General features: G+C 49.7%; 5 protein-coding genes across 9 annotated transcripts; 2 read left to right on the forward strand and 3 right to left on the reverse strand.

Annotated features, from left to right (window-relative positions):
- Window positions 1-1,082: 1,082 nt before the first annotated feature.
- On the reverse strand, window positions 1,083-24,093 carry ST7L (suppression of tumorigenicity 7 like). The gene is made up of 16 exons (XM_055819630.1): window positions 23,777-24,093; window positions 22,793-22,875; window positions 20,932-21,091; window positions 20,327-20,381; window positions 19,668-19,783; window positions 17,974-18,052; window positions 16,983-17,137; window positions 16,333-16,430; window positions 15,602-15,716; window positions 13,771-13,843; window positions 13,002-13,104; window positions 9,679-9,829; window positions 9,450-9,542; window positions 6,603-6,661; window positions 1,852-1,921; window positions 1,083-1,618 (listed from the first exon to the last, which is right to left on the reverse strand). The coding sequence occupies exons 1-15, from the start codon at window positions 23,973-23,975 to the stop codon at window positions 1,868-1,870; spliced, it is 1,593 nt and encodes a 530-aa protein (XP_055675605.1). The 5' UTR covers window positions 23,976-24,093; the 3' UTR covers window positions 1,083-1,618; window positions 1,852-1,867.
- Window positions 24,094-24,219: 126 nt separating this feature from the next.
- CAPZA1 (capping actin protein of muscle Z-line subunit alpha 1) lies at window positions 24,220-35,855 on the forward strand. Its single transcript, XM_005230310.4, has 10 exons — window positions 24,220-24,362; window positions 28,768-28,831; window positions 29,093-29,144; window positions 29,976-30,039; window positions 31,236-31,442; window positions 31,844-31,923; window positions 32,371-32,449; window positions 32,949-33,020; window positions 33,655-33,717; window positions 34,298-35,855. The coding sequence occupies exons 1-10, from the start codon at window positions 24,324-24,326 to the stop codon at window positions 34,436-34,438; spliced, it is 861 nt and encodes a 286-aa protein (XP_005230367.1). The 5' UTR covers window positions 24,220-24,323; the 3' UTR covers window positions 34,439-35,855.
- A 1,999-nt stretch (window positions 35,856-37,854) lies between these two features.
- MOV10 (Mov10 RISC complex RNA helicase) lies at window positions 37,855-45,262 on the forward strand. Of its 2 annotated transcripts, none has more exons than XM_005230356.4 (22): window positions 37,855-38,087; window positions 39,261-39,357; window positions 39,479-39,609; window positions 39,693-39,931; window positions 40,011-40,251; window positions 40,493-40,615; window positions 40,721-40,874; window positions 40,955-41,109; window positions 41,252-41,428; window positions 41,511-41,658; window positions 41,749-41,910; window positions 42,005-42,108; window positions 42,340-42,437; window positions 42,522-42,641; window positions 42,727-42,829; window positions 43,055-43,178; window positions 43,260-43,451; window positions 43,591-43,665; window positions 43,779-43,904; window positions 44,093-44,181; window positions 44,384-44,505; window positions 44,757-45,262. In XM_005230356.4, the coding sequence occupies exons 1-21, from the start codon at window positions 37,954-37,956 to the stop codon at window positions 44,496-44,498; spliced, it is 2,907 nt and encodes a 968-aa protein (XP_005230413.2). In that variant the 5' UTR covers window positions 37,855-37,953; the 3' UTR covers window positions 44,499-44,505; window positions 44,757-45,262. The 2 variants fall into 2 exon arrangements, with proteins under 2 accessions (XP_005230413.2, XP_055675772.1); XM_055819797.1 differs by having other exon boundaries at window positions 44,979-45,262.
- A 379-nt stretch (window positions 45,263-45,641) lies between these two features.
- On the reverse strand, window positions 45,642-55,649 carry RHOC (ras homolog family member C). Of its 4 annotated transcripts, XM_027797052.2 has the most exons (7): window positions 55,494-55,623; window positions 54,049-54,121; window positions 51,897-52,061; window positions 47,531-47,688; window positions 47,137-47,257; window positions 46,685-46,815; window positions 45,642-46,493 (listed from the first exon to the last, which is right to left on the reverse strand). In XM_027797052.2, exons 4-7 carry the CDS (start codon window positions 47,684-47,686, stop codon window positions 46,320-46,322), a joined length of 582 nt encoding a protein of 193 aa, XP_027652853.1. In that variant the 5' UTR covers window positions 47,687-47,688; window positions 51,897-52,061; window positions 54,049-54,121; window positions 55,494-55,623; the 3' UTR covers window positions 45,642-46,319. The 4 variants fall into 4 exon arrangements, with proteins under 4 accessions (XP_027652853.1, XP_027652854.1, XP_027652852.1 ...); XM_027797053.2 differs by lacking the exon at window positions 54,049-54,121 and having other exon boundaries at window positions 55,494-55,633; XM_027797051.2 differs by lacking the exon at window positions 51,897-52,061.
- A 1,613-nt stretch (window positions 55,650-57,262) lies between these two features.
- PPM1J (protein phosphatase, Mg2+/Mn2+ dependent 1J) lies at window positions 57,263-66,832 on the reverse strand. The gene is made up of 10 exons (XM_055819948.1): window positions 66,463-66,832; window positions 65,056-65,182; window positions 64,201-64,524; window positions 63,524-63,636; window positions 61,905-61,989; window positions 60,193-60,311; window positions 59,889-59,952; window positions 59,603-59,710; window positions 59,300-59,451; window positions 57,263-58,993 (listed from the first exon to the last, which is right to left on the reverse strand). The coding sequence occupies exons 1-10, from the start codon at window positions 66,705-66,707 to the stop codon at window positions 58,846-58,848; spliced, it is 1,485 nt and encodes a 494-aa protein (XP_055675923.1). The 5' UTR covers window positions 66,708-66,832; the 3' UTR covers window positions 57,263-58,845.
- Between the last annotated feature and the right edge of the window lie 1,233 nt (window positions 66,833-68,065).

The following is a 68,065-nucleotide window of genomic DNA, read 5'->3' on the forward strand; positions in this document are numbered from 1 at the left end:
AAATTTGGTAGTACCTTTCTGTAGGGCTCCCCTCTTGACTCCTCAATGAATTCAAGTATTTAACTTGGATCAAAGCCCAGTCAATAGAAATACACAGTGGAAAGTAACAATGGGATTTCTACCTAAACACGTGTGTTTCCTCTCAGCCAAAGTTACAAAAAAATGCACAGGCAACTGCCCACTCCATAGTACTTTGCTTACAAGGTAAAGAATGATTTGGGGGGAAAAAAGAAAACAAAAGAAATGCATCAAGACAGACTATAGGTCAACTCAAATTGACCTGTAATTGATTGATTTAGGTATTATTATCCAAGACAACAGAGTAGGCTACAGTAAGCTTCTTCCATCCAGGATTCAGAAATTAGAATACTTTACACCACCTTTGAAAGAAGCCATCGTCGTGGCTTACATAGTCCTTCACAAAACTCAGCAAGATTAAATGTAAGTATATGTGTTTCTGTAAAATGCAAGATGATGGACAACTTTTGATGTGCTCAGAATTAGCATTTATCCATATGCCTGTGCTATTTTTATTACTTCCACTTTTAAGAAGCCTTGGCTAACTTGACCCTGCTTTCTCAATGCAGAGCAGCAGACCCAAATGTGAAAAAGTAGACGTTTTCTCTAATGGAGAAAAGTGGAAACAGAGGTCACGCCGATTACCTCAAACCACTTGGCTGCCACAGCCATCTTTTCACCTCTGCAGTAAACAAACCCTCTTGGACGGTCATACATGAAGCAGTTCCTTTGAAGAGTGCTTCACATCTCAGCTCTCTTCAAGTCTTGATACCAACAAGGACAGTATTTTGGGCTAAGACTTGAAAGTTTAGGTCTCCCAAAAAGACTCCTATGCATATATCACACTTTCGGCAGTTTCAGAAACCTCCTGTTCTTCAAGGCAAAGCAGTTTGAAAGACAGAAGATGTACAATTAAATCTAAAGAAGTAACAATATGAAATAAGAGACGTTTATACTACCATTTCCTTGCATAATGCAAGCTTATAGGATACGGAAGAAAAATCTTTGTTTGCACACTATCATAGATATTGACAGACGCTTAAGAAGTCAACAAATTCAATGTGTTAAGAAGCAACCTTTTAATAAAGAAAGCAGAACCATACTTTGCTGTTAACAAATACTTTGAAAGAGGCTTATAAAATTAAATCTAAGCCAATTATCTGGTGCATCTGCAGCTGAGAAGGAAGTGTCAATACTCCAAACATCTGCTCAGTTTGCGTCCCCTCCTTTCTTCCAGAGGAAGTATTAGCTTCCAGTTGTACAAACGATTAAGAGAGCAATAAGGTATTGCTCAACAAAAACTATTTTCTTAGATGCTTACAGACTAAGGCCAAAGAAGAAATTCATATGTTAAGCACCATTACCAACACGGAAGCCTGTCAAAGATACCAGTTTGAACAGCACGGCTTTCTTCCTTGCCCGCCACACCTAGGGGTCAGCTAGCCACCAGGGCTGAGGCTTGTGAGAACAACGAAATCAAACCATCGTGGCAAGCACGCTCCAGTCACACTGGAGTTGGCTGATGTCAGAGACTGGAGAGCAGGAGGACCTTGATGTTTTCCCTAATGAAGCTGAAGGGTGAAAGAAGAGTTCTCAACCACTGGAATAAACAGAACACAACAAGAACAAATTAGCTCAGTTTCCAAACCAACATCCTTTCACAGGCTCAAGGTACGAGTGAAAAACCACCCTGTACCTTTCCCTCAACAGAGCTATGATCCCCTCAATGCTGATGCCATGAAAGCGGCTTGTAGTAAACATTACATTTTAGCCAAGACTCACAAAGGAAGAAAGAACCCTCTGGAAGCCACAGCTCCAGCCTTGTCCACTCACCCTTGGCACAGTCCATTCAGCTGGAGGCCAGAACGCTGGGAGCACTCACAGGCCACAGCACTCGCAGCACCTAGGCAGAAACAGGAGGGGTTAGGACAGCGTTTCTCAGGGCTACAACTCTTCCAACTGCTCTGCAAACTGCACCTTCAGTGCTGAACAGACTGGGGAGGAGGGTAGTGTATTTTCTTGGATATTCAAGCATGGATTATTTATAGGTCATCAACTCAAAATGTGTGAAAACTGAACAGACCATCCACCAAGACCAGCCTGTGCTTCCAGACAGGATCCATATTCTAGATGCCATCTGAACAGTTCCAGAAATAAAGATTAGGCTAAAGCAAATGCTGCAAACTCCCCTGCACCTCCTCAACCCATCCCCCAAGCATTCTGCTGAGACTCGTGTTATCCTCATACAAACCCTCTTTTCATGAGGCAGCAGTGACAGGACTCATTTACTTTGAGGGTTTTACTTTGGTTCTCCTGGCTTCTATCATAACCTCAAATATTACATTAAAAAGGCTTTTAAAACATAACATTCACAGCAGCGCAGGAGCTTTTCATTGCAGCTAGCTTCTTCCCTGCCTGTTTGCGTGTGGCACCTTCACGTTAAGTGCATGAGTTAAGATGTAGATTAGCAAGGCAAGAAACCTTTGCCCTTGGCATCGACACTCAGCTGTGACAGGAAACTTCAGGCTTTTTTTCTATGAAGTGTAGAACCACTCATTACACATTGGCAGGGAAGTGCACATCTCCAAACTATACACATTTTGTCTTAGATAAGCAAAAGACTCAAGTGTTTATAAATATGAAAAGTTCAGCAGCTGGCTAAAAAGTTAATTCTCCAGTCTCACTTAATGAGCTTTGGGGAAAGTGGTAGGGGGATTTGTTCAGAAAGTAAGGCAGAGTGTCACAGAAAGCAGGACTTGCCAGACAGGGCTCTATTTAGTCCTATTTTCTGTCTCTAGATGGCTGCTGTCAGCAAAATGGCAAGGAATCCTCTAATGGGGAGCTGTGGAACAACCAGAACGAGAAATGTTCTCTCCTGATCTTGCAATGTAAAAATTAGCCAATTTTTAATTTAAGTCCCATGACTTCTTCCTTTGTTGTGAATGTATCAAGCGATCCATATCAAAACAGTTTGAACATGGACTGTCTTAGGATTTTATCCAATTCCCTGCACAAGGAAGTTGTTTCCAGTAGGATTCAGCAGGAACACTGCTGCAATGTTTTCCCAGTACTTTAATATTAACTAATACTGGTCCATTCCAGTGGCATAAGGATCAGACTTAAGAAATGTGACTGATTTGCTTGGAAGGTAAGCATGTTAGGAGTTTTCAGGAACCTCCAAGATGACTATTGACAGTTGTCTGATGTCCCTGTCTCTAGCTTACTTGAAGTCAGACTTGGTGTCTTTGTAAGATACTACAGAAGGAATTGTACAATGTCACATTTGCAAGATGATATATACCTACCCAGTTCTCCATCTACGTAATTACTAAAAAATAAAAATTCATACTGAATGGAAAAATAATCAGACCCATTTGTCTGCACTTTCAACAGAAGGTTTTCTTTGTGTAACAGAGTATTTCTCAGGTTGCTCAGTGAACTGTGTATCGTCGCCCCATTTGCATACCTCCTTCCTTCTGTCACTTAGAAAATTCTGAACAGCAACTACATAAAGAGCTGTCTGACTATCAAGAACAAAGTAATTCACCGAGAGATCAGAAATCTAGCTGAAACAATCAGCAAGGCTGAGCTCTTACCCACTGACAGCCCTTGCACTCGTACTGCAGGTCACAGAGAGCTCTCTACCACTGCCTATTCCACTGTCCTCACTGGCACCGACTCACGTGGTACACCCTCCCTTCATCAAAGATCATTAAAGTCTGAGTTGCAAAAGATCTAGCAAGAGCAACTGTGGCTAACTGGATCCGTAAATGCTAAGTGCTCTGCCAGCACCAGTCCCTTGCACTTTCTACCTGTGCAAGGCAATGAAAAATCCCTCTGGCACCTGCTCCCAGGGCCAGGGAGCAGAGCAGGACTGCCTCCTGCTCCAGAGGGAGCCAGCTCACAGCCGGTGCCAGTGCTCAAGTCTCTGTTGATGGTGTATTATGCTGTATACATTGGAACTAGTAAATGCTTCATTGTGATTTTTGGCCACTTGGAATATTTTTAGCAATTTGCCAAGGTTTACCCTGTGATTTATTATGGAGGAAACAAACTCAAGCACTAACAAATGAAAATATGTAAACTCAGACTTTTCCAGTCAATAGAAAGGTATTCAACTTCTTAAAACCCTTTAGAGGCACGCAGTTTGCTGTAGGTTAAATTGCTGGAAATAACAGTTTGCTTAAGAAGCAACTGAAATGTAATTTAAGGAGTCACACTAAGTCAGATTGACAACAAAAAATTCCATATACACAATACTTTCCAACTGTTATTCCTAAAACTGTGTCCTAGATTTGCTGGGAATACATTTTGTATTGCTTTTGTGTATACTGCCTAGAACTTCATTATCTCAAACTACTATATTTAATAAGTTAAACACACAGTATCATGAAAAAATACTTGAAATAAATACACAGGAAAAAATCCATTAATTCATTTAGAAAGCTTAAAGCACTAGAACTACCTGCAGATAATTGTTTTATTATAGTGTTCTTGGGTGGAAAGGAAGGTGTCATTACATAGAAGGTAAATTTCCATTTTTGGTATGAAAATTCAACTAGATGCTACTGCCACATACCCCCAGAACACAGGAGATAATGCTGTGATGGCTGCTAACGCTATACAGCATTATCTGTAGTTAAAATACTGAAGCTCTCTACAAGTAAAAATATTTGTCTGATATTGAATATCATTGTTTCTTACAAGTGTTCTGGATGTTTCTGAAAACACCAGGAATGGGATCAAGAGTACAATAATCTAATAAAATGAGGAAGAATATTAGTCATTAGAGTATGATTGGGAGTTAACATTTCTATCTAAATAGCAGAATACTGGAAGATGGTATTTCTTTCTCAGCTAGCAATCTCAAATTAATAGAGAATTCACGTCTTGTCTGTTTATTTCGATACAGTTTCCACTCTTGCCAGTATTGAACTAGCACAGTGAGTGGCAAGAATCCCTTTGTCTGTGCCTGACACCACTGAGACTTGGTTGGTGGAATGATGCAGCAATACGCATGATTCTTGATCTCTTTTCAGCTGAATAGACACTATCCATCCTTGCCTATAGAAAACAAGCGACATAAACACGCTGCCAAACGACCAAACCCCGGGAGTTTTTTCCCCCACCTTTGGACATATCACTCGACATTCAAAATGGCATTACGCAAAGCTAACTCGTACAAGGTCTTATTTTGGTTCAAGAAACCCAGCAGAGAGAACTTCACCAAGCAATTCTTTGTTAGCATAACATTTGACCTTGTATCTCTTTGGAAATCATACAACTTTGCTAATGCAGTCCTTACAGAATTAATCAAGCAGATAGTTAGATCCTAGTTACTATGAACCCAGCCAATTATGAGTAGCACTGAAATTTGTCACTGGCATGTCCAACTACATTTTCCAACATAAAGATCAACAGAACTGTGTGGAAATGAGGCCCCACTCTCAGACCTGCATGACTTGGGCACTGCAGACTAGAATCACTAGCAAAGCCAACGCTTTTAGGAATGAAGTATTCTTGAGAAAAAAGGCTTACCTCCCAGGTCGCCATTACCTGCTGCATTAAAACAGCAAGATGACATAACACCTTTCACCCTCTATTTTGACTAGCAAAGCTAGAATAAATGATTCACTGAGTGTTTGGAACTCTATTTGCCACTCTGCTCTACTGCATGAGATCCACTGTTCAATAAAGGCCAAATATACTGCATGGCTTAGTTTGAGAAGTGGGGAGAGGAAGCTGCCTATGCAGTTTCTCCCTCCATCAAATTAAGACAGCACCGTTCTCAGAGTCCAGAAAGATGACAAGATTACAGCCAGCAGCAATGTTAACAGGTAAGCGAGGAAAAGAAATCCTTAAAAAAGCAGGGCAGAGAGAGGGAGAAAGACACACAGAAGGCACCTGCAGAAACAAATGGCTCAATAGCAGACATATTTACATATACTTAAAGCAGCACAGATTAGAAATTTATCTAGCTAAAAGTCTGATTGCCATTATCAAGTCCAATTTCTGTCCTTGAACAGGTACTCAAATGATAGATCTGTGGTCACCGAACACATTCTCCATCTAGTAACCAGAACCAGATGAGATATAAAACCATTGATCTAGTTCCCAAAAGGTGAGTGATAGCTAACCTAACTTCTGAACCTGGCTTACATCATGCTAGTACTCTTCAATGTTCACCAAGAGACCTGGTTTTCCAGCAGTCCAGCCTGCCTTCTACTCACGTCTCAAAATCTCCAGGCACTTGCACTGCAGTCTTCCACTTCTATGAGTATAAAATTCACACTCAACGCAGTGCTCTGTGGCAAAACTTCTCTGGTGCTGAAATGCTGCTCTCTCACTGTACGAGTGCAAGTTAAAGCCATGGTATGTTATAGTAACAGTTCACCTTCTTGTCAAAACAGACATTTTGCCCAAACTTCAACAAGTGTTTGTAACTAACTAGATTCTAACAAAAGCAGATAAAATAATTCATGCCTCACAAGCGTGAGACTGACTGGAGCCTACCTCACCATGGACCTCAAAACTCCCAAAGGTCCCACATATTACCTAAGCATATTGACAGAGACAATACTTACAGTTTTAGCAAAAATGACCATCAGCTCAGGGAACTGGTGCGTAAGGAGGGCAAGCATCGCTGAAAAGGAACATAGGCCTGCTGTGAAATGGATGAAAAAGGGAAGTTCCTTCTGCGGGTAAACTGAGACTTCATGAAATGCTGGAAGGAAAAAAAAATGAAGGATATTGACACTTGATAACTGAGGACAGTTTTCTGAATTATTTATACAGTCTTGTAACTCAGTTTTAGACTTTCAGCAATAAGCGTGGACTCAAGACTATTGTGCAGTACATCTTAGGTCCCAGTACTTAAACTTCTAAAAAAATTTCCCCCTACTTTAAATGCTTGTCTTCAGTATTAACAGTCACTACATCTTTCTCTTCCCAATTGCCTTTTCACTTGCATAGGCTTGATTTTTGAAGCATTTCATCAGGCTTCATTTTTGGTACCTACTCTTTTAACAGGACAGAGGGAAGAAATGTAAAATTCACAAGGTGTCAAAACTACCTAGAGCAATTTAAACAATTCAGGTATTTTCAACCCTCTGAAGCATTAATCCTGTTACCTGAAGAGAACAGCACACCTCCCCATCCTATAAGCAGCTCAGCAAGCACAAAACAACCGTCATGTTACATACACAAGCAAGGTAGCTCCTTAACACTTTTCAAAGATTTCTGGCTACAGTAAATTTTTTCAGAGCAGCTGACAGAGTAGACCTCAAAGAAAACAGTACCAGGACTAGGTTATAAATTCTGTACGTAGCAGCTCCTTGCAATTTCCAATCTATGGTAACAAAATCAAAAGAAGGTGATTAGACAGCCTAAGGGCTGGCATGTGGAGCTTTCAGCACTCAAGACACTACTACCGGTTACTAGCTGAGGACCTGTTTGGTGAATTTGCAATTACTGGCTCTGAATACCTGCAGCTCTGACTTCTATTCAATGATTTTAAAAGGTTTTTAAATAAAGAAAAAAGTTTCTATAGATATGAGTAACTCAAAGGCTGCGCACTTCTTGACAAGCTGTTTTAAAAAAATAACAAAAGCTTCAGAATTTAAGTAAGCCTTTTCGTAAAACAAGAGAATACAATCGTACTCATTCTTAAACTGAAGGCTGAGAAGGAAAGAGACACTTTACCCTCTCAGCTCCTGCTCCTGAACGCTGTCCCAGGAAAGCTACCATTATAAGAGAAAAATCAGCAAGTGGCTTGTGCTCTTGCAACTCATTAATGGCAAAGGGCTTGAGTTTTGGTTTGCTTTTAAGTGTGATTCTGGAGCACAACTAAGTAGAACATTTGGAGTTCCATGTCTAACGCCCATCAGAGATGCTCAATGTCACCCCAGAGATTATCAATTCACCTTTGTAACAGGCAGCCAGCCCTGCTAGTCTGACAACAGTCACACACTCCTCTTTACTGAGCAGCCAAAAGAAACCACTTCTCTACTATGGAACGCTCTGATGCTCTCCATATGTAGAAACTCACCTGATTCTTAAAATATGGAGCAATATAATTTAGGACAGGTCCCAACATGAATTAGGAAAGCCTAAAAATATAGGAAGGATTCTTTTTGCAATAGTTTTTCCTACACTGGGAAATTAAAAACAAATCCAAAATAGGTAAGGACAACTAAAGGCAATTCTATACATTCACAGCCATCTAAGAATTGTTACTAGTCAGACCAACACAGGACTTTTGAATCATTGATTTGGTCAACATTATTTTAAATAGATAAATTTAAAAAAATTAAGTGTCAAGATTTCTTGAGGAAGTACTGCAATAAAAGTGTTAAGATGATTTTATTTATGGGTAGGTTTATATTTAAAACATAACAGGAATGCGTGAGTGATCGTGTTGAAATATCTGCATGTGTTGGTGTTTAATTATGCTGGGAAGTCTACAATTTAGGGTTAGTTGCTAACCAAGGAATTCCTTGTGCAATATCCTGCATAAGTGAGAAATGAGTAATTTAAAGCAGTCTGGGGGCAAATTTAAATTACACATTTTAAATATAACTTCAGGCTTTAAAATAGAAACACGTATGTGTAGCTTTCCTTTCCACAGCTGTGGTCTCAGTGGGTCTGCTGGTGCTTTTGCAGTAGCCCTTTCCAGTCCTGTGGGACGTGTGTTTCTTCATGACGAAGTTCACCCCCAAAAGAATTCTATCAACGTCTGTAATTAACAGCCCAATTCTAATCTAAATTAATGCTGTTTTCCTAAATATGATGACCATGGGGCTCTAGTAATTTAGCTTGTTTGCCTTACCTAAAGAAAAACCCCATGTAGGCTCATAATTGCATAAAGTAATCTTGAAGTAATGAGCAGCTGGAGATGACTTTTCAGTGTCAAATGCTAGTATAAATCCATAAAAGTACCTACACAGGTAGGAAGTTGCAGGAAGCATACTGTCCAACAATACGTATTCTATGAAGCTATAGATTAACCAAGGATTCTCTGTAAGATCACAGGTTCTGCTAGATACCTGAATGCAGGACTGGAACCAAGCATTTATCACTTGCTAAAAGGAAATGGCTCCTCTACAACAGTCGCCAAATCCATGACTTTTCAAAGTAATTTAAATAACTGGTCCATTTTGTTGTTCTCAGAGTTGGCCAAACTTAAGTCTGAATGTACCACACACAGACTTCATCTTTGAAGGACCTAAGCTATTACAGAATCAAGCTAACATTTACCACACACACACGTCAAGTGCTTCAGGATCATTTGGGAGGGACATCAACAAATAGCTGAATCTCCTTCACAGGAAGCTCAAACTAAAAAAATCACAGTAAGGTAAATACAGAATACCACAAACTGAACATGTCCCTAGCTTATGTTTTATTATCATTACTGCTTAGAAACCACTTACTTGGCAACAGTTCTCTGTCTGCTGTTTCTGTGCAACTCGGATAGGGATAGAAAAGATGACCTTTCTCTAACGGGTATGGGATCATCCTAAATGCTGGAAAAAAGAGTGAATGGCATTAGATCTGTATCTAAACCAGCTTCTCACAAAGAGAACCAATCATGTTTGAGGTGAATAAAGGCAGAGATTAGTCTACTGTACAGGAAAAAATAAAACCAGGAGAGATACTTACTGCCTTCCCATGTACAGTGCAGCAGATTTAGCGCCCCTTCTATCCTCTTCCAGTGCTGGAGGTGAAAAAAAGCATATGCTACTGCCTCACTGTCCCCTCGTTTCAGAATATGCTCTGGAGGTAGCACTAAGCTTTTCATTTCTAGTAAATACTGAAAGTAAAAACAAGAAGCACACTTGGTTACACAGAATATTCCAAAATCGTTAATCATGAAACATAAATGATCATTTGAGGCATAACTGACCATATCACACAGGGGCCAACATCTACGTGCTGCAACAGCCCAACCCTGACAGCACAGACAGCCAGCACTCACACACGAAAAGCAGCAAAACACACATCTGTGTACAAGACTCTCAAACTGGGTTTTTTTACACACAAAATACCAGGAAAAAACCCACCACCAAACAACTTCCGTAAGGCAAAACAAAAACACATTCTTGTGGAATATACATAAAGTATAATGCTGCAGGTACAATACCAATGAGCTGCAAGTTTAGGCTAAAAAAACCCAAACAAAACCCCAAACCAACCGTATTTTCTGCTCATCATTCAATTTTTCAGTGTAAGTGAAAGTTTCAGTGTAGGAGGCTAAGTACTTATCAGCTCTCAAGTATGAGTAGTAAACCATAAAGTGTCAGTATGCTTAACCAAAGGAAGAATAATAAACCAAATTCAGGAAAATCTTGTTTTAATGTGGTTTTGCTGGACTACCACAAAGTAGCTCTAATTTCAGATTTTTTCAGTTTCAGCCTTCTTCCTACATCAGCAGAACATCTGATGCACAGAAGGGTCAAAGAACACAAGGAGTAATCATTTTCCATTTCCCTTGAAACACAGGACATGCAATTTTGTTTTCTCATGGTACATTAAAAAAAGACAGGTATTCAGCTGAACTTAGCTTTTAAAAACAGATGAGTAATTTTTACAAGAATGAAATAACAGTTTCAGCTCTAGTATTTACCTGCGAGTTGTCCTCTGCTAGCATATAGTGTCTTATTCAATAACAGCCAAAGTTAATCCACATCTTTGATCAATGTAGCTGGCAATTCCTTTGACTGTCTCCCAAAGTGTAAGAATGCAGCTAACTCGCCGATTTATTTCAGCAGATGCCACAAACTATGAGATTATTTACTAATCCAGTTTGAGGACTTAACTTTTCCCATTCAGATTCTTGAAGGAATGTAGGAGGGGTTGTGCCCCGGCCAAATAAAGCACATTTACTGCCTGGCTAGGTTCTTCTCTTAGTGCCTTGGGCCTACGCTCCGGAGGGTAATATTCTTGCTAATCCCCTCTAATCCTCTTCAATTATTTTTTTTTTTATTTTTTTTTTTTAACACAGTAAAGGATCACTCACACAGTGCTGCTGTGGGAAAATGGTCTCAAATATCTGACCCTTGACCTGACTCCTCATGCTCTCCGCAGCGCCCGCTTTTCCATTGTGCTAACTGCACAGAGCACAAGGGACTATAAACGCGATAGCAGCAATGAAGCCCCACTGCAAGTATTGCCACAACATGCCAGTGCTGAACCCCAGGCTTTGGCTGTCTTTGCGCCCGTGTTACCACACAAACAGAAAAATTCCAAAGTCTGGCAGGTCTTTGTGCCCTTGTTTAAAACAGGCAAGGTATCAGCACTGAAAATATGTGGGGTTTTGCATGTTTAAGAAAATCTTTACACGCAACAAATCTGTAAGATATTCAGAAGATGACTGGACAAGATTGTTTCTTATGTTACCAAAGTCTAGTTACACATCTCTGGTTTGAAATGGCTTGAGTACCAGTTTTCTAGCACTCTTTAAAGGTCTTCCTAACTTTTGAAACAAAACCCATCCTTGTAGAAGCATAACTCAGAAAAAGAGAAACAAACATTATTTTCCTTACGCAAAATTATGTTATGTGCAAAGACAACCACTTTCATCAGATGCAAGAAAAGGATTTCTGCTTTACATACTCATTTATTTTTAGTCCATGGGACAAAACAGACTGCAAATTCAAAAACCAGATTTTCTTCCCCACTAATCCACTGTAACCCATTGGGCAAGTTATTTCACTTGTCTGTGCCCCTGTTAACTTGTTTGAACCCTTGTTCACCTGTTTGCGTTGACTGTGAGCATTTTAGAGCTCTAGGTAGCCAGCACTAACAAAATTCTGTCCTGCCATCAAATGAATTGCTGTTTCAAAGCAATACTGTAATAAAAAAAGCCCATGAAGATGACTGGATAGGTATACAATTAGAAAACAAGATCAAATTACTGAAACCTGGAATCAGTTTCCATGATTGCCTGTAGAAGTACAGAACATATTTTGTTAACAGCCTGTTTGAAATGGTATCTAACTTCTTTAAAAAGGTGTGTGAGGCTCCTGAAACAACTGGAGGATATACGAAATAAAAGAACTTTTAGATAATGATAATGCATTATAATCTTCTTCCCCTAAAGGCAGAGGCTAAAGAAAAATCTGTCTGAGACTGTCTGAAATGAACTTGCTACGCTCTTGATCAGTCATGCAAACAAGCAGCAATTTCTCCCAGCAATTAGCTTTCTCAGTGCACATTCTATTAGACTGGACAGGCAGACAGAATAGAGCGGCTGGATAATTCGAGGCTTCACAGCAATAGTCACCGGGACTCCATGATCATTTGCAGAGGATTAGGTCCAGGACTAAGCCAAGCTTCTGCATTCAAACTGAATATATCACCAACACAGTACAGTAAAAAGCAACGTTAAGATTTTATTTTCACTCAGTGCTCAGCAGAATCTGCATCTTTACCATTTCAAGTAATGCCAGACATTAAATTGCAGCCTGTAGCGATACTTAATCTTGTTTACATGTGGATGAAGAAAATAAGTGATTGTAGATCTTTCAGTAACCCGAGTTCTAAAACCATGCTCAGAAGCACAGCAGAAAGTATTTTGAAATACTATGAGTGGTTATTGTTTGGAGAACCTAATTTGGCTTCAGGGATTTTAAATATTTAAATTTCTATTTGTTAATGCTTACCCTTACCCAATAAAGGACCTTCAGAAATAGATTACTCCATTTTTCATGAGTTAAAAAATTCTGAGTTTAATCTTTTTGAAAAAAAAAAAAAACCAAAACCAAAACCCCACATTTGATCATCACCTACTGCAAACAACTAATTCTGGCCACTGAACACTTATGATCTAAATACTAGTGTGTTTAACAACTCAATGGCTGGAGTTACAACAAACTTCAAGAAAACATGGGACTAGAGAGGCTCCAATAAAAAGTTCATACTATAACATGATTTTTTTCATAAGACGATAAAAACAGGTTTGATAGGAAATAAAATACTCTTACCTTTGGAACATGAGGGTTAAATTCCACAGCCCTGTGAATTGCTTCCACAGCATTAATTTCTGCTGTACTAAGCCCTCTTTTAGAGGCAGTTTCTGGGGAGAACCTGAAGGGAAAAACCCATGCTGAACAAAAGTAACAAATAATAAATGCTAACCAGGTGTCTATTGATTTTAAGTTTGCAGTTCACTAAAAATTGGCTGATTTATCAAGAACAATAAACAAATCTTTCTAGGAGACAAACATTCCTGTTGATTTTGTTATCTTGACTGTCATCCATGCCCTATGACAAAGTTACATTTAACTTTTTGAAACTTTGTATCAGTCATGTAAAGTAATTGAGTGCCCAGTCTTTCATATGATTGTTACAGCATCACCTACTCTGTGGTAAAGCCAGAATCAGCTGTGCAAGTAGACCAGAAAAAAAGTGAAATGCCAACGTGAACTACCATAAATATCCCACACTCAATCCATAAAACAAAGAACTGCTGAACATTGTGAGCTGGACACTGAAAACAAAATTTACAGAAAAGCACATGTGTATACGTCCACTCCTGAAAAACATCTCCACCTCCATTAACTTCATGGATGCTTAGAAGAAACTGTAAATTACATTTAAATACACACACACATATATGTATATATAAATACATTTCTAGGAGCAAGTTAAGTGTAACTGCTACCTATTGGATTTAGACCTCTTTATTTCATGTTTTACAGCATAACCCAAGATTAGCAACAAACCACTGTTTTCACAAATGTACTTGCTTACCTTTCGGAAACAGCTCTGGCTTTTAACAGTGCTGCTGTGTAACATATTGCTGCCGATTTTGGAAGACTGATATCTATGATAAAATAAAGTAATTAAGCTGTAATATTTTAAGGCAAGACAACCATTTTAAACCTACATCCTTTAAGCTTAAAGATTTTTACTTGGGTATACTAGACAATGAATGTAACATCTGGAACATTTCAGCTATGATGAGAAACTCAGAATTTCTTTGCATAGTCTTTCTGGTCACCAGTCATTAGGTGGTAAAAAGTAATTTTTTCTTCTAAAGGTACCAAGACACTGAAAGTGAATTCAAGGAGAAATGCATGTATAAATACACACTTAAGAACGGTGTACTTTTCCTGTATTAACCCATGAAGGTTTAAAATAAGCTTCTAATCTTTACTTAGTTTTGCAACTGCACATTAACACTGTGTTTTATACAATACTGAATGACAGACCGACTAGAAGCTGACAAAAAAAAGATTACAGACAGGTAGACAAATTTTAATGAAAACGCAATTTCCATTCTTTTCCATTTCCATGGGAAAAATTCTCTTAGTTGTAGGTTTTGTAGAATATCCAAGGCCAGGTCTGAGCTGACAATTACAGATTAGAAGGTTAGCACTCCACAGCACAAGTTTACTTTAAAAGCAGACAAAGTCTGGGGTCTAATTCCCAAGTACCATGTTGTGTATAGTCAGATGGGTCTTGCTTTTTTTGTAAATCCCATCCTGGGCTTGTCCATCACTTAACAGAAATCTGGCTGTCGTGTCAAGCAAAACACAGAGGTGCTACAGAGAGTTTGAAGCTCATACTCATTTTTCCAGATGCTCAGGAAAAAAAAAGAATCAACAACCCTTTCTTAAGAAAGTGGTGCAATTCCTGATGTTAACATAAAGAAACACTAGGAAAAGAGCCAATGGTTTTGTTAAATTAATACGAACACAGAAGAACACGAACGGGCAAGTAACAGCAGCAGGCTGCTAGGGTGGCCACACATAACAGGCATAGGATTTGGGCAAGAATATTGTACTTTTGATTTCCTGAAGCGATGAAGAACAGAACATACTGACTCCTCAAGGGCAGCAAATGATTGCCACAAAATACTGCTTCCAGGCCCCTCAATTCTGAAGGTGATTGAAGGGACAGCTTTGACAGCAGCACTTTGTACATTAATGATGTAGGCATTATCTAGGTGGCAAAACTCTGAGGACAATAAAGTATGTATTTTATTAACCTTTATCTAGACTTGCACCTGAAACACATTAGTTAAGATGGAAAGTGAAAGCAAACTACCACCATTTAATGGACCAAAGCTTGCATACCACTAACCTCTGGCAAGCAGTATGCTTGCATGTTGCTAATCTTTGGCAAGCAACCTCAGTATCACAGAATCACGAGGCCAGGCCTAGAAGATGACAGAAGTGAAAACTATCTTTTCCAGCTTGTTTACATCAATTACTTAGGGGGCTATGTGCTAACTGAAAAAGGTTGATGAATTTAGGCATAATGAGGGATGTAGAAGAGATTAAAAAGTTAAAGTAATCCTTGAATTGAAGCAAAGTGAGCTTCAAGATTTCTTTACAGATTAGAAGTAACTTAAAAACATAAAAAGTAATTTGTATGCAATTTAGCTTGCCTAAATTTGACCTCATCATTCAAGAGAAAAAACTTAACTCTGGAAGCGCCTGTTTGTTGCCAATGAATGGAATACAGTCAACTAGCTGAGATTGTGGGTAGGCATCTGCTTTTGGACAGGCACACTTTGCCCACCTCACCTATACTTTCATGTGAAAACACAGTTATTTCCCCAATAACCCTCACTTACCATCATACTTTGCTAAAACTGCCTGAACATCTGCATAAGCTTGTAACTCCAGCAGTGCCTCCAGGAGGTTTTCATGAATATTCAACATGCTGAGAAGTGGAAACTCTTTCATCAACTGCAAATCAGTAAAGAGAAATAAATTAAGCACATACAGAATTGCACTTGAATCCCTGAAATATTTAACAAAACCCAGTACAATAAATTATGCCTTTTTAATGTTCTATTCTTTCACAGTGTCAAACTGGCATATAAGCAGCCTGAAAGGGATTGCATCATTTCTACCTTATTTTTTTGCTATATTCACCTACTGGAAAATAAGTATACTGAGGTTCATACAACATGCTCTCAGCTGAAATCTGCACAACTCCTACAGTGAGTTGGTTTGGTCTGTAATATTTTCCTATGAAAAAAGGAATTTACAACACACTTTGGGGAAGAAAAATTATGAAGAAGTCTAAAGTTGGCTATTTTGACAAGTTAAGTTGCCAAGTCAAGTGTGTCACAAACCAGACAACAGAATCATGAACATATGACATAATATACAAAAATTTAAAACCTGCATGTAGGAACCAAAAAAACCTGTTCTCAAAAAAATCCCGGATCATGATGTGCAACTCTCATTGGAAAATAATTCAATTACATTAATTATGATGCCTAGAAAGGAACTTTATGAACTTGGAAACGTGACTGAAAACAACAGTTGCTGACCATTTTTTTTTACTTTTACTTACATCTCTCATCATTTTTACTGCTTCTCGTATTCGTCCAAGTTTTCTTGCACACATTGCTAGTCTCCTTTTCACATACACCAATACATTGGTGTCTCTTCCTGATTACAAAGACAAAAAAATATAATCTATCAGCTTCATTCTTACCTCTCCTTCCCTCTCCAAAAAAAAAAAAAAAGAAAATCACACCAAAAACACCACAACCTTTTCCTTTCCACATGTAAACACATAAAATAATTACTACTGCTTTCCCAACCAAGGCCCATCAAGATCCAATGCCAGCAACTTTTAACAAGGTTAAATGACAAAAAAAATTCTGTTTTTTTCCAAAATGCTGGGCGGTATAAAAGAAGGTGCTACTCACACACACCAACTGCTTCATTGGTCTGCTCTACCTATCCGACTTCCCAAGACAATAACGTACTGAGCCTCAGAGAGACAACCCCCCGATGGAACACACAGCGTAACTGCCACCTCCTAAGATTCATTCAGGTACTACAAAAGATCACGTAGCACACCACGCATAAACATGGCTAAAATGGTAGTAACTGCCTCACTGAATTGGGAATCAAACTAGAATCACTAATTATAACTTTAGTTTCACATTTCTGCTCACACAGAAACAAGAGTTTATGTGATTCAAAAGCCCTTACTCAGCTGTGCTTCGTGCTGGGGACTTTGGGAATGGCAGTTCTGAGATTTTCTGTAGATCATTTCTCCTGCTTTCAGAGCCTGTTTGAAATACTTCTCAGCATCCACAATAGTTGTTGCTTCTTCCTCAGCCAGGAGGACGTACGCAGTGGCACAACTGTAATAAAGGAAAAAACCCACTAATTATTCTGAGGGAAAAAGTTTTGTATTTTTTTTAAAAGTGTTAAAAGCATTAGAAATGGGCAGTTTTTACTTATGTTTAATACCTTAGCATTGACAATATTAAACTATCAAAATACTGACTTGAGTTTAAACTGTGGATGTCAGGAAAACAGAAACCTTTTCCATTTTACAGAACACACACACACATTTGGAGAAAGAACAAAAGAAAGAATTATAACAGCAAGTCAAATTATGTTTCTTGAAATATTAAAGATGCTCTAGCAATTGTCTGGAGAGAGGGGGTTTTTTGTGTGTTTGGTTTGCTTTGCTTTTCTAAAACCAGGAGGTAGACATTATACACAAAACCAATGAGACCACATAACAAAACGGATCACAGAAGTGCGTGAAATTCTTTAGTTTGCGTTATAAATGTATTTTCAAATCCCTTACAGGAGTGGCACATGTGAACTCCAAATACAGCATTACCACAATACTATCACTGAAACACACATGATTTCATATTCAATTTACTGTTCCACATCTAAATAAGATTTCTCATTTGTTATTGCTAGTGGTAAGAGGATATTTAAAAAAAAAAAATCTTGCCCAAGAAAAAGGGAGAACAAAAAAGCTGGTTTTTATAGAACAGTTCAACATTTCAGTGCAGATGACAGCCCCATGTGCAATTCTCACAGAAGCCCCCCTTAAGCTATTCAAGAACTTTGCCAAAAGTAAATTATCAGAATAAGAAACCGACAGTGTGCCCCATAACACTCATCTTAATCTTTCACACTAGAAATACAGGAATTGAACATGTACTCTAAAACTTACTCATTGTTCAACTCTAAAGCTTGATATGCTGCTTTAATCCGGGCTTGAGGGTTTCTCTCTCGCCATGCTTTCTGCATAACTGTTGTAAAAACATTGAAAGGCTGGTGAGGGACAGAGACATGGGTGAAACACCTGGGAGCCAACAGAGGCAACGCTGGCTGCTTGGGCACCAGCTCCACATTAATGTTCACTTCCATTTTGCAAATTCCTGTTTGCTATATGATTTTTACAGAGAAGAGTAAACAAGTGTTTTAGTTGCAGTGTGAGTTTCTACCACAAGCAGCAGAATCTTGCAACTTCTCATTACACCCCAAATTTAATTTAAGAAAGCAACACCCCCAGGAAGATTATTCACTAACCATTTAAGAAGTCCTACACTGAGAAGCAAAGACAGCTTACATAACCAGGCAGATGTACAATTTCTAAATTGCTACAGAAATTTGGAAACATTTCCCAAGACCTGTTGAAATCTTGGCAGGAGCAATTGTTAAACACAGGTTCTTGCACAGACCTGCACAGAATTTAATTTAAGCTTTCAAACAGAACTTCAAAGGAAGCATTGACAGACTAAGCTGAAACTATACCCATGCAAGACATACATTGAGTATTTAGACAACTACCAGATCATAAAAGGTTAAAATATATTTTTTTTTTTAATTTCAAAAGCACATTTGAGTGGCATAACATGGCAAAGCCAATTCAAGATGTACTATAATAATGCATCACCTTATCAGGAAGTGTTCAAGGAAACAATTAAAAAGACTAAAATCTATCTACTCAAAAAGGTTGTTCAAATTACAACTTTAATTCGAAATTACTGTTAGATAAGGAGCAAACACAGTTTCAGTGCAATGACTCAACCCCTCCCCGCTATGCTTCCATTAGTGAAAAATGACAATCCCAAACTGAAAACCAACTTCTAGCAAAAGAACAACATACTCTGGGATACCATTTTCTATGCAGAACTAACAGCTTTCACACTAAATAGAGCTCTGAAAGAACTCCAAAACCTTACGTTCATGGAGTTACGTATCTGGCCTATCTCAAGTATGATAAGAAAACTGAAGAATCTATACATGTTTCTTTTGGAACAAAACCTTCTGCTGTCCAGCAAGAATAACGTGGAAAAATGTTTGAGTTTTCTTTTGGAAACAAAATATTAGTCTTGGCTTAGCAAGCGAGACAATACACTCCATTTTGTGAAACCAAAACACATCGTTCATACCAAGCATGTCACAGCCAGCTGACAACTAACACTTCCGGAACTTGACAAATTGACAATAGTTTGCACCCAGTCTGACAATAACCAGGTAGAGAACATTTTCTGCACTAAACATGTGGAACTCAACAAAAAGATTCTGGAGACTACGCTATTCATTAAGGTTTACATGAGACCACATCTTTGACTGTTGAGAATACAATCCAGTTTTTCAATATCGTGTTGTTAATTATTTGAAAAACATGAAACCTTAAAATACATCAGGATCCTGACAGCCTTAAAGTTAGAGGAAAGAAAGCACAAGGTAAAAGAGCATCTTTTCACTAAATACATCTATTAAACCTCCTTAGCAATGGAGAAAGACTATAATTTCACAAAATATTTGACACAATAGCTTGCGCTACCTTGAAATATATTTAGAAAAACACTTTATACTCTCCAACAGTGAAACACCTTATGCATACGACATCAATACCTGTATCTGAAGGCCGAAGGGCATCTGTGTCACACGTGAAAAAGTTCTGATGATCTTGAGCAGACAAATTCATGTCATAGTATGTAAGAGGCTCCTTCCCAGTCACCCACATGTATCTTTAAGAGGAGAAATTTCAGTAAGAGGCACTCCTAGTAAATAGTAATGCTGATATCAAGAGGGATATCTGATGTGCCCCACAACTGAAGCTACTGCAGAAGATTTTTATTAATAAAATTCTGGTAGCTCCAGTCTTTTAAAGTACTGCTGCTCCATAATCTGTTCAAGTTGTAAAGTTCTACGGGACCTGGCTTCCTAGGAAGCAGCTTTTCTGATGAAATAACATAAGGAGATTTATAATACAGCCATATCACTTTAATAAAGAGAATTTAGATTCAGAAACACTGTATCAGCCTCTGAATATTTTTTTCTCTTACTCTCCAAAAAAATGATGATGTTAGAGTAGTATTTGCATTCTTAACACTGAAACTGCCAAAGCTTGGATAGGTGCCTTTTAAACACACGACTGGCATCAATCACCCCTATAATCTTGCAGGTCTCGGCTGTCTCCTGACATTACTAGTGTAAGCTCTGTGAAGAAGTCATGTGTATGCCCCCAATTAATTTTAAAAATATGCAATGGGAAGTAAGATAATTAATACCTGCTATACTCTGCCCCCCTGAAAAGATTGAGAGGATTTCGCCACACTTTGCACTCTAGAAAAAAAGAAGTAGTACTTTTTGAGTTAAGAGCACAGAAAATACTACCTTGACTTTAAAATGCAGTAATGCAAATGTACTTTTACTTTCAAAAGCTGCTGTAATTTCATTGTTATACAACCTGAGCACAATCAGACAATCAGTATATTCATAAACTTCTGCTATCCCCTAATATTTTTGCTCCCCAGCATTGCTGGGGTACACAAAAGCACATAGTGGAAAGATTAAACACTGCCATTTACACTCATGTAATGTTTCTCTCACACATATTCAGAACAGTAAATATCTAATGTTACTGAAACAGTTTTAGCTAAATATGTAATACATTTTCTAAATAGTATTTTTAATAATGAATGTTCAGATCAAAGATGCATTATTGTTTAGTTCATTTTTACCATTCTTAATAAAATGCGTTGTAAGATGCTGGCCTTTCTCCACTTCTTACAAGCACGAAGGCCGTTTAAAAGCCAGCTCATGCAAACCAGCCACGACCTTGAAGCTTAAGGAAAAGCTGTGCTACAGTGTGCTGGGACAGACTGACAATCACCTGGCATGCTCTGCCTGCTTGTCTCACTCTCTCCAGCGGAGAATGCTGCTGGTGTTGGCGGGCTGTTTTCTGTGCCACCTATCAGGGGCCTCAAATGACTCACAGAAACCTGCTCGATGAAAGATGTGCCGTATTTTCTGAAATGCCACCATTCAAACACCTGTCACAGGAGAAAAAAGCATCAGAAATTTCCATAGGTGACACCCTTCCAACAAACATCAGAGATGAAGAGCCAGTTGTTCATAGCTAGTATATCCCCTTGCAAATAACTATAAACAGAACTTATCTACAAACTAATTATCTGGTTTGGCCTGTCTTGTCATGCAGGATCACCTGCATAACATGAAACAGACTGAAAAACAAAAGTAAAATTTTAGTCAAACGTATGTTCCTCCCTCCCAGAGTCATTAGGATAACTTCCAGGGGTCCTCAAGCTATGGCCCCCCAGGGTCCTCAATCCGGCCCCCGGTATTTACAGACACCCCCCGCCCTCCCTCCGCCGGGGGTTGTGGGGGGAGAAACCAAGCAGCCGCAGATGACTGCCTGCCACTTCATCCGTGCGCCAGCCCCCTGTTTAAAAAGTTTGAGGACCCCTGTTCTAGACCCTTTCAGAAAAGGCCTGTATAGGAAAACTGTGCATAGAGGCAAGAACCTCAGGACAGGTGTATTCTTCATTTTACAAAAATATTCTAAAAGAATAAAGCACAAAACAGACAGTTAAACTGACATGTTCTGCCATTCAGAAAAGTACAAAGAGAAAAGGCTGAATTAACAGCAATCAAGTTCACTTATCAGAAATTTGGGTCAAAAATATTACCATCTCTCTCTTCGAGGCCATCAAAGATACCCACTTATCACAAGTCCTCAAGCACTATACCGTATTGTCAGTTCTTGACCAACTTCTCTGAGTATTTTCATTACCAAGCAGAAAACCATGATGTTTAGACAAACTGTATTCTTTACTAGGAAGCATTACTATAAATAGTGGCTGACCAACAACCACTTTTTTCTCTTAAGAGCAAACCTACGTAAAAGACTATCACAAGCACAATCCATCTCCTTATATGACTTTCCTCAAATCCTTCAGTCAAAACCCAAACAATATTACAGCAAACAAGTTGTTTCTGCCACATAAATAAAACACTTTAAAAAAAGCATGGCTACAAAAAAACACCTATAAAACAGATTTTGCACATTCTGGTAAATAGGTTTAACTGATGAGAAGAGACTTTTTTTTAGCTTTTAATACTGAAAATAAAGATTAACATGAAAGATTTGTATGTAGTGCCGCAGTCTGTATCAGGGTCAGACAATCATCACTGCAGAAACAGCTGCGCTAGCAGAACTGACCGCACAAGTATGTCCCATTGATTTCACAGTCAGCCACGTCTGTGCACACTGTCACACAAAGATGAGCTGAATTATTGGTTCGTTTTCACGCCAAAGTTGTTAAGATAGTTACAAGATGACACATGCATAAAAGTTCACCAAAAGTTACTGTGGAAGCTAAACCCTTAACTTAGCTTAGGAGAGAGAAAAATCTGTGTTTTCTTCACACACACAGACACAGAGGTCTGCAGTTTGCATGCATGTTTTACATTTTTAATCTATGTACACATATACTGTTATGTACCTCCTTAATACAAGCCTGAGTTCCTAAAACAGGTACAAGTTATTTTCCTTAGTCTCAACATACAGCATAAATAGAAGAATATATACAACAGAGAAGATACTGAGCAAGTTCCTTCCTAGTACAAAGGCACCCTCTAGAGTCTGATAAAAAAAAAAAAACACGACTGCTTTTACCCCTAACAAAAGCATTTCAGAGGTGCTAGCTGTTTAAGAAAAGTGGACTACTTACAAATATCAGCCCAGATATAAAAGATGAAGTCACTGTAAGGGCAAAGTAGAATTTCGGAGTCAAAGTGCTTAAGAACACAGTCACTGTTAAGAGAAAGAAAAACAAAGACTTAAACAGAATTGAAAAACAAGTAGCTTTTTATTAAACAAGGCTGAATGAAATATAATGCAAACACATATCACAACATACCAATTTTGTAGATAATGTTGCTTTGTTAGAGAACCCTGCCTATATATTATTTGCTGTTTGTAGCCATCTGTGCCAGTGATTTAGGTTATACACCCAATCTAAAATAAGCCAGTGTAAATTCTTAGACCAAGCTGCCTACAGTTTCAGCCATATCATGGCTGGCGGACCAAAACAAGCCAATGCAATCTATTATTTCATTTTAATCTAAACCCAAAACGCACTGTTTTGATGCAAGTTCACAGTCAGCGTTAAGAACATGCATCTTCCACAGACCTCTCCTTCCCACCACTCGTACCACAAGGCCAGGAACGCAGCTGCTGGTGCTGCTCCAGAGGGGATGTTGTCCCCACCTGCCCAGCTGCTGTCCTCTGCCACCGGCCCGGGGGGAAGCTGGGGGGCCCAGGGCGGCGCGGCCCGGCCCGGCGGTGACGGGGAGCTCGGCTGCCGCAGGCTCCCCCCGGTCAGGGCTCCAGCCTAGCAAGGGCCCCCAGGTGCCTGCTGGGGTGCGAGGTGGCCGAGGCACCACGAGAGCCGACTCGGGTGTTTCCAACCGTCGCGGGTCTGCAGAGGCCGGGGTTGCAGGCGCAGCCCCGGACACCGGGGTGCCCCCAGAGTCACGGCACTGCGAGAGCGCTCGGTGTGTCGCTGCGGGAGGCCCAGGACGCGGGACCGGCCCGCAGGTAGCTACCAGGACGGACCGGCCCTGCCCGGCGGTCCCGCAGCAGCCCGGCGCGGGCGGAAGCAGCCTCCCCGCGGCGAGCCCTCAGCCCCCCGGCGCGGCCCGCCACATCTCACCGGCCGCCAGGCCGTCCCGGAGCCGCAGCGGCACCCGCAGCACCACGTAGAAGAGGCCGAGCCCAGCGGCCACGGCCAGGAGCCCGCGAGCCCACGGCGCCGCCGCCGCCGCCCGCCGCCGTAGTTGCTCCCAGCGCCGCAGCGCCGCGGCCGCCCCGGGGCACGGTGGGCCCCGGCTGCTCCCGCCGCCGTCCGCCATGGCCGCCACCGGGGGACGCCGGGAGAGGGGCGGGGCGGGGGGCAGGGCGGGGCCCGGGGGACTCCGCCAGTGTGGGCAGCCAGTTCCCCGCGCCCATCGCCGCTCCCCCACCGCGGCGTGGGCCGGGAAGCCCCGAGGGCCCCATAGCCGCCCCCGACCGCTCCGGCTCTGCCAGCGCAGCCCTCCCCGACCCAGGCGAGCCCACCCGCCCCAGCGTGGCTGCCGTGCGGCGTCTGCCCGCAGCCAATATGGCGCTGGCCGCACTTCCGGCCCAGCCCGGCGGCGGCGCCCAGCCCGCCGGTCCCGGCATGCTCCGCGCGGGGCCGGGCTGGGCCCAAAGCTGCCAAAATGGCCGACTTCGAGGACCGAGTGTCGGATGAGGAAAAGGTAGGCAGGCGGCTGTACTTACACAGTGGGCTGGCCTCACTTTCTCCGTAGCAGGTGGGGAGGGCAGTGAGGAGGTTTAGCTGGGGTTGGCGGGCCGACCTGTGGCCTAGTCTCCCACTGCCTTGGGGCAGACGAACCCCGGATACCGGCCGGGCCTGCGCTGCCCGGGTGAGCGGCTGGGCGGGCACAGCGGTTACTTACCAGCGCAACGTTTTGCGTTTCGATTTCTGTATTGCTTGGGTGCGGCTGAGGAGTCTCGGTGCACCTTTGTGCATGAAAATATATTTGCTTTCAGCTTTTTTTTTTCTTAGGTCAGTAAAAGGCAGCGGTGTCTTTAAAAGGTGCTGTGCAACCTGTTCTGTTCTAAAACACCTTCAGAACGTGTCTTCACGTTTTCTGTTTGCCCCTGCTGCTGACAGTAACTTTTATTTAAATCCTACAAATTATACTGGCTGCAAGGGCCTAAGCAGAAGCAAATAGAGGAATATTTATTTTGGGAAAGAAGTGAACAGATTGTTCCTCTTGCATAGGAATGTGGGAAAATTACAGTCTTAAGAGCAGCACTGAGTTTCATTTAACAGGCGAAGGGGTTACCTTTTCTGCCAGGTAACACTAGTTACGTACAAGTGCTAGTTTAAAAATGAAGTCATCGTTGCTTTTGATGTGAAAATTAAAACAAAACCGGAGTTGTGTTATTTTGGGTGTTAGGGTGGTACAGGTTTGAGAGTGAAGGAGGTGAAGTAAATCACCTGTGGTAATCTAGCAGGTCCTTAAAGAGCTGGAAATACACCCGAGGTCCCTGTTTTAGGCTTACATCTCGGCTAGCTGTTTAGTCTGGGAAGGAGAGTCAGTGTTGCAAGAACCTGGGGTCAGTGGGTGTTGGTTTCCCTCCTCCCACTGCATTCACCTGGAATCTGCAATTCTTTCAAAGCACTTGCAGGGAAGGTCTTTCCTTCAAGAAGAGGCTCTTCAGAACTGTGTGCGCCCAAGTAATTTATTTGGCAAAGTAGATGGGATTTCGCTTGAAATCAGAGCCTTTGTTCTGCTTCATGTCCCAGCTCAGGCATCCTAGATTCAGTTTAAAGTAGCTCCATGCCTAGCACAGGTAGAAAAGGATAATCTTAAGCAAGGATCTGAAGAAGAAACACGCAGCAAGGATTTACTACAGTGTCTATTTTATAACCATTCAGATAGGTCTAGGACTTTTGTATATGTTTCCTTTCTTAGGTGAGTTTACCAATGCTTTAAAATAAAGCAAACAGAATAAATCAATAGAGCAACAAAATTAATTCCTTCTCCCCCTAGCCTCACTTCTTTATTCTCTATAGGCATATTTTAGGTAACCTAAAGGATTCATTTTAGTTTAAAGTCTACTGCAATGTATCCTATTGTCTACCTAAGTTCATTCTGCTGCCATTTTGCCAGCTTAAACTAATGGTTCTGCAGCTTCCTTCTCAGACACTTTCCCCATTTTAGAAGGAGGAAGTTTGTTTTGCTAACGTGTTGCAGCACTACCTGAAATGGCAACGATGGCCAGGAAGTAGGTCAGTTTGCAGAAAGTCTTATTTTCATGCTTCTGCAAATGAACATCCTGCCACCGCAGTGACACCACTTTGAAACAAAACAACTCTAAAACCCAACTGATTCAAATGCTTGACATTTAGAATTAATTACTCCACAACCTGTTTCCTGCACTCCACTCCTGATTTCAGTAGTTTGACTTAAATGCTTTTTATTTCTTTGCTGTGCAAGAGAGGCAGGCCTAGGGATACTTTATGAAAGTGAACACCTTGCAGCGTTTGCTTTGTTATGGCTGCTTTTGTAATAACATTTGATTTAAAATGCAGAGTCCTTTCTGGGTTGATTTAATTTTGTTCATCCTTCCAAGTGGAAGAATTTCTGGAAGACTAAAAATCTATCCTGTAAGATTTGTGGTTTTTACAAGGATCTCTTTATGAGAATCCATTGATCTAAAAGCCAACATATTAAAGCAGTGGTCCCTTTTATGAGGGTTCCATTACAGTGTGATTCTACAGCCACAACATTGTTCATAAATTTATAAGTTTTATGGCTTTTTGGGGGGCCTTATTTGTCCATCTGTTGAACCACTTTATAAAAGAGAATCTGTTTACCTGGGGAATTAATTTGCAGGATGTATTCCAGCACAGTCCTCCCACTGAGAGGCATCATGGCATGAAGTGGTACATATTTGTAAGCCCTTTAGCACAGTGATAATGCCTGTATGAATGCTTACACTTGCGTTTTCTTAGAAAAGCACATGGTGTGATTTTAGAAGTCTTTCAGCCCTTTAGGGCTGGCTCTCAGCAAAGTCCACAGAGGATATAAAGCAGCAGTGGCCCCCTTAATTACTGTTAGGTGATCTTCGTCACCATCCAGATATCTGATAGTGAAATCTAACAAGATTATGGCAACAATGTGTCTGAATTACAGTTCTTAAAATGGCAAAAATTTTCCAACAGTAAGAGCTATGTTGTTGCTGTATATTTACCAACCTTATCTAAAAGCAAAAATTTAGAAGATGGTTTGACATTCCGTATTGTATCAATTACACAAGTTACTGACTTTTCAGTTTTTCATTTGTATTGCCTAATTACTTAAGACAGAAAGAGTATATACATTTTTTAAAATTAGGTGCTAATTTGGAAGACAATTATTTTTATCTGAAGCTAATCCAATTAAGGCAGAGTTGTTACTTGATACTGTTGGAATAAGGCCGTGTACCCTTTGTTTGGAAAGGTGTTTTTTTCCTTTCATGGCTTGCTTTAAATCATTGTGACAAACAACAATTTCTAATTAAAATGGGGAAGACTATTGAGAGAAGCAAGTTATTTTCAGTTCTGACAATAATTCAGCCGAACTAGTTGGCTATATACACACTCCTTTGTTTTACTGCTCAAAATGAAAAGTAGAAAAAGTAATCAGAGTTGTAATGAGCACTGTTCTGCAGTCATCTTCAATAAATGTCTAGTTGAGCAAGAAAGGCTTATTGCACAGCTTTGTTAGCTGTGCTTATTGGAAGAAATGACATTTTTATTATTCTAAGGGAGAGGTTTAATTTTGTGTCTTTTCCTGTTTCAAGTCTTCCAAGATGACTCTGTTCCCTTTGGTCCTGTAAAAACCATAAAAGATCTGATTATGAAAACCATAAACTCTTACTAGTTTTCAGCAGAATCGATAACTAGATCACCTAAATTCTAACAATGCAAGATGTGTATTGGATTTCAGAACACGGTGCAGCCTTACTACTTTTTAGAAGAGAACGGGTTTTTCTTTTCCAGCTTCAAAGTTTGCAGGCATTCAGGTATTTTTCTTATAGCTAGCCTTTTCAGTTATTTATGGTATCACTCACAGTTCCACATGCTTGAATTCTTCCACTCTCCTGACAGTTCATGGCTGGACTACAGTACAGTTTCCAATAAAATACCACAAGATGAAAGGAGTAATATGCCACCGAATGGCACGGGTGGTGTGTCCGCTGCTTAGGGTTACAAGTGACCAGGGCAGCATTAGAGGGTCAAGGGGGGGGGTGGGGCAGGGGGGAAAGGACACCTGCTGAAGTGTAGGTGGTTTCATGGTTTCATTTGGAGGCTCTGTCTGACTTCTGTGGTTCATTTTGGCACTTTCTGTCACCTCCCCTGTTTCTGACAGTTCCCAGCTTTTTACTTTGCATCTCCATAGCACCTTCTGCACCCTGAGCACGTCTGTGGCTTTTCAGTGTCCATGGGGCATAACTAACTCTGGAAGCAGTCCCATGGCAGTCAATGTAATCGATTTGCTGCTCCATTTATAGAGGGATCAACCTCTCATCCTTCACATGCTGTTGCTGTGAAGCTGTGGCATCTTCTTCAGCCAGTCATCAGCAACAAACAAGTTGCATCACAGGGTATGAGGGTGTCCTGCAAAACAGTCAGACACTCCTTTAGCTACGGGGTTGTGCTCCAGTTACTATCCAGTTACACTGTCACTTCTACTGCAGTGGTTTCTTTATATACCTTTATAAACCTTTAGGTTTCTGATTACTAGCAAGGATCAGGAAAAAACATTGTTTCGGAATGTTGCCAAAGGGAGTGGCTAGCCAGCATTCATATCCTTTAAATGGGTTAGTACTGTGCAGGTGGAACAGTCCAGATTTTTACAGGTGCCCATGTGAACTTCCTGAATATGTTTGGAATTATTCTGCTCAATTACACTGAAAAAAATAAAATAAAATCTGGGTTTAGTCTATTTTGACAATGCATGCCTAGATGTCTCCCTAAATCTGGCACTTCCTATCATAGTCAGAGCTGGTTTTGTTGGTGAATGGCTTCATTGTAGGTTGCAGAATGTATGAACTCAGTAAATTATCTTTCTTCTTCAGTTCAATTACTTTTCTGCTTCATTGTAGGTGCGTATAGCTGCAAAATTCATCACTCACGCACCCCCTGGAGAATTCAATGAAGTATTCAATGGTAAGTAAATAAAGAAAAATGATCGGTGGCGTTTTCTTCTCATTTCATCTGTTGTCAGAGGCTAAGGCAGTGTCACAATATACTGCTTTTAAGGTTAAGAAGTGGTGAGGGAAAAGCATGCTGTCACTCTGTGACTACATATGCTTAATGAAACTATTTAATCACTTTAATGTTTGCATCTGTACAGTTGAAAATGAAATGCATAAAGAAAAACGTTTGATCAAAAAATCTAATAACCTAACTGAACTTTCTCTTCTCCAGATGTCCGGTTATTGCTTAACAATGACAATCTTCTCAGGGAAGGAGCAGCACAGTAAGTACTAATATTTCAAACGCAAGTCAAATTACCATCAGAGATGCGTATGTTTTCTTATGCCCATCATTCTGTGACAAAGCAAGCCCTTTGTTGTATTGAGAGCAATCTTCTTTAATTCCTTATCCCCCCAACAAAATAGATAGTGAAAGGCATCGATGTTTCTTTTTAAAAGCCCTAAATTGGAATTTGTGCTGTAGAGGCTGTATAGAACTGACAGGAAGGCACTCTGCCAAAAAGTTTAACTCTGCAGCAGCAGGAATGCCTGATCTTGTTGAAGCATGATTTGTAAAGCAAGTGGAGCCTGAAATACTGAGTAATCCTTAGCTGAAGTTTAGAAAAAGAACTGCCCTCAAAAAAAGCTTTCAAAATATCTTGTTTACTTGCACAGTCTCATTATAAGGCACTTAAAGATTATGCATACAAGGTTTTTGATGCTAAGATTTTACTTCAAGCTGGGTGACATGTCAGTCATCAGGTCTTTACATAAGAAAATTGTAAATATTAGTCTACTCGTTTGTTTACCTTACTGCTGTCTAAATTATAGCTAGGGTGTTCCTGCTTTGCCTTGGCTTGCTCAGATTCCCCCAGGCTGCCTGCTGTTGTACTTTTGAACTCTGTACTTTTCTGGTCATCACTAAATAAACCTGGCTTTAGACCTGGGGTTTTATAGCTACTGTCAATAAAAGGTACTGAAAAATTCTTTAAGAGTGCTTGTGTGTATTATTTGCCAAATTAAGTTGAAATTGTCTGTAATATAAACCACACGATGTACTTATTCTGGAGTCAAAATAAATGTGCTAACATTCGTGTTCTTTTAATTCTTAACAGTGCATTTGCACAGTATAACATGGATCAGTTCACTCCGGTGAAGATAGAAGGGTATGATGATCAGGTAAGGGAAAACTTTTTACACTTGAGGTTTGTATTACTACACTGTGTAAAACCAATAAAAATGTTGTTTCATCAAGATGTTGACTAGCTCATTCTACTCACAAGCAACCATCTCTCCTCCTTCCCCCTCCACATCATATATTACTAAACTTTTGTTCTTAATAGAACAAGTGTGAGATGTTCTCTTAAAGTTTTTTTCTGATACTGCCTAGTAGCTCTAATTCGTTGTTCCTTACATAAAGCTCCATGCTCCATTTGCACTTAAAAATTCTTATGTTGCTACCTGCTTACAGTTCCTGCTGACAATTGGTAGTAGAATCTTAATAGTTTGGGGTTTTTTTTACCATTTCCTGCATTTTTAATCTGTTCCCCCCTACACTAAAGGACATGCTGTATCTTTGATTATACCAATCTAATACTGTCCAGTCCATGCCAGCAGAACAGGGTGGATTTTTTCTGAAAACAAGCAGCAAGTCCTACAGAAGATGGAAAGCTGGCCTGGCCATCTGTTCTGTTCTCTGAGCCAAGTCCTGACCTAGCTTTTCTGATGTCCCAGATAGGTTCATGGGACAGATATTTTTTTGAGGGCTGTCCAAAGAAATAGCTTTGACGAGAAAGTTACAGTACAACCTCAAAAAAAACAAAAAAACAATAAAGCCAATGTTTGGGAAGCCAGAGAATTACAGTGAATAAGATAAAGGAGAGGGAAGGTACAGTGCTGCTTTACTGTGTACTTTAGTTTGTGTATATTAGAAACAGCCACAACTACCTGACCAGAAGAAGAGCTACTGCAACAACGGAACATTACAATAAATAGTAAATTCCAGAGTAAAGTTCTTCATTTTCTTTAGAATGAGGAAGGAAAATAGCAAAAATAACTGTAAAAGCAAAACCACCTGTTTGTATCGTAAGAATGCCCAGCTTTAAGCTGAATATGTACATTATTATAATACAGCCATTGCTGGGACAGAAGACTAGGTGCAGTATTACTGTGAAGAACAGAGAGGTTACCTACAGCCTCAGTTCAGCTACTCTTGGTTAAAATTATTACTGAAAATCCTTGTTTCTTTATGTGATATTATAGCCCAATGAAAGAATCTATTGAAACATTGATATCTATTCAAATATTCAGGGGAAAATGCAAAACAGCACATTTAGAGTGGCATAAGTGTATCTTAATTTCAACTTCTTTTACAGGTCTTAATCACAGAACATGGTGATCTGGGCAATGGCAGATTTTTAGACCCAAGAAACAAGCTTTCTTTTAAGTTTGATCACTTAAGGAAAGAAGCAAGTGACCCCCAGCCTGAGGACACAGAATCAGCTTTAAAACAATGGAGAGATGCCTGTGACAGTGCATTGAGAGCTTATGTGAAAGATCATTACCCCAATGGCTTCTGTACTGTTGAGTATCTATCTTTTTTCACTGAAATTTCATTGCTTCGTGTCAATCAGTACCTTGAGTGGACTCTGTGCTGGGCCATGCTGTTTGAATTCTCCATCCTCACTAATGTTTTTGCTAACTTTGGAATAACAAGTTCCAAAGAAAGTGCAAATAGCTGGGTATGCCACAGTGGTAAAGATGTATTAGACCTAATTTTTTCTAGTCATGGCTGCCAAGCATCTGAACACCCACAGTTAGTAAAAAGGAGGCAGTATTTGCACGTATGTGCAAGTGGAGGTGTAATCAGTGGTACATGTTCTCGGTGAGATACCACACAGCAAGCCACCATACTGCAAAAAAGGGATGTTAAGAATGGCTTTCCTCAGCTCTTGGGCCTTTATAACTCTTTTTCTAAATACAGGTTTATGGTAAATCTATAGATGGGCAGCAGACAATTATTGCCTGTATTGAGAGCCACCAGTTCCAGCCCAAAAACTTCTGGTAAGATTATTTCAACATTGTGTATTTTCTTCCTTTACTAGTCCTCAAGCAAACCCATCCTCCATGTTGTCTGACACAGTCTGAAGAGCAAGTAGCCTTGGACTTCCCAAGAAGTTCTGCTTTTCATGCTGTAGTCTCTTTTCCTTGCAGCTCCCTTGGTGCTTCCCTGAAGGTTTCAGTGTAGCTCAGTGACCTATCCAGAGAGAAAGGTGTTAGCAGAGCTAGCTAGTTATCCCCTTACGTATTCCTGAGCGCAAGTGCACTGGAGCTGGCCTGTACTGAAGCTGCATCGTATTCAGCTGTGCTTCAGAAATTTAATTCAGTGCCATGTAAGGCACTGTAATACTGGTCATAAGATGACAGCAGAAACAGATTGCTTTTGTTAGTTTGGTTCTTTTTGTTGTTGAAGCTTCTTGGAAATTGTTTTCATGCTTTGATTGTTTTTAGGAATGGTCGTTGGAGATCAGAATGGAAGTTTACCATCACACCACCAACAGCTCAAGTGGCTGCAGTGCTCAAAATCCAGGTGAGTTACAAAATCCAGGTGGACATAACAGGAGAAGATGCATTGTGCTTCTCTTACATGAATGCATTCAGCTCGGCATGAGATGCTGAAACACAGCTGAAATGTCCTTCTCAAGTCAAGATGGCATTAAACTATATAATTCAAGAAATTTATTCTTAAATCTAGTGTTTCGGGCATGGTCTACAGTCTGGCCTGTGGTTTATTGTATAGCATTACCCTATGCGCCTCCAAGTGTGCTTCACTTTATAGGGCTAAAACCTATACCATGAACTCTTTTATAATTGCTCTTATTTCAACTCTAGGCATTTACTGCATTAACATTATCTTGAGCAGTCTTGACAAAGAATGAAACCTTTTAGAAAATCCATCCTGCTTTTAGTCTCCACGTAAGCAGAGAAGACTGGCACAACAATGCTGTTGCGCCATTTTGGTAGCATTTGGGGGCTCTAGGGATTATAAAGAGTGTTAATGATAACTTGCATTTTGTCTCTTTGTTCAGGTTCATTATTATGAGGATGGCAACGTTCAGCTGGTTAGTCATAAAGATATACAGGACTCTGTACAGGTTTCAGTAAGTATGCTACAAGTTTTTTGGTTGGGTTTTTTTATGATAAAGACACTATTTCTTAAACATCTCGTGAAGTATGTGCTTCTATGTCTATGTTCTCTTCACTTCAAAGTAATGTAATTTTAGGGTGACTGGTCAATGTAGTTGTAGTGCTTAGAGTCACATGGGAAGCCCAGGTTCTCGATTGCTTCAAGTTTGCCTGTACTGGAAAATACAGTCTCTGTCGGAAAGTTCATCCTAGGAGGTTCAGTTAAAGAGGGCAGAATCTGCTTTTCTACCTACGTGCAAGGAAAACAAATGGTAAGAGCAGTACAGTAAGGGAAAAGAAGTCCTGTGGTACGGTAGAGGGAGCAACAGTCACAAAATCCCCAGTCTATACCACGAAGGTCTACTTGGCTTTTGCTCACTAGGGTGCAGTCCTGTTTCGGTTTGGAGCAAAAGCTCTAGCCAATACATACCTCTGTCCTGAACCTCACTGAGACATCCTTACAGAGCAAAAGGAACCCAGCTGCAAACATGAGACGGAAGCTGCTGATGTTATCCTCTTCCTCTGTACTCAGCCTGTCATTTGAAAAACCCATTGTGTAGCTTTTGTAAGTTGCTCTTAAACATAAAAAAATATTTTTCCCCTTTGTAGAGTGATGTCCAGACAGCTAAGGAATTTATTAAGATAATAGAAAATGCAGAAAACGAGTACCAGGTAAGGATCAGTGGTGGTTAAATAAGTATGATGTAATCATACTGGTCTTCATTTACAGTTAATGGAAATATGGAAAACCGACCTGTAATTCTGTTTCTGGCTGAATCTGGTATTGACTGTAAGAATTACCTAGAAAAGAACAGTAGTATTTGTTTAAAGAATGTAGCTGTAAACTACTTGTAATTAATAATTAAGTTTGCTATATAGTTATTTTAAAGGGTTTCAAATGATACCTGGAACAAGCGTGGAAAGGGAGTGGGTGAGTCTTAAGTATTTTCCTCTGTGACAGTTAAAAATACTGAAGAGGAAATTTGTGTGACAGCTTTTTACATTGTCCCAGCCCGTGTGCAAGGAGACTCGATAAAAAATAAGTCACTGAAACACCTAAGGAAACACTCCTGCGTTCACAGGGGAGTTTAATAGAAACCCTTTTACTTGCACACAGACTGGTGACTGCGTTACTAGTTTAGTTAATAGCATGCCTTCACCTTGTAGAAAGGGTTTTGCAGCTTTAACAGAGAGTCATGCTTTTCTCAGTGTGTCTTACTCCTGCTGTAACTGAATCTACTTGCTTTTGCAGACAGCAATCAGTGAAAACTACCAGACTATGTCAGACACCACTTTCAAAGCCTTACGCCGGCAGCTACCCGTCACCCGCACCAAGATCGACTGGAACAAAATCCTCAGCTACAAGATTGGCAAAGAAATGCAGAATGCTTAGTGCAGAAGTAAGGAGATCTATGAAATGTTTGTGTGCAAAAAACAAATGTGGTCCTATGCCAAGTAGATGGTTTCTAAACCAGTGCAGCGTGTTTCTAGGGCTTTCAAAGTTAACAGGTTTTCTAGCCTCAGAGAGAACTGTGGAACAAACAGCGTTGTCTGTGTTTTGTGTTTCCTGCCACATAAACTTCCTGTTGTGACTGCATTTACTGATAGGTCATTTTAATTAAGCTACATTCATGGTTCAGAAGTACAGCTGTTCTCAGTCACTGATTGTACTGGTTGGAAAACTTCCTAGCTGGAAAAGCCCTTTACAAATACAGCTGAGGGTGCAGAGCATTCCCTTCACCCGTACACAGCACTCCAGGTCCTCCAGTAAGTTTGTCAAATCTGCCAACAGCTCAAGGCGCTATGCTGCAAGGTATAATAAATGCAAAAGACAGTACGTCCTCATGTTCTCCTTATTATTTCTGACCCCCACAAAGCAAAAAGCCTGCAGGCTTAGATTTTACTGTATAAAATGAGTTTACAAGATTCTTTACAGAAATCCCTACACAGCCAGCTCTTCCAGGGACATCACTTTTTTTTTTTTTTTTTTTTAATCTGAAGATTTGAGCCATGTTCCCCAAAAGTGAACATTTCTGCCCTCCACTCCCCCATGTAAGTACGGTTGTCAGACATCTGCATTTTTAGAGAACTGCAAGTTCCTGTGTTGAATCGGTAGTGATCCATGTAGGCTGGATGGTGATTAAAAAATGCAAATGTCTACAGAATAATAGGTATGTTGTGCTTTAATGCTTTGTGGCAGGTTCATAGAATTTGTATCACAGGTGTATCAATGGATAGTGTACAAAATAAATAAACTTGCACCAAAGTGAGAGAAAATATCTTTCCATTTTGTCTCAATTGTGGCCAGTTTCTTTTCATACTTAAAGGGAATTTTGGAATTGATCTATTTGTTGCTCTCTAAATGCTTGCTCTGTGTTAATTTTTTTCCCCTGTAAAATCAGAAATAGCAGTCCTACCAGTTTCTCTTAAGGGGAGGTTGAAGAGGCATGTGAATGCCTTTCTCAGAACTCAGAACATGGCTTCACTGCAAAATGAAACCCTTTCGGTGAACTCATTTTGTTTGCACTTTTTTATCACTGGGTGTTCTTGCATGTTCTGTTTTTTAAACTGGCTAGTGTCTTCCTATTTTTAAATACACAAAGAAGGGAGTTGGCAAGAGAGGGATGGAACTGCCTGTGCATCACGCTTCAGATTTTGCACAGTAATATCCTAAAATAAGTGTCTATCCTTTGTGAGAAGTTTTGTCTGAATAAAGTATATTTGTATTTGCTGTCAGGACTGACCATCTTACAGGCCATCTCTGTACCAAACAGTCTAGTAGAAATACACCCGTCTTTGTTTTAAAGCCATTTGTGTGTGTTCTTTTGTGGCTTGTTTCTGTTGGCTCCTGATGAAGGCAGATCTCCAGGTAACAGCCTGAAAGCAGGGCTGGTATTGCTCGCAGACCCACAGGTGATGCTCCCACTCTGCTACACAGACCAGAGAGCTTTCAGATTAGAAGAAAAAATGGTCACGCAGCTTTAATGAAGCACTTCACCCTGGGGAAAATGGTGGACAAGCTTATTCCACTCATCTGTGCCTTGCCTGCCCCACCTCTTCTGCTCGGCCTGTGAAATACTAACTGCTGGATGTGTCCTGTGCCGGGTGCGTGGCAAGGACCGTCTTCTGGAGGGTTTGCACACTGCTGTGCAGAGCGCTACTCAAGGACAGCGCTGCTGCCAGCAGGTGTTTGTAGAAAGGGTTTCCTCCCTGCTGCAGCACCTAGAGGAAAGGTTATGGTGGATGAGCACCTAAGGTGCTGTGGTCCCATCCAGACAAGCACTGCAGCAGTTTGAAGAATGTGAAGTTGAAGCGGTCGCAAGATAAGGCTATGCACACAAAAGAGCTTTTATCTGCCTCAAGGTTAGCTTTTTCCCTGCTATGGGTTAGTTAGGCTAATAGTTTGCCACCACTTGTTCCAGCCTTAAGACTGTTTGTATCTCTTTGTCCTCCAAATCTTTAGCTAATCATGCTTTAGGCCAACTTGTTCCCTGCCTGGCCCTTCTCCCCCACCAGCCTTCTCTACAGCAGACTCAGCTCTCCCAGTCCTCACCCCTTCCCAGCTCCTATTTCCTCCTTGGAAAAGCAAGGCTTGGCGTGACTCTCAGCCACCGGGACCCTAAGCAAGTGCCAGCCCCACGGTGACACATGCCCAGAGGCGTTCTAGTCCTTACAGTCATCTGCTGTTGTCTGCTGGAGACCAGAGGCTGAGGCCAGCTCCAGAGCAGGCATATCCCAGGCTGGCTCTGGTGAAGGTACCAGAAGTCAGAGGCTGAGCCCAGGTGAATGACAGTGAGCTGGGACTGCTGGGCTAAGCCAAGGAAGGCAAAGCCAGCCCAGGCGGCTGCCCCCTGGGGAAGGAGCTTTCCTACCCATTTGCAAGTTCAAGCTTAAAGCACCAGGATTCTGCCTGCGATACCTGACAGACTTACAAGCAACTTCTTCAAAGGCAACACCCCATTTTTCGAGCCCTCCCGCAACCTGCGAGGGGCCCTGCACCATCACAGCCTGGCAGCCACCCTCAGACAGCAGCAGCCTGAAGAGCTCGGAGCGGTGGAAACGCCACCCAAGCTAAGGTGGGGAGAACAGTAGCTTACTCCAGCAGCCCTGGGCCACGGGCGAGGCAAAAGCAGCAGCCAGCCAGCACCACACGCGGTCCCAGGGTCCTGAGCCATTTGCACAGAGGCAGGTCAGGGATCGCCCCCCTCGTAGGCGGGCTGGAGGATGGAAGCTCAGGAAACCAGGAGCAGAGAACCCAGCTCTTGCTGCTGCCCCATCGGTAGAGCAGCTGTGTGAGCTCTGGGAGCAATCACCCCCGTCACTGCATACAGCGATGCAGAGCACCGGGGCCCCGCTCCTGCCCTGGCAGCAGCACGGGTGCGAGTGGCAGCCTCTGCACGCCTCCCTGGGAGCGATTCCTGCCGGGGCTTGGGGGTGACGGCGAGCCCAGGCCTTTGACACGCAGCACCTCAGCTCCTCCAGCCCCGCAACCGCAGCCCCGCTCTGGGCACTCGCTTCCCCCGCGCCTGGGGCAGCCCTGCGAGGGGGCTGCGCGCCCCTCGGGGTCCCGGTCCCCCCGCACGCAGCCAGCGCGATCCCCGCTGCCATGTGGATGCCGCAGGCGGGACCCTCTGTGCGCTGCGGGACCCGGGGCGAGGCTCTCCCCGAACTGGGCACGGGGCGATGGTGCCATGCCGTGCCGTGCCGTGCCGTGCCGTGCCTTACCGGAGCCGCCCCCCCCCCCCCGCCCCGCTCCCCCGCTCCGGGAGGGCGGTCCCGCAGCGCTTGCGGCCCCTTTCGCTTTCGTTTCCCCCTGCGGGGCCAGCCCCGACGCGGCTCAGCCCAGCCCAGCCCAGCCCGACACGGCACACCTCGGCACGGCTCCGCACGGCACAGTTCGGCTCTGCCATGCCGCGGTTCAGCGTGGCGGAGGCCCGGCGGTGGGGACATCAGTTCGTGCAGTTCCTGCAGGACACGGGCCGGGAGCAGGAGAGCCGGAGGGACACGCTGCGGGGCATCTACAACCAGGAGTTTCGGAGCAGGTGAGAGCCCTTGGCCGGACCCCGGCAGCACTGCCTGGGATGGACCCCCAGCCAGCATCATCCATCGCCCGGCCAGTGTCGCCAGTCCCAGGCCAGCATCATCCATTCCCCCGGCCAGCACTGCCCATTCCCCCAGCCAGCACTGCCGGTACCTGGCCAGCATCACCAGTCCCCAGCCAGCATTGCCAGGGCTTTGCATGGGGTGTCAAGCCAGCTCCAGCCATCAGCTGGGTGTGAGGGTAGCACTGGGGAGCCAGTGTGGTCTTCAGGGGCTCTCCCTCATCACCTGCCTGGGGGCGATGGAGGAGCATGTGCTTTCTGAGCAGCAAGGACCACTTGGACGAGTTAAATGCAGAGGCTCCGCTCCCTCCAGGCATGGAGAGGACAGAGCAGCATTGCTGGGGCAGCCGTGTCATGCTGGGCTGTAGGTGCAGTGTGGGGCAGAGCTGCCTCTCCAGACACCAGCCTGGCATGCTCCCAGGCCCCCCCATCTCAGCACAGCCCTGCTGAGATGTTTCCCAGCTGCATGGGCCCCTCAGCAGCTGCCTGGGCTCGCCTTGGACACCCACTGCCTGCCACGCTCCCCATCTCACCCTGCTGACACTGGTCACGCTGGCCCTTGTGCAATGTCACTACTGTTAATTATTGGCAAAGGCGGGATTCAGCCCATTGGCAAGCTGCGGGACATGCCCGAGGGTGTGGGAGGAGGAACCAGGTGAGGCATCACTGCCAGAAGCAAAGTGGCCATGCCTTGGAGGAGCCCCCATCTGTGCCGGCTCAGCCCCTGGGGCTGTGCAGGTAGCTGACCCCTCTGGACAGCGTCTTTGTCGAGGATCTTGGGATGAGGATGCGTCCCTGCCCTGCTGTCACTTGTGCAGGGACAGAGACTGCATAGCTGTTGGGGCCAGTGATGCTGTGGCACAGCTGGAATGGCCATGGCACAGCTGGAACAACATGCCACAGCATGGAGCTGCTGGAGCAGCCTACAGGGATGTAAGATTTGCAGGGGCCAGTGGAAAGCCCCAGTCCTCCTCCCTCTCCCAGCGCAGAGAGGAGCCACCGAGTGCCCCTCACCCCAGCCTCAGTGCCCTGCTTCACCTTCCCTCCCTGCTTGCCTCCTCTCAGCTGCTTGTGCCCCCCGCAGCCGAGCTGGGCTCTCCCTTGTCTGTGCAGGACTGATACAAAAATACCCAACTTCTCCTGCATCTTGTACGCGCTGAGAGTGACCCATCAGGTGCAGGTCCATGGGGAGTCAGTGCACTTCAAGAAGGTGAGGGAGGCCCCAGGCTGGGGCAGCACAGCAGCTCCTGCACCCACTGGGACTGGCTCTGTGAGAGCTCCCAGCCCCGGCAGAACCCTGGGGGCACACTGATGCTGGTGGCTTCTTGCAGGAGAAGAGGCGTGTGGTGGTGGCAGACCAGTACCGGAGACCCAGGACAAACACAAAGGCAGCGTCTGCATCTGCCTCAGGGCAGCAGCCCAGCTCCACTCCACAAGTGCCCCAGAGCCGTGCCAAGAAGTGGTATGACCAGCAGCACCCTGCCCCGGCATGGCCCTGGGGATCCCCCACACCAGCAGGGAAAGTCTGACCCTCCCTTCCCACAGGGCCAAGTTAATCCGTGGGAAGCATGGGGTAGAGATCATCTCGGAGCACGACCAGGGCAACGGACAGATCCGCTTCCCAGTGGTGCGTGGCAAGCCCTGCTTGGCCTCTGTCCTGGTGCAGAACCGTGGGACGGAGGCTGTGACACTGTGGCGGTGCCAGCCACGCCAGCCATCGCGAGAGCTCTCCTTCACCGATGAGCAAGGGGTGACACAGGGCCAGTCCCTGCTGCTGCACCCAGGTAGGGCCCCGGCCCCTGGCCCGCACCCTGCCCCACTGGAGGAGGTGCAGGACCCAGCTCTCACCTCTTTGCCTCGCAGGTGGCACATACCCCATCCAGGTGCAGTGCCTGAGCACCTGCAACGGGTTCTTCTGCATCGTGGTGGTCTTCGAGTTCACCAAGGAGCCGAATGAGCACTTCAGCATCGGGCGCTGCATTGCTGCTGTTGCTGAGAGCCAGCTGGCCAAGGACCTGGGACCCTCAGCACCTTTCCAGTCTTACCAGGCCAGTCTCCAGCACCCTGTCACCATCATCACTGAGGACGGTGTCCCCCCTGACAGGTATGTGGCAGGGTCACCTGCGGCCATCCTGTGCAGAGGGCCCCAGCCTATTCTCCAGCTGGGACAATGCTCAACTCCTTGGGATCTAGCTGTCCGGCACCCTGGGACAGTGCTTCATCCCCGCATGATGGCTGGTGACAGCAGGGTTGGGGACACCCTGCTTGTGGGGTCCATGGGTGGTTTCAGCCCAGCGTGAGCCCAACCCTGCAGTCCTTGTGGCACTGCTGTCCCCTCCCCCCAGCTCCCTGAAAAACGAACTGGAGAGGGAAATCCCTCTGGGTATCTACCACTACCCAAAGAGCCTCAAGGACACCATCCTGCTCGGTCCCAGCGCCAGTGCCAGCTCCAGCTGGGCTGCCATGCAGTGAGTGCCAAGGGGTGGGGGCATGCTGCCCAGCCCTTCACCCCCCACCCGCTGCCCCTTGGCCAGGGTGTCCCTGGGCCACGATGACATCCCTGCTGCCTGCAGGTCGCTGCTGGAAGCCCCCTTGCAGGCTGAGAACTACAAGCAGAAGTTCCAGCTGCTGCTGCACCTGGAGGAGATCCAGATGGAGGTGGACATCCGACGCTACGACATGCAGGATGTGCCCATGGTGCAGGACAGGACGCTGCTGGTCCTCAATGTGCGTAGGGAGAGCCCGGGGGGCGGAAGGGGTGCTGGGGCTCTCGGCGTGCTTGGCATCACGCTGGCTGTTCGGCACAGGTGCCTGGTGTGGCCGAGAACCGCCCGTCTGTGCTCAAGGGAGACCACCTCTTTGCCCACCTGAGCAGTGAGCGGGACTGCTCCCCGCTTGTCCAGTACAAGGGCTACGTGCACAGCGTGGAGCTGGAGAAGGTCAGGCTGGGCTTCTCCTCCAAGTGAGTGGCGTCCAGCCCCGGCTGGGCTGGCAGGGCCCTGGCAGCCCCACTGGGATGCACTGAAGGCCGGGTGTGGGCTGGGAAGGGCTGAGGAAGGCAGGGGGGAGCATCCCTATGCCCTGCTTACACTGCTCCTTCCCAGGCTGCTGAAGAAGTTTGTGAACAATCTGAGATTCGACGTGACCTTCACCTTCAGCCGGCTGCCGCTGCGGGTCCAGCACCGGGCTGCAGCCCTGGCCATGCAGCGTGGCTTGTCCAGCCTCCTCTTCCCCTCTGCCTCCTGCCACAAGTCCCTCTTCCCAGGCACCTTCCAGCCCCGGTGAGTCCCCACAGGCGCAGGAGGGGACGGACAGGGACAGGAGGGGATGGGGACCTGGCACGCTCAGCCTCTGCTGCCACAGGTGGTTTGACCGCAAGCTGCAAGCAAACGAGGAGCAGTGCAGAGCTGTGATGCACATCGTGACGGGGATGTCCAGGCCAGCCCCATACCTCATTTTTGGCCCCCCTGGGACAGGCAAGACGGTCACAGTGGTAGAAGCCATCAAGCAGGTGAGCAGCCAGTGCTCAGGTCCAGTCCTGGGCATTGCTGCCCACCCTGGCCCGTGGGGCTCGGTGCTGTCACCCTATCCTCTCACCTAGGTATGGACGTGCTTCAAGGATGCCCACATCTTGGCCTGCAGCCCTTCCAACAGTGCCGCAGACCTGCTGTGCCAGCGCCTGATCAAGGACATTGCTCCCCGGTACATCTACAGGCTCATCGCCAGCTCCAGAAGCTACCATGAGGTGCCCGCCGATATCAGGGTAGGTCCCTGCCCCTCCATCCCGGCACCATGCTGCATGTCTGGGCTGACGGTTCCCAGCGAGAGCAGGATCCTGCCGAACACCTCTGGTTTAGCCCTGCTGCAACTGGGATGACAAGCAGAGCTGCTACGTGTACCTGAGCAAGGAGCACCTGGGGCGCTACCGGATCCTCATCACCACGCTGGTGACAGCAGGAAGGTTGGAGGACCAGGGACTGTCCCCACTGCCCATAGTGGGTGGACCCAGGGGCTGCCCTGCAGCCAGGCTGTGAGGGCAGCCTGGTGGGGTGTGGTGGGGAGAAGGTGTGGAGGAGAGTGGGCAGCAGAGGGGACGCTTCCTCTGCAGGAGGGTGGGGATGAAGGTGAGGAGAGGAAGGATGGCCAGCCAGGGCAGGGATGCTGAGGCAGCCTCACTCCACCTCTCCCCTAGGCTGGCATCAGCCAACTTCCCCCCAGGGTTTTTCTCCCACGTCTTCATTGATGAGTGCGGCCAGGCGGTAGAGCCAGAGAGTGTGGTTGCTATCGCAGGTGAGTGGCTGCCATCTCAGGGACCAGTGTCTCTGCGTGGCCTGGGGACCCCCCTGTCCCTCACTCAGCTCTCCCTCTGCCCAGGGCTCCTGACTGCCATGGACCCAGAGACCAACCCCAATGGGGGGCAGCTGGTGCTGGCAGGAGACCCCCAGCAGCTGGGCCCCGTCCTGAGGTCACCGCTATCCATCAAGCATGGCTTGGGTGAGTGGGGAGAGGGAGGGAAGCGCTGCCAGCGCCCAGGGGCTGAGCAGCCTTGCGGGGAGCCACGGGGTCTCGCTGGGTGCAGGCACCTCGCTGTTGGAGAGGCTGATGCTGCACAACCCCCTGTACAAGAAGTCGAGTGGAGGATACAACCCCCAGTTCGTCACCAAACTGCTCTGGAACTACAGGTGGGGACGGGGCCAGCATGGGGATGGGCGCAGGTGGGGATGGGGCTGCTCTGCTGAGTGTGGCTTGGTGCAAGACCTGTGCGTGCATCCCGGGCTCCCCAGAGCCTCATAGTGCCCCAGCTGGTGTGGGAGATGGGAGCTCACCCACCAGTCTGGATGCACGGCACCCAGCAGGGTGCTGGGGCTGCGTGGTACATGCCCTGGGCACTGTCCTGCCTCTGCCAGGTCCCACGAAGCCATCCTCAGGATCCCCAATGAGCTCTTCTATGACAGTGAGCTGAAGGCCTGTGAGAGCATCGAGCTTGACGTCCGGAGTCTGTATTGTGCCTGGGAGGAGCTTCCCAAAAAAGTGAGGGGTGCAGCAGTGAGGGGGCCCATGGGGGAGCCCTGAGCTGTGGGCAGAGCAGAGCCCAACGCTCTTCATCGCCAGGGCTTCCCCGTCATCTTCCATGGGGTTTGTGGGGAAGACCGGAGAGAAGCCAAGAGCCCCTCGTTCTTCAACACGGCTGAGATTGAGGTGCTGGTCCACTACCTCAAGAAGCTGCTGCAGAGCCGGGGCAAGGGGGGCTGCCCCAGCGTCTCACCCAAGGACATCGGCATCATCTCTCCCTACAGGAAGCAGGTGAGGGGCACGGCTCTGCGGGCCGGGGACAGGCAGAGACCTCCCAGGGGGCAGCGGCACTGGGATGGCGGGCAGCCCCGGGGCTGGCACTTGAGGATGGCTCCATGGCAGCTGGACTGTGCTGCATGCTTCCCCCCAGGTGGAGAAGATCCGGAAAGCCATCACCTCCCTGGACCCCACCCTGCGGTCACTGCCAGACATCAGCCTGCTGAAGGTATGGTCCTGGGTGCCGGGGGAGAGGAGCCCACCCTGCCATGGGCAGAGGGACCCCCACCAGCCCCAGCCTGGGGGTGCTCCCCAGACACTCACCTGCTGTCCCTGACACAGGTGGGCTCCGTGGAGGAGTTCCAAGGCCAGGAGCGGTGCATCATCCTCATCTCCACTGTGCGCAGCTGCAGTGAATACCTCCAGCTTGACCAGGACTTCAAGCTGGGCTTCCTCAAGAACCCCAAGGTACTGTGCTGCCTTGAGCAGACCCCTTTCCCTCAGCACTCCCCCCTCCTCCCCAGTGTCCTGCAGGCAGGTAGAGCTGCTCTGGGTGCTCAGCACCCCAGTGGAGCTGCCTGTGGCTGGGAGGGGCTGGCGAGGGGGCTGAGAAGCGCTGCTGCACGGTAAAGCCCTCGCTCTTCTTACCTTTTCAGAGGTTCAACGTGGCCATCACCAGGGCCAAGGCTCTGCTGATCGTGGTGGGTAACCCGGCCGTGCTCAGCAAGGACCAGCACTGGCAGAGGTCAGCCTTGCCCAGCTGCACCTGGCCCCCTCCCCAGGCGATGCTCTGGAGCACCTGCCTGCCCTTCCCTGCTGCCTGCAGACAGTGCCTGGCCGTGCCCAGCACTACAGAGCCAGCAAGGCCATTGCAAGCAGTGAGGCCAGCGCAGGCAGCAATGCCACTGGCACCTCCTGCCCATGCTCCCCTCGCTCTGTGCCCGCAGGTTCCTCAGGTACTGCAAGGAGGAGGGTGGCTACACGGGCTACCCTTACGAGGACGAGAGCCCGGCAGAGGACACCCTCACCGCTGACCTCCACGCGCTGCACCTCAGCAATTAGCAGCCAGGTGAGCAGGGCTGGGAGCTGCCAGTGGAGCCCCACGGGAGCAAGGTGAGGAGCGGCACAGCTGAACGGGTGGCATCAGCACCCCGGGGGGCAGCGGGGCCGGGGATGAGCCGAGGTAGAGTTTCATGTGCAAGGGACCCTGGGAGGCTTCTCCTGCAGCAAGTGCAACAGGACTTGGGATGGGCTCTTGCTTTGGGGCTGCCTGTCCCCTCCTGAATCAGGGGGCAGCTCTGCCATGGGGTTTCTCTGTAGGAAACCCATCTGGGAAAGGAGGAGAAGCCCTGTGGAGCTCCAGCACCCCTTGGCCTGCACCTGGCCTGAAGCAGCTGCCTGCTCTCCCCCTGCCTCACTCCCGGGGTGCCCAGTGCACCATGCATCCCTGTGGGGATGGGGCTGAGCCCGAGGGGCAGGGGGGTCCTGCCAGCCAAGAGCCCTGGCACAGACTGTGGGGCAGCCACCTCTCTCTCCTTGCAGAGCGGGACCGTGCCAGTGCTCGACTGGAATCACTCTCCATTTTAAGGTTTTCGATACAGTTGTGGAAAGCTAATTCTTTGTGACTGGTCTCACCAGTCAATGACTGGCTTAAGCACAACTCCAGCCTCCAAAGAGCATCCTGGGGTGTGCAGGGGAGCTCAGCGCTGCTGCAGTGGGTGACTGGGGCTCAGGCACAGGGTGGCTCGGCTCCTCGGCCCAAGAGCTGGCATGGCTGTGCAGCCACACTTCATTTTGTTTCCCTGCAATAAACATTTAGAGAAAAATGGTGTATTGAAGTCAAGTTCTGGGCCCTGCCACTGCAGCTGGGGCTGCCGGAGCAGGGACAGGCTTGCTGCAGCCCTCCCTGACCTGCTCCAAGATGGTTAAAGAGGAGGGATGGCTCCAGCAGTGACCGCAGCACCTGTTGCACCAGGGACTGGGTACAACTAGGAAACTCCTGCCCAGCCCTTCCCACATAAGCTGCTCCCTGGGCCTTACCCAAGTGCATGGTGACAAGCCCTGATCCCCCACCAGGGGCTGAACCAAGAGGGGCTGGGGGCCAAGCAAGCCCCCACCCTGCAGCACATGGACCCAGTCCCCAGGCAGCAGCTTGGACCAGCACAGGGCACAAAGGACAGCCAGAAGGACGCAACACAAGCTGAGTTAAATTACTAAAATACCAGTTTGCATTTATTCTCCCAATTACGCAGTTCAGTTTACCGATGCTAAGTCCGTGACCCGTGCAGACTGGAAGAAGGTGTTACTGGCAGAGCTGGGCAGAGCACTGGTCCTGGGAGCAGAGCGCTTCTGGCAGCAGCCAAGCCCAGCTCCCTGCAGCAGCGGCTGAGCCTGGCTCTGCACACAGACTGGGCTGAAAGCTGCCCTGGGCAAGTCTGTATAAAGCTGGTGAGCACTGCCCGCATGGCCCAGGGGAGTGGGCAGAGCACCTCGAGGGCACAGCAGACCCCACGTGTGAGCTGTGGGCAGCAGCCAGCAGCACCTCCTGCTTCTGCAGCACCTGCCTGGAGCTGGGGAGGGAGAGCGAACACCGTGGCAATTCCCATGGGAGAGGCAAAACCAGGGTGAGCGGTACAAAAACGGGGTGACACAGGGAGCTACGCAAACGCCCGGCCCATAGAGAGCAGTGGGTACGGAAGGCACTGGCCCCTCACGGCCCCGCAGCCTCGCAGGGACACCTGCAGGCTTGGGCAGCAGCTCTGGTGCAGAGGGTTCGGGGCAGGTACTGGCACCACGAGGTCCATCTGCCAGCACTCCCTCCCCGCACGGTGCGGGGCAGCAGGGTGCCGGCGCAGGCAGCTGCCTCCTGACCCGCCGGGCTGCTCACAGCAGCGGGCAGCCTCTGCGCTTCTTGTTCTTCCGAACCTGCAGCCCAGCGCGGGTGGCCATCTCGAAGACCTCCCGCACGCCCTCCTTCGTCTTGGCAGAGCACTCAAGGTAGCCGAAGGCATTGATCCTGTTGGCCATGTCCCTCCCCTCCTCTGGCTTCACCGGCTCCTAGAAAACATTAAAAAGAGGATTCGAAAACTTCACCAGAAAACAGCAGCAAAAGCGCAGTGAGTGCCCTTGGGGCATCCAGCCCCCAGCACCAGGATGCAGCCTTGGGGCATCCAGCCCCCAGCACCAGGATGCAGCACGGGGAGAGGCAGGTCGCCAGCAGAACAGCGGGACCCCGGGGCTGCCCTCACCTGCTTCATCTTTGCCAGCTCCCGCCGCGTGTGCTCGTCATTCCGCAGGTCCTTCTTGTTCCCCACCAGGATGATGGGCACGTTGGGGCAGAAGTGCTTCACCTCTGGTGTCCACTTCTCAGGGATGTTCTCTGCAAGCAACACACACGGACCCCTCTGAGCTGAGGGGCTGCTCCCTCCCAGCCTCCTCGCAGCCCCAGGAACCGGCACCAGGCTTTTCCCATAAGAAAGCAGGGAAAGCTTGCCCTGCAGCATCCTCCTCTCCCACCACCTCCACCAAGCCTGCAAGTTCCCTGCATTTTTCTGGAGCACACACAAAGCCAGGAGATGGAAGGGAGGGACTGGCATCCCCCAGAGAGGCAGCACGGGGGCTTTCCAGACCCCAAGGGGTTTAGCAGCAGCACCCAATCCTGTGGGAGCCCCAGGTCCCCCCCTTGCTCCCCACTCCCTACCGAGGCTATCTGGGCTGTCAATAGAAAAGCACATGAGGATAACGTCTGTGTCCGGGTAGGAGAGGGGCCGCAGCCTGTCGTAGTCCTCCTGTCCCGCTGTGTCCCACAGGGCCAGCTCCACCTGGGAAGGGAGAGTGACACAGCTCAGCAGCTTGCAGACAGCTCGGCGGGCCAGGAGCAAGCAGGTTTCTCTTCCTCAGTTCTAGCTACAATATTCCTTAAACTGGGGCAGGTTCAGGGTGACCCAGAAACGCAGGACCCGTGGGGCTCCCCCGAGCACTGCAGGTGAATTCGAGCTGCACGGACCGACCCGTGCAGCAGCGCTGGCTGATGGCACTGACAGGGCAGGAGCGAGGGGACGGGAGCAGCTCCAGCACCCTGCAACTGCCCTTACCTGCTTCCCGTCTACCTCTATGTCAGCGATGTAGTTCTCGAACACAGTGGGCACGTAGACCTCAGGGAACTGGTCCTTGCTGAACACGATCAGCAGACACGTCTTTCCACAGGCACCATCTCCCACAATCACCAGCTTCTTCCTGATGGCTGCCATTGCTGCGGGGACAAGAGCAGGTGAGAGGACAGAGCAGCCATGGGCAGCCCATGCTCCTGGCCCCCCGTGCCCCAAAACCTTTCAAACGACTGCCCGGGAGGGCACTGGACACGGACACCCGGGCACACCTGGCATGAGCAGCTGGTGACTGCCAGGACAGAGGCTCTCCCAGCCCAGCCAGGTACACCTCCACGCACGCACCAGCTCACAGGCACTGCAAGAACCAGCCTGACTGGAACCATTTATATCCTGCAGCCACAGCCAGGAGAATTGACACCCCGATGCCCCAGCCATGGTGAGGGCTGGCGGCTGCACACAGGGACCTTGTGCAAGACAATGAACCCACCCCACTGAGCAGCCAGGCTCCCGCCCCTGCCATCCAACCCCAGGAAAATGGGATTTTTGACAACCTTAGTCTCACACACACACACACATTTTATTTTAGATTATGAATTCTTCAGGGCAGAAACTGTACTCCGAGTTTCACTCAAGCATGCTCACCAGCTCCCAAGTTGTCTGATCAGCAGCTGGAACTTGCCAAACCGATCTCTAGGAGGTCCGAGCGAGCATGACTTGCACGCCTGGCACCTGGCACTGGGCTGGCCCCATCCCAGCTTATTTGACAAAGGAGTCTTTGCCACACAACCGCGGAGATCCAACACTGGCAACGGCAGCAGCAGAAGCTGCCAGCTATCACTCAGCAAACAGCTGAAACCTCACAGTACAGCAGGCTGCTTTCTGCCCCAAGTAAAACTCTGCCTTTGCATCCTTGAGTTTCAAAAGGAGATTACAGCTGAGCCTGAGAATCACCCAGGAAAATGCCACAAAATGCCTGCTGTGGTGTCTGAACAAGGCACAAGAAAATCAGTCGTGGTGGGATCACATCTTTCCCTGACCTCAGGCCCCAAATCTCTTTCCCATCCCCAGCTTCCAGATGCTTCAGTCCAAAAAGCCTGACCCACTCCTTACGCACCTTCGGCACATCACCAGCTCCCTGTCCCTGCAGAAACCCCGGGCAAGACACACACTGACAGCTCAGGGTTTAATCCCTGGAAAGGCACATGCTGGTCTGTGGGCTGGGGGAAATTGTAGGTGACCAGCAAACCGCTCACGAAGGCAGGGATGCTCCATGTCCTCCAGCCAGCCCTGCCCCTCTCCGAACCCACTCTGCCCAGGGCAGCAGGACTGGAAGGGGCAGTTCTGCGGGAAGGACACCTACACCAAGGCACCGAGCTGGGAGCAGATCACGCTGGGAAAACCTATCGGGCACTGACACCGAGCCCTAACAAAGGCGTTGGTGTCCGTCCTCTGCCGGGGCAATCACACCCGCACCCTGCGCCAACAGAAAAGGGAGGAGAAAAGCCCGAGTAAGGCTGCATCATAATTAGCTGCAAGTGAAGGATTAAGAAATTAAGACTCAGCGGCTGACTTGCATTTCAAAAGCAGGCTGAAGGGAGCTCCTCTCCTCTGCATACTTAGCCGTTCACGGTCACGGTCACGCTAAGCTCCTGCCTGGAGGAAACCTCCCCAGGGCTGTCACATGGACCCTGGGGAAGTCTCAGGGACCACCCCAGCTCTCACAAACCAAACTGCCCAACCGTGTGGATGGGGCAGAAGAGAGAAAGGTTTCACCCAAACCCATGCCAGCCCCTGCCAGGTTACAAGCACTTTGCCTCACAAGATGAAGCAGGAATGGTTTGTGGCTGCTGAGTGCCATGGAGCAATTAATAAAAATAGTAAACCAGCACTTGTTAAGTGAGAAAAGCAAGGATGAAGGGCCACATCTGGCAGGAGCCGGCACTCCTCAACCAGGAGCCTCGGCGTAAAGTGCACATCCCAGTGGAGCAGCATACCTATATAAAGGGTGAGCACATCTGTGCAACGCTGAAGTTGAATAAAAAACTTGAAGTGCCCAAAGGGTCCCACTGCCAGGGGCTGAGCACAGAGGGGAAACCCCCCCAGCACAGCTCCTGTTCCCTTTCCTCATGTCCTCCTGCTCCTGCCTGTCCCAGCTGGGCCAGGAACGCCCAGGGCCCCTCACATGGGCAGCCGGCCAGGAGCTTATCCTCAGGAGACGTGACATTTGTGTTACAGAGGCAGATAAAAGGGCTGGAGGAGCCTGCTGTCTCCTGCCTCCATGAGAAGGGCAAGTTGTCAGGGACAGTGTAACCCTGAGAACACAAGAAATGCATCCCCCATTGCAACCATCCTTCTCATCTGACCAAAGGCTCGTCCTCTCTCCAGCCATCATCTCCACAGCACAGTAAAAGGAGAGCTCATGGGCAAAAAAGTCTATTTACTAACACAGAAACTCCTTTGCCCGCAGCAACATGTGATCTGCTGCTTTGCAGCTCTGTATCTCGGAGATGAATGGAGGAAGAAAGGTGGTGTGGGTAACACCGCTATCTAATCCACCCAACACAGGAGACACAACTGCAGCGTGAGGAACAGAGGATGCCTGGGGAGATAAACACCTGCTCCCAGACAGACACCAGGATCTGCCTGTGTCCAGTCTGCCTGACATCGGACCTAAAACAAGACCACCTCACGGCTGCCAGCTCCCCTGCACCCGCATGCTGTCCCGCGAGGACGATGGCAGATGCTCCAAACCGAACAGCATTGCCGCACCCAGCGCTCCTTCCCACGGCCTCCATCATCCACCCTGACCTGGGATGGCTCTGGGCCCCGACAGCTCCCAAGCCCTGTGTGATGCCAGGCGGTGACTCAGCAGGCAGAGGCACTGTCCCCACCCAAAATCTCAGCACAATTCATTCCATTACTCACAAAAGCCATCCAGAAATAGCCCATTACTAATCCATAGCTGGCATGCAAAGGCAAGTGGGGCAAGGAGGCTGTGAGCACTGTGTGCCTCGGCGACCGGCCGGGTGCCCCCATCTGTGCCCTCACCCTACAAGCCAGCCGGTGCAGCACCAACGCCACCGGCTGCCGGCACTCTGTGCGGGGAGGGACTAGCTCCTCTGCCAGGGGATGCTGTCACTCAGCAGGATGAGGCCGGTCCCTGGGACAGGGGAGCCTGACGCAAAGGGCTCTGCACTGTTCCCAGATTGCAAGCAGATAAAAGAGAGTGGAAAATGTGAAGACAAGTTGAGGAGGATAGCTTTACTACAGCTGCTGGCAGGCCAAACGATTAAAAGGACACAGTCACCCACATCAAGACGTGGAAATTCAGATTTTAAACTCTGCCAAGTGTTAACCACCCCAAGTTACAGCAAAGACTGCCCAGCCACGCTGGCAATCCAACCCGGCCCGTGCAGCAACCACGGGTTTTGAGCGTGAGCAGCGCTTGAGGTGCCTCACTGGAAGACGTCTTCGCATCTGCGTCCACAGAGATAACAAAAGGGGGCAGCGACTTTGTGCCGGCATCTCCCACAGAGCGGCACTGCCAAACCCCACAGGCTCCCGCCCAGCCCTGCACCCTGCTGCGGGCAGGCTGGGGCCACCCCAGGACGGCCACGGGCTTAGTGCTCACCACTGGGGCCGGCACCAGCCTAATCCTGAGCAGGCATCTTATTCATCACACCAAGAAATTGCAAAATGCAACCAAATCACTCTGTTCTGCTTTCCAAGCAGCTAATCTAAAGCCATCACCATAAAACCAGCCAGGGCTTCAGGGCAGCCCTTGTGTCATTGGCCTCGCCCAGCTTCGTGCCTCAAAATGTGAGGTTCTTGCTGAGCAGGAAACAGGGAATTCCTCTGGCAGCAGGATGAGTCCATCATCCAGCGTCTGCTACGGGCTCTCAGGAAATGGCAGAGAAAGATATTAACACTTTGAAGCAGGACTCCAAGGTAGGGGGCAAAATCTTTCAATGAACCTCCTTGGCAAGGCGCGAGCCACCCCCACACACACCCCCCCACACACCCCCAGCCAACAGAGGGGTTTTGTTCTACAGCAGAAATTCCCAGGCGCTGCTGATGACAGCCCCACCCAGCCAGACCTGTCACACCACTTATCAGCAAAACCAGCCGAATTTCTGTTCTGCCCACAGCCCTGGCTGGAGGCATAACCCCGAAGCCTGGGCAGGGCTGAGCTGGCAGGGATGGAGCCATGCTGGGAGCAGCCCTTTCACAGGGACACCCCCTTCACAGGGACACCCTCAGTGCTGCCAGCATGGCAGGGCCAGCTCCCCACTGCCCCCCAGCCCAGCAGCCATCCGGCTCCAAACAAAATCTCCTTGTCCAGAAAGAGCACCTTGTCCAGGAAAGCAGAGCAAGGAGGAGCATCAAAGCTCCAGGCACCGCTTGTGCAGCCACTAGGATTGCCCTGGGGATCTTCACGGCCAGAGATGGGAGAACAGACCCGGGGCTGGTGTTCCTGCCTTGCACAGCAGCCACCAAGCATCTCCTTCCAGGCTGCCTGTTGGAAGATTAGCAAATACGCCTTTGCCCCAGCAGCTCTGTGGTTGCTCCCCTGAGACCAGAGGCTCAGGGAACAAGCAGCCTGCTGTCACCCCAAAGCCCAGGCACCCACCCGGACCCCCTGGCAGTGCAACACAACCACAGAAGGAAAACCACCTCTCTTGAACAGACCAACATTTTCCTGATATTGCTGTGTCTTCAGCTCTACTAAACTTTAAAGCATTCAAGTGCTCGGTTGGACTGTTTCAGTTTAACTCCTGTTTGGGAAGGAGCTGGGCTAACACGGCACGGACCGGGCTCAAGGCTACAACAGCCACGAGGCACGCAACTGGATTTCAAAAACGCCAAAACGCATGCCTTCGGTTCAGGTTGTGCAACCTGAAATACAGACGAGACCTAAGGCAGCTCGCAGCATCCAGAAAGCACAGAACACTAGCAGGGAACACAGAAAATGTTTTCTAACCAGTGCAGCCAAGCACAGGCTGTCTCCACTTCTAAACATGGCTGTGTGTGTGCACAGGGCTGCTGCCACCACCCGAGCGAGCCAGGCGAGGGCACCTTGGGACAGGACCCCGGCGAGGTGCTGCTGGGCAAACAAGAGCTGCTTTGGACAGCCCTGGAACACCAGAGACACTGCCAGAGTCCCAGAGGCTGGGGGCACGGGGGTCCCTCCCCCGGACCCCCTTGGGAGCAGCTCTCCTCCCACCCCACCAACATGTCACAGCTTGGATCAGCACAAGCAGGGAGCCCACCAAGGTGTATGTCAAGGCTACAGCTGTCCCCAAGTTCAAGTAATTGGAAGGGCATGGAGGGTGTTTGGGCATGGGATGGCAGAGGGACAAGGTTCTTTGCATGAATTCCCAGCAGAAAGCCCTGCAGTGCTGTTTCACAACAGAAACAGTTTTAGCTGGTAGCACTTGTTGGCACAACTGGTGCAATGAAAAAGAAAATAAACTTCCAAATTAAAATCTGACAGGTTCGCCCATCAAGGGGAACCTAATTTTCTGAGATATCTAAACCATGACCAAGGTAGCACAGGACAAGCATCTTGGCAAGTGTCTCGGGTATCTGAGGGACTCTCATACTGAAGCAGAAAAAAGTTCCTAAAAGGCTTGAAGCAAAGAGCAATGCCAGAGGGAAACGCAACAGCCCGGGCAGAACTTGGGCTCTGAGCTCCCGGCAGATTGCAGCTTCGAGACGATCAAAGCGGCGCTGGTTTTGGCACAGCAGCATCTGCAATTTCATGCTCACACAGCCCCCCGGCAGGCCAAGCTGGGCATTTCTGTGTAGCACAGAGGAGACCAGCCTCCAGCCCTTACTCACGCCAACAACCATCGCTGACACCCAGAGCACAACCCACACCTACTGGCAACACCGGCTCCCACTGCTCCAAGCCTCCCCATCCTGCCCCACCGTTGCCAAAACTACCCGGCACTGGGGAAAGCATCTGTATTTACCCCGGGAAAGCTGCGTGACGCCTTAACACCTAGACTTGCCACATCCAAATGGTGAGCTCAAACTCAGCTTACCAATTTTCTTCTAAAATTATGAGTTATTCTCTGGGCACAATCAGCGGCCTGGGTTAAAGCATGTTCTAGCACAGCAGCAAAGGGCAACTGTCCCAACCCAGACCCGGAGCAGAGCAGCCAATCTGGCTTGTTTTCTTTGCTAAATCCCGCAAAAACATCCAGAAGCAAAACAGAGAAAAGGACTTGGAACAGAAGAATTTGAAAGCCTTAACAAAGCTTGAACCACAAATGCTTGAGCTTCGTGGGAAAACACTGCCTGCCTTTTCCAAAGGACATCATGCCATGTTCTTATTTTACCTCCCACAGAAATGACAGCCCTCCCAGACTCACAGCAGTACAAGTGTCTTGCTGAAAGCTTCAAATAACATGCCACAATCTCAGCAGATGCCTGTACTCATGCAATGCCTGACTGCTGCTGCCCCAGGGCCAATCAATATTTGCTAATACATTCCTTACTTTTCATGTCAATACGCCTCTCCAGTGTAAACAGCAAGTTAGGAGGTGAGCCTGGTTAAACGCTCCTGATAACCTGTTGGAAGACAGTGACTTGGCTTATTTTCCCTGGAGAAGCTGTAGCTGTCAGGAACATGGATTCAATTTAAAGCCCGTAAAATCTCACACGGTCTCTACCTACACTACTTGTAGCTGGGAAGGAGGAGCTGAACATAAATTGAAGCTGTTGGGACAGCTAAAGGCGCTTGGCAAAATGAAAATAAAATGCAACTGGTCTCAGCCAAACACAGCTAGAGCCGCTACCTTCCTGTCTCCGGTTTCACGAGGGGAATTGCTGGGGATGCGGCAGAGCTGCTGCCTGGCCCGGGTGGCTCAGCTGGGTCCCGGCTCCCAGCGCATCCCTGTGCCGATGCCCGGCGGAGCAGCCCGGGATCACGCTGCTCTTTCCCTGCGGGTGTCGAGAGGCTGAAGCTGGGCTGAGGGGCCCTGGCGGCCGCTGGGAAGGTTTGGCTGCGGACTGTTAGTGCTGGAACGGGCCACGCAGTCATGCTTTTGGAATGCTCCCTGCTTCTAAGACATTACACAATTATTTCTCCTCCCCGCAAGCCCCCCTAATATAAACGTTTAAAAATGAGCTCAGCAGTAAGCAAAGGGAACTTTTTTCCTTTTTCTGAAGAAAACACAGAGCGGCCGCTCCACAAGCAAGGCCGTGCATGGGGATGCTGCTGGAGCAGGGGCAGTGGGGAGGGACAGCGGGACGGGGCAGCAGCCCCTGGGCTGTCCCCTAGCCTGGCCCTGTCAGTCACAGGCTGGGAGGCAGTGGGGAGCCCTGTCTGGGCAGCATCCACGAGTCGGGACCTGCAGTCCAAGGCCACCCTTGGGGGATGACTCGCGGTGGCCGAACTGCCGCTGACACACCCCCACCCCGCAGGCAGGGACCCCCATCCCATCCCTGGCATACCCATCCCATCCTGGTTCCCGTCCCGCTGGGCTCCAACCCAGCCTGGCTGGGGCACCCACCCCCCGTGCCCGGCTGCCCCAGCAGTGCCCCAGAGCCCACCCCAGCACTGACACCACACCCCACCAGTAGCCCCAGATCCCACCAGTAACCCCACACCCCAGTTCCCGCAGACCCGAGCTCTGACCCCGCCCCATATCAGTGCCAGTAACTCCAGACCCCAGTTCCGACCTCACACTCCACTAGCACAAGTAACTCCAGACCCCACCAGTAACCCCAAACCCCACCAGTTCCCCCAGATCCCAGCTCCGACCCCACACCTTACCAGTACCGGTAACCCCAGACGCCACCAGTAACCCCAGACCCCTGTAACCCCACATCCCACCAGTAACCCCAGTCCCCAGCACCGGCCCCGGTCCGGTCCGGTCCGGTCCCGTCCCGCCCCCAGTGCCCCCAGCGCCCGGCCCCGCACCCCGAGCGCAGCCCGCACCTCTCTCCGCCGCGGCCCCGGGCGCGGTCCCGGTGCGGGTCCCAGCTCCGGCCTCGGCCCCGCAGCGCGGCTCCGCCGGCACCGCCCCGTCCGGGGGCCGCCCGCCGAGGGCGGGGCGGGAGCGCCGAGCCCGGCCGAGCCGAGCCGTGCTCAGCCCGCAGCCCCCCTCCCGGCGCCGGGGACCCCCGGGCGCCGATCCCAGCCCGGTCCCGAGCCGCCGGGCGGGGCGGCAGCCGCGGCCTCCGCCAGCCCGGGCGCCCCCAGCGGCTTTTCCCGGGCGGGGCTCCCGCCGGCAGGCAGGGACCGGGCCGCTGGACAGGCTGAGCGGCCGCTCCCACCCACCCTTCCAGGGAGGACCCCCCACGCTCTGCCCCCTACCCAGCCGTCCCCATCGGAGCATCTCTGGAGGAGACGCCTTTGCCCCCGTGAGCGTTGCTGAGGGCAGCCCAAAGCCGTCGCTAGCCAGGGACGGCGGATGCCAGCAAGCACCAGCACCCGAACCCCATCGCACCCCCCTGCAACCCCTCGCGCTGCCCAGTCGGCTCCTTGTCCCCGGGGAAGGCCCCGTTCCCCACCGTAACAGGCACAGCGGAGCTGCAAAGGACATGCCCTGTCCCCAGGGTCTTGTCTCCCCTCCGCAGGGGCACTGGCAGAGGGGGTCTGTGACCCGTCGGACCCCACACCGAGATGACCCCAGTGCTGCAGGCAGGGGCTCCGGCTCTCCTTGCCCACCACGGGAGGACGGGTGGCTGCTCCCCCTGCGACGCCCCCGCTGCAGGGCTGAGTCCCTGTCACGCAGCCAGGGAAAGGCAGCCCCAGGGTCCTGGCCCAGACCCAGGCTCATAAACTGCTGCTATTTTAAGGGCTCGGAGACAATTTTTCTTAATTTATCAAGCCCCAGGCCAGGAGCTGGTTCCAAAGGAAATGTTTCCTTAGTGAAAAAAGGGAACTACAGAGGAAGCTTTAAACGCAGCCTCTGCCTCCTCGCCTTACCCAGCAGCTCCCAAGCAGTGACCTGGAAAAGCAGAGCCAGTCCTCAGCCACCAGCACAAAGAACATTGTGCCAGGGGAAGAGGGCTGTGCAAACAAGTAGGGGGGGCTGGAGGTGTGGGGAAAACACGTGTGAGCATCAGGAGCACAAGGGTAACAGTCAGGGGGACCTGGGACAGCAGGGATGCCTAGAGGCAGGGGAAGCTGCTGCTGGGATGCCTGAACACCAGGAGAGGGGTCCTACCTCCCTAACAGTCCCATCCATGGGAGCCATAACCTGCAGAGCTGTGTCCCCATCCACAGCCCACCCGTTCCTGAAGGAGGGACCCCATGGGCAGGGAAACCATTAGCCTTTCCTCCCCTCCCATCCCTGCCTGTGCCCTGGCACTGCCTACACCAGAGAGCAGCCGGGGGGGGGGGGGGGGGGGGGCAGGCTGACGCCTGCTGGTTTTCAGTCCCCATCCAAACCCAATGCAGCGCTCAGCAGCCAGGTTGTGGTTTGGGTTAATGACCCCCCCTGTGACCCTTCCCCACCCGGCTGGCCATTGCCACTGTCCCCCAGCCTGCTGTGGGGAGCTGCGACCCCCCCCCCCAGCCCACCCCAGGCAGGGATAGTCCATGGGGTCTGGCCAGGGCCAAGGGCAGAGGGACAGCAGCTCACATGACCCTGCCTGGGCCTATTCGCTACCGAGCCTGCCTACATAAATTAATCAGAGCTAATTGGCTTTTAGGTAAGTCTTCTTTGCAGGAGCACTGCAAGAAAGACTTTGAAGTGGGACTCCGAGTGGCAAAACCTTTATTTAAACACACAGTGCTATGTGAGGACATGCTCCCAGCTCCAGTATTGCTCCCTGCTCCCTTCAGCACAGATGTCAATAGGTTAAAATCTCACTGGATAGCTTTCACTTCCCATTAAGTGCACCCAGTTTATTTACATCTCACTGATTACAAGAGACAAACAACATTCACCAAAGGTGACACTTGACAAGAGCTGGCTGCACCCAGGACAGCAGGACACAAACTGCTGGTGCCAGGGAGCTTTTCCAAAACAAGGGACCATGGCGCAGCTCTCCCCCTCACCACAGTGCCAGGGTGGGATCGTCCCTCATGTTTTGGGAGGATGCAACACACTGCAGAGCTCCAGGAAATGCATCCTTCAGGTCAGTGGTATGTGCGATATAAAATAAGATCCTGCACAGAGATCAACTGCTGCTACAACAGCTCTGCTCAGCACCAGCTTTGAGATTATTGAGAAAAAGGAGGGAGTTGTCTCCCCCGCACCACCCCCACACCCCCCCCCCCCAGTCACAACCAAGCTGCTTTTATTGTGGGTTTCCAGCCCTCAGCTAAGCAGATCCATGCAGCACGTTTAAGCTGTTAAGCTTGGCTGAATAGGGCTGCCCTGCGTGCAACTGCTGCTCAGCAGTGGCCAACTTAGAACTGCTCAAAAATACAGACATATATTCATACAGACTCTCCACACCAAGAAAGGACTTAGACAATTTCCAGCTCAGCTCTCCAGACAGTAATAAATAATTGGCTCCAGAAACACAGCAGTGATCCAAGGCATGAAGAAGGGTGGGGGCAGAACCCGTGGCACAGCCAGTGCAAGTGCAACAATGCTCATTCCTTCCCAGGGGCTCTCGGTGCACCGCAGCAAACCAGCACTGCCCCATCCTCCCAAACTGGAGACTGAAACAAGGTGCGTGGCTGGGATGTAGGCGTGAGGGGCTGGAGAGGGCAAGCACAAAGCTGGGATGTCAGTCGTGGTGCTCACCCACCACCACACCACCCTCAGCTCGATTTATGCCACGCTGAGCATTGCCCAGCTGCCGGCAGGGCTTCACCCCAGACCACTGCCCATCCTAGCCCCAGCACCTAGCCCCAGCAGCAGGTTTGGTGTCACCGGTGCAAGTGCCACAGGGCAGGGGGAGATGATTGCAGCAGCAGCAAGTACGCACATCCCCAGGTATGAGTGCCCCACCAGCCTGACAGCTCTTGCACACTGCTGGAACCAGCACCCCCAGGCCCAGGGTGAGATGCAAAGGATGCACCAAGAAGCCAGGGAGCCTTTTGGCTTTTCACAGCAATCAAGAAAGTGGCAGCATGAAAAAAGATCCCTCGACCCCAGTCCCCGTTCTCTGTCCAAGGCCTTTCCATCTCCACCCGGGGCTGGGATGCAAGCAGGTGGAAAGGGATGCTCTGGGCAGGGGCACAGAGAGAGGCTCCAGGTTTCTTACTCTTCTCACAGTCGGCTCAGGAAACAAGTGCTTGGGGGAGAGGTGGCCCCGAGGCAGCGTCAAGTGTCCTGCTCATCTTCATCCAGGCAAGGCAAGCCCCGCTGCCCTGGGGTCATCGGGCATCATGTGTAGTTGCCTGGGCCACCCAGAGGGATCACGAAGACAGAGATGTCATCGCCAGAGCCCAGCTTGTCATTGGCCAGCCGCCAGCCCCTCTCCTTCAGCACTCCTCTGGACCGCACCACCAGCTCCTGGGCCACCACGGTATACCTGGGGGGCACAGCACAGCACAGCTCAGCAGAAAGCCCAGACCCCACGAGACTCCCTGTTGCAGCATCCTGCAGTCCTTTACAAGGAAGGAGAAGGTGGAGGAGCTAGAGGTGCAGGAAAGGGCCCCCTGGAGAGGAGAGATCTGAGCTCAGATACACACATCCAGGGAAGCATTGCACACTGCAGAGCAACAGCACCAGCCCAAAGGCCAGAAGGATGCACAGCCACGACACTGCTCCAAGGAGCGAGGCCAAGGGGAGGTGTTAGTGAAGGACACGCTCATCCCCCTGCCTGCTCGAAACTCACCTGCACGGGTCATTGGGCTCATAGTTTGTCAGCACCTCCATCACCACGCCAGCCACCTCCTTGTCGTTGGTGACATCCCAGAGCCCATCAGTGCCCAAGACCAGAACATCGTCAGGGCAGTGCTCATACTGTGTGAGGTCGTAAACTCTGACCTGGCAAGCAATGGGGCAAGATGTGAGGGTGAGGGGCAGAGAGGCAGAGCAGGCTCCTGCTGTGCTGGGTGCACCACAGATCTGGTCACCCTGACCGGCTCCAGCCGTTGCAGGAGCCCCTGGGCATGGAGTGACTGGCAGCCACACTCACCTCCGGGAAGCAGGACAGGAAAGGCTTGATGTGGACGTTGGAGCTGAACACCTTGAGGTCATGGTCTCCCAGACCCCGTGTGACCCCAATTGTGGCCATCACCCGAGCCTGGAGAATGGCGAAATCAAAAGAAAACTTTAAGCTGCTTCATCTCCACCTCCATTCCCACCTGAGAATTGGTGGCACTGGAGCAGCAACAGCACTAGCAAAAACGGGCTGGAAACTCCTGATTCAGTGAGGGCAGGCAGGAAGCGACCCACACACACCTCCTGCCAAAGCACTTCACCTTTTTGCCTTCCCCATAGATAAGTGGAAACTTCAGGTCATCCTCTTCTATCTTTTTGTAAGCCCTGGTTTAAAATAAGTCAGAGACAAAACGTCAGCAGGTGAAGGCTTCCAGCACCTCCCCTGCCCACTCAGGACACAGCATCCCCGGGGACAAAATCCCTTTTTTTTAAGACCCGGTACCCAGTGTGCCACAGCCCCGCCCTGCCCCATGGGAAGGGATGCTGGAGCCAGGCACCCATATGCAGTGGGACCCCAGTGCTGCCCCTTGGCACGGAGCCGGCCAGGCGGGTTGGGGGGGTTACCAGCCATTCATGTTTTGGTCTCTGTACAGCATCTTCTTCCCCAGCTCCTTGGGCTGGATCCTGCGGGGGAACTCGAGGTGGGTGAACTCCTTCCCCAGCAGCTCGGGCCTCAGGAACGCCTGCGGGAAGAAGCAGCGGCTCAGCTGCAGGGCCAGGAGAGCAGGATCCATGCAGCAGCACCTCACTGGCCACTGTGGCATGGGACCCACCAGCCTGCCAGGACCTCGGCGACAGCATTTCGTGGTGGGAATAACACCAGCCGCTCTGCTGCAACCCCAACAGGCAGTGGTGAAGCAGCTTCTAACCACCTGTCTGTGCTATGCCCAGAGCTGGGGACAGCCATGCCACCACCCAGCAAGAAGGTTAAGCTTTTGCATGAGGAGTTTTGGGAAATAAGGATCTCCAAAAGAGATCAAAACCTAGCAAATTCCAGGAAAAGCTGGAATTTTCCCAGGAGGAGTCAGAGCCGCAAACCTCCTGGGACCCCAGGCTCAGCACAGGGCATGGCACTCGCCCGAGGAAAAGAGCTGAAGAGTCTTTCCAGAAACCGTGTCCCAGCTGCAGCCGTGATGAGGGACAAGCAGCAGCACAGAGCCCCTTCCCAGGGCAGCACCAGCAGCCCCAGGGCCTCCTGGAGCACACCGTGCAAGGGACCGGGAACAGGGACACACTAGAAAGTGCAGATGGAGGAAGAAAGAGCTGAAAGAAAGGAGGAGAGCCCTCAGGAACATGGGAGGGTTTGGTGCAGAGGCATGGAGAGCCCCGGCCCGCTTCAGGACAGGCCCTGACCACAGCCTGGGCACCGTGCAGTGGAGCAAGCATGCGCCTGGCCCCCTGCCCGCGTCCTGCCCATCACAGCCGGCTGGAGAGGATCCCACTCACAGCAGTTTCCTCCTCTCGGTCATTCAAAAATAGATTCAAGAAAAAATGGCTCAGTGTTTTTCCAAGTACACTGCAAGCCAGGAGATCGCATCCAGCAAGACCTCCTCCAACACAAATGCCTCCTTCTCTGCACTGCCGTCAGAGAGGTCTTTATAACCTTAAAAAGTCTCCCTGCGTGGCACAGGGAGGTTTGTCCAGGCCGGGCAGGAGAAGGAGCTTTCAGGAAGAAAGCTAGAAACCTGCTGGCATGCATCAGCTCCCTGCCTCCCCAGGGAGCAGCCAGGGAAGAAAGTAGGACTCGGCGCAAGCACTGCGGCTCCTTCGACCGTGCAAGGGAGCACGGTGGGTGGAGGAGCAGAGTCGCACTCCTCCTGGCCACTGCACAAGCCAGCCCGGTGCTCCTGCAGCAGCAGCAGGTGAGTGCGCAGCCCAGGCAGGTGATGCTCCCCGTTCCCCGGGCAGGAGCAGCAAAAGATGGACCGAACTGGTTCCATGCAACTGTACCGAACCAGCCCCGTGCCGAGCGCCCAGGATCCCCAGGTCCTGACCGGGTCAGGCTCACAGGCACAGCCCCTCGTGCTGGCCCCGTAGCAAACCAAGGCTGCACCAGCCACGAGATGCCCCCACGCCAGTAAGCCAGGGCAGCTCCCCACGTCCCAGTGCCTCTCCCAGCGAGCTGGCTGGGATGGACAAGTGCCAGCAGCAGGACCCAGCTGTGGGGCTGCCCTTGACCCCCAGCACCCCACCATGGCAGCCCAGCGGGCAGCATGGAGGGCTGGGAAGGGGCCAGGAGGTGGTTCAGCAGGAATGAGAAGAAAGGTCTTTCTTACTAAAAGCTGCAGCCTCTGCCTCTCTGTCTCTGGAGTAAACTCCCTGGACATTGGAATGATTTCCCCGTTACGGATGATAATGGCCCTGCAATGAAACATGGAAGGATGAGATTAGAGAGAAGAGACATGGTGGGGGAGCTAAGCCCAGCTCTCTTGGGCTGATTCCCTGCCTAGGGGGTGCAACCCCTTCCCTCCTTCCCAGCCTTGGGCTGGGGGGCTGCTTGCTGGCTCCGCTGCAGCTTGCCCCCCGCCAGCCCCACAGCCCCTGGCAGGCAGGGCATGCCTCTCTCCTGTGCAGGATAAGGGCACAGAGGAAGAGAAAATGGAAGAGAAGGATGCGGCAGAGGGGGGTGAAGCAGAGCAAACCAAAGGACAGGGTATGGTTAGAACAGGAGCAGCACAAAGGTGCTGAACCCTCCCTTAGAGGGAATCGCACACAGGAGAGGCAGAAACCAGCAGCAGCAGGACATGGGTGCAAGCACCCAGCCCGCACCAGCACTGCAGCTCACTGCTGGGGCCAGTCTGACTGTTTGATGTGTTAAAAAAAAAAAAAGAGGAAAAAAAGGAAGTCTGATTATGAGATGTTTCTGGATGTCATGGGGGCAGTCACAGATCTCCAGCACTGGTGGCTCAGCTGTCCCGCCTGCTGTCCTGCCTAGGGCTGCAGGTCCCCTCTCAGGGTGGGGGGACACACAACACAGGGCCTGGTTGAACCCAGCTCTGGCAGCATCTAATGCCCAAGGAGGGACCACAGATCCTCACCCAGGGGCACAGTTACAGCCTCAGCATCCTGTGCATGCTGCTGTCCCGCACAGCTGGCGCCTGGCTGCTGCTGCCATGGAGAGGTCCTGCACCCAAAAGCAGAGGCACAAAGGATCTACTCTTCCTTTGTCCCTGAGCTGGATGCATGTCCTCCAGCCTCAGACAATTTACCAGAGCCAGTATTTGCTGGCCTGACACTGCTGAGGGCAAGCTAACCCTGCAGTAAATACAGGGCAATTCAAACCAGCTTCACCCTCAGCATAAGGCGGACTTGCCTCCCTGCCATTGCTTGGGGGGAACGAAGACACCCAGGCACAATTACAGTAATGTACCCAAGGATATGCATGTATCAGTCAAAGTCCTCAGGCTCCAAGCCCCCATGGAATTTGTCTGCACATAGATTTGCATGTCCTTCTCCTGAAACAGTTCGCTGCTATAAAGCGTGCCCTAAAATGACTTCTTGCACATTTTTGAAAGCTTTGCTGAGGGCAGTTTTCACTCCCCAACTTGCAGCCTAGGCCACCGCCAGCAGCAGGGTCTGGGGTGTGATCCAGAGCCATCTGGGAAGCAGACAGGACACTGTCAGGAAAGAAGAGAGCAAGTCCCAAATTTTGGGAAGTGATTTTGCAGCCCCATCTGTGCACTGGGCAAATGTGGAGATCATGGCAGGGCATGCTGTCCCCAGGGCATGCAGGCAGGCAGGCTCTGCCCAGTCCTGCTGCCTCTGCCCTCCCCAGGACAGCCCAGCTTCAGGGATGGAGCCGGGTGCTCCAGCCATGCCTCCAGCACTACCCTACTCTGCCGGAATGCTCCCCAGTTATGGGGTGAAAGGAGGGGGCTGCCCTGTGGGGCCGTACCTGCTGTCACCGGCATTGGCCACGTAGAACTTGCCCATGAGGTAGATGGCAGCCAGGGCACAGCAGCCCCCAGACACGTGCTGGGACGCCCGCTCCCGCTTGATCTGGTCGTCCTGGGGAGACAGAGAGCAGCTCCAGGCAAGGGCGGGCACATGGCCCCACGCCAGCAAGCAAAGCCGCAACCAGCCCAAAATAGTGCCTGGCTGCTCTGACAGCACCTCAGCTGCTGACCAAGCCAAGAACCCGCTCCAGGTGAGGAGCCGCGGCCAGCCAGGGCCCGGGCACCTTTCCCCACACAGCCCAGGGGTGGCTGCAGGGCTTGGGGGGCAGGCAGGGGTCCTGCGGGACAGCTGGGGAAGTGGCTTTACCAGGGCAGTGGAGTGGGCAGGAAAGAGCAAGACAGGAGGGGATCAGCTGGCCCTGCTGGAACAAAGTGCAACGAAGCCCTTTGCACCCACACAGACCTGGAGCCCCAAGCCTCTGCGTCCTGAACCCCTAAAATACAGGAGAGCATCGCAGTGCCCTCTCTGAGCCCGCCCTGCTATGACCGCTCACTGCAGCCCCCTACTTGCTGCAGAGCTGCCTTTTGCTGAAGGGGACAAGCCAGGGTACACACAGGCAGCAGAGATGCTCCCAGGAGATGCCCTGGGCATCCCTGCAGGCAGGGGCTCACTCACCATTTCCTTAAAGGCGTTCTCGATGGCACCGATCACCAGGCTGTCATGGGAGACCGCTTTCTCCAGATGAAACCGCGGCAAAGCATCGTGGGGGACCTCCCTGTCATCCTCTGTGAGGGGCACCCGGCTTGGCTCCGCAGGGCCAGCCCTCGCATCATGCAGGAGGCAGACGGGAGGCGGGGAAGGGTCCTGCAGGATGTCCACGAGATCCCGGAGCTGCTCACAGATGTGCAGATGGAGCCTCTTGGATGCCATGACAGCAGCACCACTGCCCGCATGGCCGTCAAACAAGGCCCAGTAGTGGAAATAAAAACCCTTCCTGCCCTGCAGGGAGAGAAAGGAAGGTTAAGTGAGCCTGTGAGGAAGCAGATGGGATGGGGAATTCAGAGCAGCTGGGGTCACCAGCTGAGGACAGTGACATGGGCCTTTGCGTCTGGCTCGCAGGTCCCAGCCCAGCGCAGGCAGGAGCGATGTGGGCAGCTGGTCAAAGCTGTCTGGACACGGCTGGTCCCTGGCTGGAGCCCAGCCCTGCGTCAGACACCTCGTGCTGCCAGCAACATGTCTCCAGCAGCCGGCTCCTCCAAAGAGGAGGCACGATGGGGCCAGCATGGCAGCCACCTCCGCAGCCCATCGGGGCACGTGGGCCAGCAGTCTCCCTGGGCCAGCCAACCCTGGTGTAGTCCAGCAGGGATGATAGCAGGAGCTGGCAGGGAGCAGGGGCAGCTGACCTGGGAACCAAGGGAATCCCCAGGGAAGCAGCAGTGTGCACACATCGCCATGGGCCCCATCTCGTGTCCTGCCACTGGGCATCCTCTCTGTCATGTCCCTGCCTGTGCATGCTGCCCCAGCTCTCACCCCGTCCAGCTCTCCGCTGCCTTCCCGGGATGGCAGCCGGCCCCTCAGGCTGGGTCTCCTCTCCACGAACACCACCTCGCAGCATGCCTGGTCCTCGTTGTGCTGGCTCTTCCCTGCATTTATCACCCTGCCAGAAGGAAACAAGGTATGAAGGCTCCTTTTTCACACCACACTCCAGCAGAAGCCACCTCGCAGCACCTCATCCCACCGGCCCCCATTTGTTCCCCCACATCCTGGGGGATGCTCTCTGTGGATGCTCCTGTCCCGCCTGGGGCAGCAGCAGCCAGGCGAGCAGATGTCCCAGACCAGTTGCATGGGTTGATCTGGCACCAGCAGCAGTGCTCGCTCCCACCAGCACAGATGGGTCCAGGGTAGAGCGGCCATCCAGCCACCCACCAAGGGAGGTGACCAGAAAAAGCTGGTTTTGCTGAAGGTCCTCACCACTGCCCCATGCAGAGCAATTGCCTGAAAACCTGGACCAGCCTCAATGCACACACCCCCAGCTGGGACTCATGGACAGGATTACAGCCTCATCCACGTCCCATCACACCCAGCACCTCTCAGAGGGAGCAGGTGCCTCAGAGAAGGAGGGGAGAAGGCAATGAACATTAAACCAGCAGAACTTTTGCAAAAAGATTCACACTAAGTTTTCACAACCTATGCTGGCACAGCAGATTTCAGGTCTAGATTGCAAAACCTGCTCATGGGAGGAAGCTGTAAGCATCCACAACAGGATGAGCTCTGTGGGCACAGATTTTTGAAGTGGTTTGCAGAAACAAGTCTTGGGAGATGGAAGGGAAGCCTCGGCACCGAGCAGAGGGTGGGTTTTGCCCCAGGTACTCCTATCCCAGTATCTCCTGGGGCAAACTAGTATCTCAGAAAGCTCCCTAAGATATCAGGAAGGCCGGCCTGAGCAAGGGATGGGGGTGTGAACTGACAGCACTGTGCAGCAAAGGTGGCCTTCAGAGCCTGACCTTCTCCATCGGCCTTCAGTTAAGGGTGAAACTGGCAGCAAGTAAAAGAAGAAGAGGATCAGGCCCTCCAAGGGGAAGTTGAAGTCAGGTCCCATCCCAAAGACAGCTTCAACCCCCTCCTCCCCCCGGGGTCCTGCAGCAGTTCCTTCAGCCCTCGGTGGCAGTTCCCCATCAGCGTCACCGGTACCGCGCAGATGAGCACAAAAAAGCCATCACAGCTCAAACCCTCGGGACGGGGACGAGCCTGAGCCCACGCCGCCACCGTTACCGGCACAAGCTTCCCAGCTCCTGCGGAAGCCAACGAGCTCACCGCCGGCGGGCTGCGACCCACTTTAGCTCCCGAGGATCCCGCTCCGGCGCCCTGCGCTGCCCGCCCCGCCCTCCCCGGGCCGCAGACCCCCGCCCGGCGCCCCCCGGCCCCGGCCCCGCTCACTCGGCGTAGCCCGTGCTCCAGGGCAGGCGGCGGCGGCCGTCGCGGGGGCTCTGCACCGCCCGGCCCGCGTGGTCGTCGGCCCGGCGCAGCTCCTCGGGCGTCAGCTGCAGGAACGCCGGCCGGCAGAACGGGGGTCCCGCCGGCGACGCCCCCTCCCCACCGCCCCGGGGCTCCGCGGGGGGGTGCGCGCCCGCGCCCAGCCCCGCCACCAGCTGCGCCACGGCGGTGCGCACCCGCAGCAGCATGCCGAGCCGTGCCGAGCCGTGCCGGGACCCCGCCCCGCCCCGCCTTCCGCCCCGGGCGGGGGGGCCGCGCCGCAGCGCGGACGCGCATCGGCCCGCGGTGGCTCCGCGGGCGGCGAGCGGCGGCCCCGGCGCTGGCAGAGCCCCCGGCGGCGGGGCAGCGGCCAGAAGCCGCTCGGGGGAAGGCTCGTCCCGGCTGGCGGAGGCGGGGAGGGGGGTCTACAGCTGGCGGGCGCGCCCTGCCCCGTTCCGTGCCTGGGCTTTCCAGCCAGGTGGGTTTCCTGGCTGGATCTTCCCGGGGGTCCAGCAGAGCCACCGAGTGCGGTACAACATCCCCTTCCCGCGACAGGTGCTTTGTCACTCTCCCTGCGCTCATCAAGGAAACCCAACCCCCTCGCAGCCATGCCAGGCTATTAATAAACAGGCAGCCTGCGGAGAAGCGAGGAGCTAACGCGAGAGGACTAGGACTCGGGGCTCCCCCCGCTCCCAGCCAGGCTCGGGACCCCAGCGCCGAGCAGGACGCAGGTTTAGCTGACCCAGAACAGCACATTCCCACCTGCTGGGCAGGAGGAAGATCTGGCACTCATACAGCATCTCTCACATGGCCCAACCTCTGCCTCCCTGCCACTGGGTTCCTATGACAACAGAAAACCTGCTGAAAAAAACAGTGTTTGTCTACTGTAAAGTAAAACTGAGGCTATTTCCAGGGCTCGTGTGTCCCAGTGCTCTCAGCTCTGCAGAAGAGCCATTTACTCCTTCCCACGCAGGGCTTTTACAGAGGTCTGAGCAGATGCAGAGCTCTCGCTGCTAGCTATATAAAGCCCTCCATGCTTTAGCCACCTTCACCCCCAGCTCTTCTAACCACACCAGGCTATTAAGACCACCCTACAGAAGCTGCTCATACTACCTCTATTCCCACCTTCCAAGCCCTTGGGTTACTAGCTATTCAGTAGCCTGCTGTTCTTTAACAGTCCTCACGTAACCCAAGCTCATATTCTTTTTCCTGCTCTCCTTGCTGTTCACGTGCCCCTATTTGAAACTGCTGCCTCATTTCCCACCTTGCTTTGCACCCACTGCTCACCTGGTGGTCCCAGCTGTTGCTTGGCTCCAGTTAAAGCGTTCCTTGATAAATATGTCCCTGCTCCCCATCACGGGTGCTACAGAACTGAGAGGGAGTGCGCTGGGACCCCTGACCTGCAGTGGATGTTTGCAGCACAGCTCAGCGCACGTGGGTGTATCAGCGCCTATGTGGGTGCTTCTTCGCCGCACCGCACGTTAGCGGGTCAGTGCAGTGTCTTGCCGCTAACTAGCGATCCCCGAGCTCTGCTGCGAGCTGCCCAGCTGAGACCATCCCGGCAGCA

Source organism: Falco peregrinus, chromosome 16 (genome assembly GCF_023634155.1).
Source record: "Falco peregrinus isolate bFalPer1 chromosome 16, bFalPer1.pri, whole genome shotgun sequence".
NCBI classification, from domain to species: Eukaryota; Metazoa; Chordata; class Aves; order Falconiformes; family Falconidae; genus Falco; species Falco peregrinus.

Excerpts from the sequence above, each read along its gene's own strand:
- MOV10 (XM_005230356.4), top strand. The coding sequence starts at position 37,954 with ATGCCGCGGTTCAGCGTGGCGGAGGCCCGGCGGTGGGGACATCAGTTC. Across the intron at positions 39,358-39,478 it reads AGTCAGTGCACTTCAAGAAG|GAGAAGAGGCGTGTGGTGGT; the intron begins GTGAGGGAGGCC and ends GGCTTCTTGCAG. Across the intron at positions 41,911-42,004 it reads AGGTGCCCGCCGATATCAGG|CCCTGCTGCAACTGGGATGA; the intron begins GTAGGTCCCTGC and ends CCTCTGGTTTAG.
- PPM1J (XM_055819948.1), bottom strand. The coding sequence starts at position 66,707 with ATGCTGCTGCGGGTGCGCACCGCCGTGGCGCAGCTGGTGGCGGGGCTG. Across the intron at positions 64,525-65,055 it reads GCAGCGGAGAGCTGGACGGG|GGCAGGAAGGGTTTTTATTT; the intron begins GTGAGAGCTGGG and ends CTCTCCCTGCAG. Across the intron at positions 59,711-59,888 it reads TCTATGGGGAAGGCAAAAAG|GCTCGGGTGATGGCCACAAT; the intron begins GTGAAGTGCTTT and ends GCCATTCTCCAG.
- RHOC (XM_027797051.2), bottom strand. Across the intron at positions 47,258-47,530 it reads TAGAGGTAGACGGGAAGCAG|GTGGAGCTGGCCCTGTGGGA; the intron begins GTAAGGGCAGTT and ends CTCCCTTCCCAG. Across the intron at positions 46,494-46,684 it reads AGCTGGCAAAGATGAAGCAG|GAGCCGGTGAAGCCAGAGGA; the intron begins GTGAGGGCAGCC and ends AATGTTTTCTAG.
- ST7L (XM_055819630.1), bottom strand. The coding sequence starts at position 23,975 with ATGGCGGACGGCGGCGGGAGCAGCCGGGGCCCACCGTGCCCCGGGGCG. Across the intron at positions 22,876-23,776 it reads CCGGGACGGCCTGGCGGCCG|TGACTGTGTTCTTAAGCACT; the intron begins GTGAGATGTGGC and ends TTCTCTTAACAG. Across the intron at positions 1,922-6,602 it reads TGGTCATTTTTGCTAAAACT|GTGCTGCGAGTGCTGTGGCC; the intron begins GTAAGTATTGTC and ends GTTTCTGCCTAG.
- CAPZA1 (XM_005230310.4), top strand. The coding sequence starts at position 24,324 with ATGGCCGACTTCGAGGACCGAGTGTCGGATGAGGAAAAG. Across the intron at positions 30,040-31,235 it reads TAGAAGGGTATGATGATCAG|GTCTTAATCACAGAACATGG; the intron begins GTAAGGGAAAAC and ends CTTCTTTTACAG. Across the intron at positions 33,021-33,654 it reads AGGACTCTGTACAGGTTTCA|AGTGATGTCCAGACAGCTAA; the intron begins GTAAGTATGCTA and ends TCCCCTTTGTAG.